The sequence below is a fragment of the Salmo salar genome, chromosome ssa12 (assembly GCF_905237065.1).
Source record: "Salmo salar chromosome ssa12, Ssal_v3.1, whole genome shotgun sequence".
Lineage (NCBI taxonomy): Eukaryota > Metazoa > Chordata > Actinopteri > Salmoniformes > Salmonidae > Salmo > Salmo salar.
This window is the reverse complement of record NC_059453.1, coordinates 38,098,755-38,170,843: the sequence shown is the minus strand read 5'-3', so window position 1 is coordinate 38,170,843 and position 72,089 is coordinate 38,098,755. Positions and strand designations below refer to the sequence as shown.

The 72,089-nt window shown below is 43.8% G+C and overlaps 2 protein-coding genes and 1 long non-coding RNA gene across 5 annotated transcripts; 1 reads left to right on the top strand and 2 right to left on the bottom strand.

The window, feature by feature from the left end:
• Positions 1-22,035: 22,035 nt before the first annotated feature.
• On the bottom strand, positions 22,036-38,163 carry LOC106564965 (zinc finger protein OZF). Of its 3 annotated transcripts, XR_006757986.1 has the most exons (3): positions 37,431-37,730; positions 35,711-35,852; positions 35,252-35,325 (listed from the first exon to the last, which is right to left on the bottom strand). XR_006757986.1 is itself a non-coding variant. In XM_014131521.2 (2 exons), the coding sequence occupies exons 1-2, from the start codon at positions 37,594-37,596 to the stop codon at positions 22,655-22,657; spliced, it is 1,485 nt and encodes a 494-aa protein (XP_013986996.2). In that variant the 5' UTR covers positions 37,597-38,047; the 3' UTR covers positions 22,036-22,654. The 3 variants fall into 3 exon arrangements, 1 of the variants encoding a protein (XP_013986996.2); XM_014131521.2 differs by lacking the exons at positions 35,252-35,325; positions 35,711-35,852 and adding an exon at positions 22,036-23,973 and having other exon boundaries at positions 37,431-38,047; XR_006757987.1 differs by lacking the exon at positions 35,711-35,852 and having other exon boundaries at positions 35,206-35,325; positions 37,431-38,163.
• Positions 38,164-53,838: 15,675 nt separating this feature from the next.
• Positions 53,839-69,245, top strand: mtif2 (mitochondrial translational initiation factor 2). Its single transcript, XM_014131123.2, has 14 exons — positions 53,839-53,997; positions 55,113-55,278; positions 56,915-57,029; positions 57,263-57,434; positions 57,787-57,947; positions 58,325-58,501; positions 59,972-60,111; positions 62,032-62,156; positions 62,472-62,676; positions 63,886-64,138; positions 64,358-64,498; positions 66,738-66,902; positions 67,646-67,786; positions 68,884-69,245. The coding sequence occupies exons 2-14, from the start codon at positions 55,120-55,122 to the stop codon at positions 69,051-69,053; spliced, it is 2,124 nt and encodes a 707-aa protein (XP_013986598.1). The 5' UTR covers positions 53,839-53,997; positions 55,113-55,119; the 3' UTR covers positions 69,054-69,245.
• Positions 57,761-71,415, bottom strand: LOC106564770 (uncharacterized). The gene is made up of 4 exons (XR_001319535.2): positions 71,195-71,415; positions 70,532-70,664; positions 68,878-68,955; positions 57,761-57,959 (listed from the first exon to the last, which is right to left on the bottom strand). It is a non-coding gene; the product is annotated as an uncharacterized lncRNA (long non-coding RNA).
• Positions 71,416-72,089: the final 674 nt, after the last annotated feature.

Here is a 72,089-nt window from a genome sequence, read left to right as displayed (position 1 = left end):
ACTGTTGCAGGCAGATGTGGATAGTAGGTGTGCGTGGGTAAAATCACTGGGGAACCAAAGACAGAAGAAAAAAAATCTTACAACCTATGTGTTGTGGTAATTGCGTTGTTTGCTCTATAACCTGTTAGTACATTTGCCTTGCGACCGTGATATATAGGCCTAAGGCCGAGACAATAAGAAGACAGTGGCAGAATAAGCTTCATCATGAAACCGGAAAGCAACCGCAGTCCAGTGAAGTCCACAAAGTATATGCATGTAACAAACAGTTACATGACCTACTGCATGGTCAAGCAAGTTAATGTTTCCAACATTTTCAGACCACTAAACAACTATTGATTTAAAACCACAGAGTTACCGCATGTCGCAAATAAAACAGGAGCTGCCTCCTATTCCAGCACCATTTCAACATCATCAAATCACCTAATGCTTAGTCTAATACAGTGACAACTAAAAGATGCCAAAAACAATTTAGGCCAATCAATGTCAGCTAAATATGTGTCTGTCTATGGTTCTGATTTGTGTGTGTGTGTGCGTGCGTGCATTTGTGCAAGTAGAAAAAACATGTTGACTCGCCCTACTTGTAGAGAAACTCCAATGCCATCCTCCCTTTCTTTCATGTTGTTGAAACGGTCTATGCTTTTATCTCTTAAATCAAAAGAAGCCATATGCTCGCTGGCTTCCCTTGCGCTCAATGCTACGGGAGGCAAAACAATGTCATACTCTTTATGACCAGACAGCATCAGATGGTCTACACATGCAGAGACAGAGGGGCGCTGTTTCGCTCGCTCGGATGCTTTCTCCGGTGAGATACAATCAGCCTCTTACGAATTGAAGGAAAATTATGAAAACACAGAGGGACGAAAGATAAATTTGATGTCTTTTTTTCTTGGTCAATTTTTGGGAGAAGCCTGGCTTCACTTCACATACATGAATACACAACATTGTGTGTGGATACCATCAGGAAATGCCAATGAGGCACAGTAACTGAGCAGACTGTGGCCCCCACTGTAGAAAACAGCTCCACCTTGAAGGCCTTTCCCAGTTTGACTTCTTCAGCTCCGCTGCCCCAGGGGCTTGTCGGGCCAGCTACTGTCGTTCCAGTTAAAATCAATGGGTAGTTTTTTTACATTTACATTTTAGTCGTTTGTCATTGTCTTGTGAGATAGTTAAGTTACTATAATTTTTTAGGACTGGTTCCAAGCACACTTGGGGCACTTGCCTGGAAGCCAGGCAAGTGCTATATGGGGACTCAGTGTGTCGTGGAATATTGCTTCAAAAATATAACACTCTTACAAGAACTTTTGAATTCAATATAGACTTTAATACAGAGTAGCAAAGCCGAGCCCTTCTATGGAAGGACCCTATTTCACACGCAACAGAGCCGAGCCCTTCCATGAAAAAGACTAAATTCTCATATTACAGAGTCCTATCTTTATAGGATTCTGTCTAACATAACATATAGAGTCCCCTCCCTCTATATGAAAATAGTTTCCCTTGACCGTTCTTCACCATTATCTCTCCACATCAGTTCTTGCTTGTTAACACCTGATGATGCACACATCTGTTCCGGTTTGGATTACAATGGTGGTAGAACCCCCTAGCTTATACAACAAAAATACACTTATTGTATATGGTTCACATGTTGGTCAATTTGCCACCATTCTTCTCCTATTTCCTCCTGACAATAGTATGTCAGAAGGCGGAAATGTTATTATGTTCTCAGCTAATGCAATCTCTGTCATGACATCCTACTCAGAGATGGTATTTGCACTACATGCCCCCACCTCTCCATCCGGCCAATGTACTCATTGTTTACATTAGTGGCTCAGCACATCAGCTGCCCCTAGTAGCCCCCTAGCTCTCTATCTGGTCAATGTACTCATTGTCCTTGCTACTTCCTGCTATTCAATTATGTTTCTTCAGCATAGCAGCTGCATCTAGCTTCTTTACATTAACTCCCACAAGTGACAGTAGTTACCCTTATTATGGCTATGTGGTCATTGAGTTAGAATTCCCTGAGGTCGTAGCTGGGGTCCAGAGACCAAATGCCAGGACGGGGTTCCCATCCCATCTCTTAAGTGCCTGAGCCAGCTGTGTGAAGAGAGTATGGCAACGTACTGACCATCCACCCTATGTTTTCCATGGCCTACATCAAACACCAGTCTCTTCAGAAACCGGGACTGTATGATAATCCAGCTTGGTGAAGTCAAGTGGGTGGGGCCAGAGGCTTCAACTATTCCAACTGACTCCGATGTATACATTCCCTGCAGTGTGGGGCCACAGAAGAAGACACGTTGCCCAGGGGGTTGTTCGTTCACTGAAGTGGAGTCGTGCTGTCTATCAGAGTATGTAATGCTACCAAGAAGGAAATAGTACTGGCAAAAAGACAGTTTTGGCCAAAGTATTAACCGGTGTTAAACTTCTGACCTCCTCCACACCGTCATCCTTAGTGTCTTAGCCTGCCGTGAACCCCATGATTTTAGATTTGGGGATTCCCCTATCACTAGCCAAGGATGTGATCCATAGCATCTGGCTTTCAGACTCCAGGCCTTTCAGAGAGAGATCTCAAAGGCTACTCAACTAGTGAACATTGAGGATGTGAGAAAGGACCTGAAGGAGCTGTTGGTGACTGATAATTTCTGTCTCTCCTATTGTAGTGGCCAGAAAGACATGGAGCCATAAGGATGTGTGGGAACTACCGAACCTTGAACAAACGGACCATCCTGATCAATACACCATTCCAAGGATTGACTATGCTGAGTCTGAGAAGAGGTATCCGGTTCATTGGTTGGAAATTTTGGCTCTGAAGTGGGCAGGGGTGGACTGGACATCCACCATTTTGGCAAATGCCAGATGGGCTGTCCAACTTGGGTTTTTTACTCAAAATTATCATTATCTGGCTAGATGGATGCCTTGAGTAAAAACAATGGACCGGTGTGGGGGCCTCAAGGGAGGTGTTAGAAATGCCAGGACCAATTTCTATTCCCAGTCTGCCCCTGGACTACTTGTCAGGGGCCAGTTTTGTTACATGTACTGACAACAATCCCCTCACCTACATCTTGACCACAGCCAAACTCAATGCCACTGGGCACAGGTGGTTGGCCAGCCTTGCCAACTTCAGTCTCCAGTACCACCCGGGCAAGATCAACATTGACGCTGATGCCCTTTCAAAGTGAATCAATTCACTACCCAGCCCTGAAGATAAGTTGTTAGTACCGACCAAGGAAGTCACCACAGTGTGTCAGAAGTTGCATGAGGAAGACCTGCCAGCACGTGTGGCAAACTGACTTGGGGTACCTCCAAACTCCAGGTGCCCTAGAAGGAAGCAGACCTCATTCAAGCACAACACAGTGACCCTGAATTTCAGACGGCACTCCTCCACCAAGGACCCAACAGCTCAGTACAGAGGAACCATCCTAATCTCCCCCTGGACTTAAAGGAATGGGACCGATATGAACTGAAAGGGGAAGTAGTGTACTGGGTGCTGCATGAAAAATACCTTACCCTGGTCCTGCCCGCACTGCCTGATGAAATGGGGCATTTGCACATTGATAGAACAACAACTCTGGTGAAAGATGGGTTCTACTGAACAGAAATGAACCAATAAATTCAGAAATTATGTCAACCTGTGTGTGGTGCATTCGTTGAAAAACCTTGCTGAAGAATGCTGCTCCTCTCCATGCCATGACAAGTAATGGCCCCTGGGACCTGATATGTATTGATTTCCTTTCGCTAAATCCTGATCAAAGAGGCATTGGGAACATGTTAGTGGTGACTTCATAAGATACGCCCAGATCTGCCACTGTGGCCAAAGTCCTCTGTGAGTTGTTTGTGGATCCTTATGAATTTCTGTCCGGGGTTCACTCTAGCCAAGGCTGAGACTTCGAGAGCAGACTCATCAAAGAGTTAATGAGCATGCTGGGAATCAAGAAGTTTCGGACCACGCCGACGAATCCCAAGACCGTACCACCCCCAAGATGATCCTCAGCCAGAGTGCTTCAACAGAACACTCCTCAACATGTTGGGAACACTGGACTCCTCTAGAAATGCCAAGAGGAGTCAGAAGGTCAAGTCCCTAGTCCATGCGTACAACTGAATGAAAAATGATGCCACTGGATTTCCACCATACTTCTTGATGTTTGGGAGGGAGGCCTGGTTGCCCATAGACCACCTCAGAAATTAACGGCTGTATGACCAGCGGATGCAGAACCTCAGGTGGACGACAGAGTGCTGATCCGAAACTTGGGAGGACCAGGGAAGACAAAGCTCTCCAACAGATGGAAACCTGAACCACATGTTGTGGTCACCAATATTCCTGATCTACCCGTCTACAGAGTACAACTAGAGAAAGGCACTGGCAAAGTGAAATCAATTCATAGGAAAAAATGGTGAGGGATGGTCAGTGAGGACCAGGCCTCGAATTTCCCACCCCCTTATGTGGCCAAAGTGGCTGTTGTGCCCTTGGGCTGAATGTAAAAATTATAATTCTCCAGGCTGGCTGCACTCCGATATCTCAATTCTTATTGGCCAATGCCCACCCTTCATACATACAGTCATTGGGTCCTTATCACAGTTGAGTCTTTGCAATTGCAGTTCCGAAAACAATCAAGACCGTCCTTGAATTTCGATAAGACTTGCAGAAGGTAACCTTATATTATCATAGATAAAAAACAACAATGACTCACAATATTGACCCAGTGTAATGACTTAATTTGCAATTGGCTAACCCAACTAATGCTAGCTATTTTAGCTAGCTACCGTTAGATGGCTACAGAGGCGCCAATTGTTGAAGATATAGCTAGTTTAACCTAGCTAACATTGTAAGCTATCGTTGTTGTTCTAGCTATAGTTAGCTTACTCAAATGTAATCAATGAAATTATTACCAGTGTGAATGACGTTCACTTGATAGTTAACATTATCTGCTGCTCTCAAGTACTTAAATGGGGAAAACAATTTGGAACCTTGCTGAAAAGCCTCTGTAGAACCTTGGCCACTGCAATATCATTGAAATAAATGTATACAATGTTATGGCTATGACAGTGATCATGTAACTTTTTTCCAGGTTTGAAGGAGACAATGTATACCCCTGACCTTATACTTTCAAAAAAGTTATTTATTAATATTACATTGCTTGTTTATGTCAAACCCTGCCAGAGGAACACTCTAGTAATCAAAACTCGTTGCAGTTGTGTGTCCTAATGTGCTAGGCTGACTGCTCCCATATGTATTATTTTGTTAATAGTTAACTAAAGTTTATTGCAATGTACCAGCCGCCTACTCGTCTTCTTTCTTTGGATTACCTGCCGTTTAGGGGTCTGCCTTCTTCTCATTGTCTTTCCTTTAACATATGTAAGACTCAATGCTATTTATAATTTGGTTAGGTGCAGTTGTAAGTCGTTTGGGAAGAAAATATTGATTTGTCGGAAGTTTACATAAACCTTAGCCAAATACATTTAATCCTAGTAAAAATGTCCTGTCTTAGGTCACTTGATTAAGAACATGAAAAGTCAGAATAATAGTGGAGAGAATTATTTATTTCACCTTATATTTCTATCACCGCATTCCCAGTGGGTCAGAAGTTTACATACACTCAATTAGTATTGCCTTTAAATTGCTTAACTTGGGTCAAACTTTTCGGGTAGCCTTCCACAAGCTTCCCACAATAAGTTGGCTGAATTTTGGCCAATTCCTCCTGACAGAGCTGGTGTAACTGAGTCAGGTTTGTAGGCCTCCTTGCTCGCACACGCTTTTTCAGTTCTGCCCACACATTTTCTTTGGGATTGACGTTAGGGTGTTGTGATGGCCACTCCAATTACCTTGACTTTGTTGTCCTTAAGCCACTTTGCCACAACTTTGGAAGTATGCTTGGGGTCATTGTCCATTTGGAAGACCCATTTGCAACCAAGCTTTAACTTCCTGACTGATGTTGCTTCAATATCCACAATTTTCCTCCCTCATGATGGCATCTATTTTGTGAAGTGCACCAGTCCCTCCGGCAGCAAAGCACCGCCACAACATGATGCTGTCAACCCTGTGCCTCATGGTTGGGATGGTGTTCTTCGGCTTGCAAGCCTCCCCCTTTTTCCTCCAAACATAATGATGGTAATTATGGCCAAACAGTACTATTTTTGTTTCATCAGACCAGAGGACATTTCTCTGAATAGTCTGATCTTTATCCCCATTTTCAGTTGCAAACCATAGTCTGGCTTTTTTTTAATGGCGGTTTTGGAGCAGTGGCTTCTTCCTTGCTGAGCGGCCTTTCAGGTTATGTCAATATAGGACTCGTTTTACTGTGGATATAGATACTTTTGTACCTGTTTCCTCCAGCATCTTCACAAGGTTCTTTGCTGCTGTTCTGGGATTGATTTGCACTTTTCGCACCAAAGTACGTTCATCTCTAGGAGACAGAATGCATCTCCTTCCTAAGCGGTATGACGGCTGCGTGGTTCCATGGTATTTTATATTTGTACAGATAAACGTGGTACCTTCAGGTGTTTAGAAATTGCTCCCAAGGATGAACCAGACTTGACGAGGTCTACAATTATTTTTCTGAGGTCTTGGCTGATTTCAAAATGATGTCAAAGAGGCACTGAGTTTGAAGGTTGGCCTTGAAATACATCCATAGGTACACCTCTAATTGACTCAAATGATGTCAAATAGCCTATTAGAAGCTTCTAAAGCCATGACATTTTCTGGAATTTTCTAAGCTGTTTAAAGGCACAGTCAACTTAGCGTATGTGAACTTCTGACCCACTGGAATTGTGATAGACTGAATTATAAGTGTAATAATCTGTCTGTAAAGAATTGTTTGAAAACTTACTTGTAATGCACAAAGTAGATGTCCTAACCGACTTGCCAAAACTATAGTTTGTTAACAAGAAATTTGTGGAGTGGTTAAAAAATGAGTTTTAATAACTCCAACCTAAATGTATGTAAACTGCCGACTTCAACTGTACCTGCTGGAGCGCGTGCTGCTATGGTGACCAGTGAGCTGAGATAAGGCGGGGCTTTACCTAGCAAAGACTTATTGATGACGTGGGTTTGGCGACGAATATGAAGGGAGTGCCAGCCAACGAGAGCATACAGGTCGCAGTGGTGGGTAGTATATGTGGCTTTGGTGACAAAACGGATGGCACTGTGATAGACTACATCCAGTTTGCTGAGTAGAGTGTTGGAGGGTATTTTGTAAATGACATCGCCGAAGTCAAGAATCGGTAGGATAGTCAGTTTTACGAGGGTATGTTTGGCAGCATGAGTGAAGGATGCTTTGTTGCAAAATAGGAAGCCGATTCTAGATTTAATTTTGGATTGGAGATGCTTAATGTGAGTCTGGAAGGTAGAGTTTAGTCTAACCAGACACGTAGGTATTTGTAGTTGTCCACATATTCTAAGTCAGAACCGTCCAGAGTAGTGATGCTGGACGGGCGGATGGGTGAGGGCAGCGATCGGTTGAAGAGCATGCATTTAGTTCTACATCGTGGAGCTCCGCCCCATAGGGGAGCTCTGCTCCTCGTGGTTTACCCCGCTGCCTAGGCAGCGAATAGCCTGAGAGAAAATTATGCACACACCTGCAGCCAACAGGAGTACAGGTGTCCCTATATAAGGGGATGCTTCCCCTCAATCAGCCTCCCATTATCTTCAGCGACAGGACTGGACTGAAGAAGCCTAGAAGAGAAGAAATCTCAGGATGAACCCGTCTTCAATATCCTGTTGATGTCGTCCTAATATGAGCACACCTTTTCCACCCCAAAAGCTCAGTGTCGCTGCTCCACTATGGCGGCTTTGGACCCACACAAAATGTTTTGTGTGTTTAGGTTCAAAGCACGCTAGGGGCGGCCTCACAGATCCTCCGGAATGCCCTAGCTGTTCACTCCTTTCTTTAAAGGAGAGAAAACAGCGATGGGCATTTTTCAGTGAGGATTTCCCTTTAGAGGACGCAATATCTATGATGGCCTCAGACGCTGAGGCGTCATATGATGACGGCGCCTCTAAAGAGGATGAGGATGTTGGGAAGTGTCTGGGTTTTTCACCGAAAGAATCCAGTCCACCGACCGAGGCTGAAAAGACCCCCCTCCCTAGGGAGAGAGAGGGGATTTTCTCATCCTTATGCGAGGAGGAGATGGGCTCTGAATTTTCAGCAGCCCCCTCCTTCGCTGTGGCCTCCCTGTGCTCTGATTTTACAGTGCTAATTGAGCGGGCTGCGAGCAGGCTGGATATTACACTGCCCCCCATTCCCTCCGTTCCGGAAGTGGATTTGATGGTGGGCGACCCCTATTCCAGACCAAACCGGGCGGCGGTACTTTTGGCGCCGACCATGCCCTCGCTCGCTAAATATGTGGAGGGTGCATGGGAAACGCCTTTGACGGCCAGAGCGCCGGTGAAGGCGTATATCCCAATAACCAAAGTGGACAGAGAACAACTTCAAGAGATCCCTAGGCTCGAGGCCGCACTAGCGGCGAACCTCGTGCCAGGTTCGAGCTCTTGGCCGTCTGCCAAGAGACCCACATTACCGACGACTAAGGACCGCCTCACAGCACAGTTGGCTGAGAAGTCCTTTGTTCTGAGTACACAAGCTGTAGCAGCAGCTAATAATATTGCCCTCTTGGTAGCCTCTCTATCCCGTCTCACCACAGGTAGAGAGGGGCTGTCGGGAGAGGAGATGGAGGAAGCGTCGAAGATTTCCGGCACCATTCTCCATCTCACACAGGCATCGGCTGTAGGCGCGGGGAGATCCATGGCCACGACGGTGGTCCTGGAACGACACCTCTGGTTGTCTTTGACGGCTATGAAGGAGACCGACAAAGCCGCCCTATTGAACGCCCCTATCTCTGACAGCGGTCTCTTTGGAGCCGCCGTCACAGATGCGACTGCGCGTTTTGGGAAGCTTGAGGAGGAGAGAAAGCAGCTGGCTAGACACCTGCTTTTGGCAGGAGGGTCTAAAACAGCTACGAAAGATCCCCATCGCTCCACCGTCCCCAGTAGACCAGGGTCTACGGCCAGACGGAGAGCCCGTTGAGCAGCTGCACCTGGAGTACCGAGAGCGGGCCCATCCCCTCCGGCGGCACCAGAGAAGGCGGCGGTGAAACCGACGAGAGAGACCCCGTTTATTTCGTTGCCCTGGCAGCCGAGAGGCAGTCAGAAGAGACGACGGGAGAGAGCGCTGCACTTCATGTGAGGGCACCCACTGTTCATCCCCCACCCCTGCAAAGGGATGGAGGAGTCATTGTGTCTGAGTTTAATAAAGAATGTGTTCCAGTTGACTTTGTCACAAGAGAAGCTCTTTTCCATAACAAAACTGAGACCGCTCAGATTCCTTCTCTCTCTATCTCTCGCTCTTCCTCTCACCACTCTGTGTGCAGCACAGCGCATTGCGGAGCTGAACACACACAGAGGAACGTTGCGAGTGGGAATGACAAGGGGAAAGCAAGACAGACGCTCGTAATGAGCCGTCATGCTATACATCATACCCGGGCCAGGTCGATTAGAAAGGCCTGCTCGCTGAAGTGTTTTAGGGGGCGTTTGACAGCGATGAGGGTTGGTCGTTTGTCCGCAGACCCATTACGGACGCAGGCAATGATGCAGTGATCGCTGAGATCCTGGTTGAAAACAGCAGAGGTGTATTAAGAGGGCAGGTTGGTCAGGATGATATCTATGAGGGTGCCCGTGTTTATGGATTTAGGGTTGTACCTGGTAGGTTCCTTGTTTAAGGGGCTCCTTTAGCACCTTGGACTCAGTAACTGCCTGCAGGGAGAAACTTTGTAGTGGGGCAGGGAAAAAAGAGGGAGAAGCATCGGGAATAGTCGCATTAGAAGGGGTGGGAGATGAGGAAATGTTGGACGGGCAAGGAGGCAGGGCTGAGTCAAATAGGAATCCTGTTATGGCTAGCGGGCAGTATTTTCACGGCTGGATAAAAAACGTACCCGATTTAATCTGGTTACTACTCCTGCCCAGTAACTAGAATATGCATATAATTATTTGCTTCTGGATAGAAAACACTCCAAAGTTTCTAAAACTGTTTGAATGGTGTCTGTGAGTATAACAGAACTCATATGGCAGGCAAAAACCTGAGAAGATTTCATGCAGGAAGTGGCCTGTCTGACAAGGTGTCGTTCTTCTTGTCTCTGTTTATTGAAGAGTGAGGATCTTAGCTGTCCTGTGACACTTCCTACGGCTGCCATAGGCTCTCAGAAGGCGGCAAAACGCTGAATCGTGGCTTTGCAGGCTCTGGTTGAAAAAAAGTAGCGCGTTTGGGTAGTGGCTGGTTATAGTATTGTGAGACTCAGGCTCGTGCCCGCGTCGACCGAAAGCTTTGTTTTCTTTCCTCTGTTTAGCTAAATGGACATTCCCGGTCGGAATATTATCGCTTTTTTACGAGAAAAATGGCATAAAAATGGATTTTAAACAGCGGTTGACATGCTTCGAAGTACGGTAATGGAATATTTAGATTTTTTTTGTCACGAATTGCGCAATGCGCGCAACCCTGATTTACCATTTCGGATAGTGTCTGGGACGCACGAACAAAACGCCGCTATTCGGATATAACGATGGATTATTTTGGACCAAACCAACATTTGTTATTGAAGTAGCAGTCCTGGGAGTGCATTCTGACGAAGACAACAAAAGGTAATCAAACTTTTATAATAGTAAATCTGATATTGGTGAATGCTAAACTTGCCGGGTGTCTAAATAGCTAGCCTGTGATGGCTGGGCTATGTACTTAGAATATTGCAAAATGTGCTTTCACCAAAAAGCTATTTTAAAATCGGACATATCGAGTGCATAGAGGAGTTCTGTATCTATAATTCTTAAAATAATTGTTATGCTTTTTGTGAACGTTTATCGTGAGTAATTTAGTAAATTGTTAGCAAATTCCCCGGAAGTTTGCGGGGGGTATGCTAGTTCTGAACGTCACATGCTAATGTAAAAAGCTGTTTTTTGATATAAATACGAACTTGATTGAACAAAACATGCATGTATTGTATAACATAATGTCCTAGGTGTGTCATCTGATGAAGATCATCAAAGGTTAGTGCTGCATTTAGCTGTCTTCTGGGTTTTTGTGACATTATATGCTAGCTTGAAAAATGGGTGTTTGATTATTTCTGGCTTGGTACTCTGCTGACATAATCTAATGTTTTGCTTTCGCTGTAAAGCCTTTTTGAAATCGGACAGTGTGGTTAGATAAAGGAGAGTCTTGTCTTTAAAATGCTGTGAAATAGTCATATGTTTGAAAAATTGAAGTTTTTGTATTTTTGAGGAATTCGCGCCACGCCTATCATTGGATATTGGAGCAGGTGTTCCGCTAGCGTAACGTCTAGATGTAAGAGGTTAATGAAGTGGTGATTAAAGAGCTCAGCAAAGTGCTTATTGTCAGTAACAACCACATCATCAACATTAAGGGACATGGGCAGCTGTTAGTAAGAGGGTTTATTCTCCAGGTCTTTAACCGTTTTCCAGAACTTCTTGGGGTTAGACCCAGAGAGAGAACTGCTCCTTAAAGTAATTAACTTTGGCCTTCCAGATTGCCTGAATGCACTTATTTCTCATATGCCTGAACGATAGTCATTCAGCCTGAGTATTTGTGTGCCGAGCCTTTTCGCCAAATGCAATTCTTGAGGTGGAGTAATTCTGCAAGATCACGGTCAAACCAGGGGCTGAACCGGTTTTTAATTCTCATTTTCTTTATGGGGGTGTGTTTGTTAACAATCCCACTGAAAATATCAAAAAAGAAGGTCCAAGCGTCTTCAGCAGAGGGGGTCAAGCTGATTCTATTCCATTTTACAGAGGCCAGTTCATGAAGGAAGGCTTGCTCATTTAGGTTTTTTAGCAAGCATCTATGACAAATCAGGACAGGTCGTTTCACTGAGCAGCCATTAATCCTATCAGGATTATTTGTGAGGATAACATTGCGGAGAGTAGCCTTTTCTAGGTGTTTGGAGTCATACCTTGTGGGATTGGTAATAATCTGAGAAAGATTTAGGGAGCCTCCTAAATGACTCCCATCAAAAAGAGAACTGGCCCAAGCAAGCACAGGTTACACCTGAAGCATGAGGACTTGCAGCGAGTGGTGAACTTCATCAACAACTATGCAGAGGATAATGCAATAGTATTACCAGGATGCCACCCAGGACACAAACACTTTGGTGGAAAGCTGCTGCCATCCCATGTGACAAAAGCAGCAGTGTGCATTAGTTGACCAGTGGAATCGGGTGTGCTAGCTCTGGAATAAATAAAATACATGGAATGGCTGGGGCTCCCTGTCAAAAGGTTTGAGAACCTCGTAGTTAGTCAACCACAGACCAATCATAACACTGTCAGACAAATGTGCAAAATAATTATAATTACTGTCGAAAAACAAAATAAAGTACAGAGAAAGAAAATACAACCTCTTTCCGTTGACATACAATTCCCATTGCCCCAGCTCTTTCTCCCTCTTGAGTCTTCATGTGTTTGACCTCCATCTGCAGTTTCTTTCTTTTACAAATGTTTTCTCTTCTGTTCTAGCTCATCTTCCTCCCTCTTGCAGGTCTTACAGATCTCATGCTTCACATCTGCAGCTACGCTTTCTTTGACTGTCTCTGTCTCGCCATCTCTCTTTTCCACTCCTATCTTTCTGTCGGTCTTCCTCTCTCTTTCTATTCTCTCCATGGCCCTGACTATTCTGCTCATCTTTGGTTGTTGGGTGGTGTCACGCGCACACACACACAGAACAAAATATCAGATTAGGCCTACTGCCTTAAAATTAGCTTCAGTATCTTAGAATTTCTCGGATTGACTTTTCTTTTCAAGTCAATGTTCCCTGGTGAGTGGACAGAGCAACACTTTTGCGATTCCATTTAATATAAATGATGTAAAGTGAATTTATATTGGAGAAACAGGGGATGATTAAGTACTAGGGATGGGCACGGATAATCAAATATCTGGATATCTGAATGAACGTTTGTATTCAATTACTTGAGTGACTGTTCATTTCTGAAGAAAAAAATGTGTAGGCCTATTTTAACAATGAAAAAGCTTTGTAATAAATACAATCAGATTGTCCTTGTGACATTGTTACCTACAAGGATATACCATGACATTTGAAATACTTAATTTAATAAAACCAGCAAACGTTTTAATGTTTTTATAACCGTGCGTTGAGCTACTGCTGCGCATTTAGCCCTCCTGTCTGCCCGGACATGCTATTTACAGGCGTGCACCTAACACACAGGACCTGACACAGATCAATGCAAAACACTCAGCAGAAAACCTTTTTGTTTCAGAATCTTTCACTGTTTCTTTTAGCCAAGAACTATGGAGAAATGTAGCCTTATGCTGTTTACCTCTGTCATGTGCATTGTGATTGAAAAATGTAATGATATTATTCTAATAGTGAAATCATGTCAAATGCCCATCCCTATTACAGTTTTTCCCAATTGTTTACACACTAAAACTGGCCCACGAGGCACAATGACCCAAATCTGCAATACTACAAAAACATGTTTTGCTTAACACTCAGATTGCAATTCTATAACAACTGTTTAGCAAAACAAAAGACACAATTCTCTGCCTTTGAAACAACCTTCACAACTAAAATCTCTTGTGTGCAAATGAAAATAAATACTATTCAACAAGCTAAGCTCAATTACCAATTGATCACTTTCACTCTTCACATGTGCAAACTAATTGTATAAATGTTCACTTTTGGTATAGATAAAAAAGGCTACAGGTGAGTAGTCCTGTGTTTGGGGAACAATGGAAGCAAACCTTGAAACACCATCTCCGGATTAAGCAAATCTACAGAGTCCCATTTGAAAGGAATTCCCAAAGAGTGAAGGATAAACGGTACGAATATGTGCAAGTAAGTAATGTACTCGTATTATTTAGAGACTCATTGATGTTGCCAATGAACTTTGCTGTACAGTATTTACTGTCATTCCAGAGAATTATGGAGTTGGATACAAGTCCTACACCCCAGGAACTCGTATACATAGATGAGGCTGGATTCAATTTAGCAAAGAAGAGGACAGAATGGAGGAAGGAACATCGTTGGTCAACGTGCCATCATTGAGGTACCTGGCTAGCGCGGGGGAAATGTCACCATATGCGCAGCTACTGTGTGAGCCACAATGGGCTCCTCCACTGCCATGCCACCCTTGGACCATGCAACACTGCCCATCTCCTTAATTTCCTGAACACCTTCCATGACGATCTTTTTCATCCAGAGCAGAATGGGCCAGGTGATCCTGAACAGCAAATGTTCTAATTTGGTACAACGTGTGTTTCCATTGGGCTGCTCAGGTCTGCGAATGCTTCCATGACCATCCCAGGTTTACAATTCTCTATCTCTCACCATATTTTTTATTTTATAACCCCATTGAGGAGTTGTTTTCAGCATGGCGGTGGAAGGTGTAGGATTGCAAACCCCATGAAAATATGGCCGTTCTCCAGGCAATGGAGGAGGCCTGTGATGACGTTCCAGTCCTGTCAGGGGTGGATGCGTCATGCCCGAAAATATTTTCCCCACTGTCTGGCCAAGGCCAAAACAACAGATATGACTGATTTTTGTTTTTGCAATAGAGTATTTGTTTCTTGACTTATGATTTTACTGTATTTTGACAGTTTATTTATCTATTCCGTACAATTGATCTAACGTACAGAACAGGAGTACAAATAGGCCTATTTTTCTTCCTTTGCATATGCCTGCTTACTGTTTGACATGTATTGAGTCATATTGAAATATATACAGTATAACAACACAATCTTAGTCTTTACACTGAAGTAGGTTCTGATCGTAGTGCTTTGTATATGTCACTTTAGTAGTAGTTTCAGCAAATGTGTGTTAACAATTGGGAAAAACTGTAAGTACCATCACTCTCCCAGCTAGATGCAGAGAAACTTGTCCACCCAGTCATATTCTACCGGATTGACTTCGGAAATGCTCTGGCATGGGGCTTTCCAGCCAAATCACATCAGAGGCTACAACTTCTACAGAATAGTACTGCAACAGTCCTGACCAGGACCAAGACGTCAGCCCAACATCAACCCCCATCCTTGCTGAACTCCACTGGCTACCAGTCAACTATAGGATTGACTTTAAAATACTACTCCTAGTGTTTAAAGCCTTGAATGGTTTGAGTCCCACCTACATCAGCGACCTCATTTCTATCATTGAGTCAACTCACACTCTCCACTCCAGCAACACTCCACAAGACATGTCTCTGACTCTCTGTGCTATGGGGGCCTGAGCCTTCTGCTGCCTTGCCCCTCGCCTATGGAATGCTCTCCCTGACCATCTGAGAGCCGCTCCATATATCAGAACTTTTAAAACGGCCCTTAAAACATATTTCTACAGTCTATCTTATAGTCCTAATCTGGAAAGCCTACAGTTGAAGTCGGAAGTTTACATGCACCTGAGCCAAATACATTTAAACTCAGTTTCACAATTCCTGACATTTAACCCTAGTAAAAAATCCCTGTCAGTTAGGCTCACCACTTTATTTTAAGAACGTGAAATGTCAGAATAAAAGTAGAGAGAATGATTTATTTCAGCTTGTATTTCTTTCATCCCATTGCCAGTGAGTCAGAAGTTTACATACATTCAATTAGTATTTGGTAGCATTGCCTTTAAATTGTTTAACTTGGGTCAAATGTTTCAGGTAGCCTTCCACAAGCTTCCCACAATAAGTTGGGTGAATTTTGGCCCATTCCTCCTGACAGAGCTAGTGTAACTGAGTCAGGTTTGTAGGCCTCCTTGCTTGCACACGGTCTTTCAGTTCTGCCCACAAATGTTCTATAGGATTGAGGTCAGGGCATTGTGATGGCCACTCCAATACCTTGGCTTTGTTGTCCTTAAGCCATTTTTCCACAACTTTGGAAGTATGCTTGGGGTCATTGTCCATTTGGAAGACCCATTTGCGACCAAGCTTTAACTTCCTGACTGATGTTGCTTCAATATCCACAATTTTCCTCCCTCATGATGGCATCTATTTTGTGAAGTGCACCAGTCCCTCCTGCAGCAAAGCACCCCGACAACATGATGCTGCCACCGCCATGCTCCACGGTTGGGATGGTGTTCTTCGGCTTGCAAGTCTCCCCCTTTTTCCCTCCAAACATAACGATGGTAATTATGGCCAAACAGTTCTATTTTTGTTTCATCAGACCAGAGGACATTTCTCCAAAAAGTACGATCTTTATCCCCATGTGCAGTTGCAAACCATAGTCTGGCTGTTTTATGGCGGTTTTGGAGCAGTGGCTTCTTCCTTGCTGAGCGGCCTTTCAGGTTATGTCGATATAGGACTTGTTTGACTGTGGATATAGATACTTTTGTACCTGTTTCCTTCAGCATCTTCACAAGGTCCTTTGCTGCTGTTCTGGGATTGATTTGCACTTTTCGCACCAAAGTACGTTCATCTCTAGGAGAAAGAACGAGTCTCATTCTTGAGCGGTATGACAGTTGCATGGTGTTTATACTTGTATATTATTGTTTGTACAGATGAACGTGGTACCTTCAGGTGTTTTGGAAATTGCTCCCAAGGATGAACCAGACTCTACAATTATTTTTCTGAGTTCTTCGCTGATTTCTTTTGATTTTCCCATGATGTCAAGCAAAAACAGCCACTGAGTTTGAAGGTAGATCCTGAAATACCTCCAATTGAATCAAATGATGTAAATTAGCATATCAGAAGCTTGTAAAGCCATGATGTCATTTTCTGGAATTTTCCAAGCTGTTTAAAGGCACAGTCAACTTAGCGTATGTAAACTTCTGACCCACTGGAATGTTGATACATACAGTGAATTATAAGTGAAATAATCTTTCTGTAAACAATTGTAAAAATGTCTTGTGTCGTGCACAAGTAGATGTCCTAACCGACTTGCCAAAACTATAGTTTGTTAACAAGAAATTTGTGGAGTGGTTGAAAAACGAGTTTTAATGACTTCAACTGTACTATTCCTAGCCTACAATTCCTATTTCCTGCCTTGATTCTAAATGTACGATGTTTTATAGTATTTGTTAATTATCATTATTTTTGCCTTTGTAGAGCTTTGAGATAACACTAATAAAAAATGCTGTAAAAATCTCTATTCAAATTAAATGTTTTATTATTATTGATTTTGGAGTAGTCTGACTGCGGATGTCTTTTATTTAAAAAAAAATTGGTAGTAGATCAGCTTTAATATTGCAGATTGTGGGTTCTATAAATGTAATTGTCTGCATAATTTCCAATCCCCCATATATATATATATTTATTATTTATCCCTAACCCTACAACAGCTCCCCTAATTGGAGGCAACTAATGAACAACAATACTTAGGCTCATACTTATAGTATACATTTTACAGATTCTTTACATTAGTTACCTTTTATTTTGTTTTTAGTCCCACCCTTCAGCTACCCACAACCCTTCCCTTCTATACCTATCTGAAAACCACCTTTCTATTCTCATAGTTTCTACAGGTTGTAAATGAAGTATTATTACATTATTGATTGACTATGGCTTTTCAAGTCACCAAGCAATGCTATTTGCAGAGTTAGCTCCAGGTAATTGTTGCAATTCTTTAGACATTCCTGAACCTCTGACCAAAAACAATTTCCTGCCTTGATTCTAAATGTATGACGCTACATATGGGCAGTACCAAAACAAGTAAGTGATTCTGTCTCTTCACAGCAAAATCTGCAGAGCTGGGATGGTTGTATCCCACTAAAACATAACATTCAATTGGTTGCAATTTAGATTGAAATGTTTTGAATCCATGTGCCATGGAATCAGCACATCAAATAGCTCTTCCCAACATGTGTGGCACAGCTGTCTATTTTTGGATCCTTAAATGAAACTGGTATACTTTTTTATTTATTAAAATCAATATTGGTCTTTTGTCAGAGTCTTGACCGAGGCCTTGATGGTAAGTAATGGTTGCTAAAGTACACGATTGGACAATCGCTGTTCGGGTTGAGTTTAGTGAAGGGTCAGTTGGCTATCTGCTCCTGATTTATCAGTAATTTGGTTGGCTAAAGATTAAATCTACAGTCTGGGAATCTGTAAAATTACCATTTAAATTCTTGCGGAATTCCAAAACAGATTTAATGTCAAAATGTATCAGGATTGCAGCTTCACGATAGAAAGAAAAATATTGCAAACTCAAGGCATTGTCCAACTTGTCTAAATGATTCAGGGTTCATCTTGTGGAGAAAAATAAATCCCCACTTGAGTGGGAATATAAAATTAATCATATCTATTGACTCACAAATTCAACAAAAAGGGATGTGAAAACAAAACAACTGCCGGAAAGGTTGCTGATGAGTAAATGTCTGTTGCTCTGCTCCAAGTGTCCAACAGACTGAGACAATTAATTTATGTAACTGCAACAATGAGATGAGTGGCATTGTCAAGTCATCAAACCAACTATGATGCAACAGGATCACAGAATTATGATGCCTTGCCATTTAGAACTCTTGAGGCGACAATGGACCAACCTTTTTACTGCAGTCACACACAGAGGTTTATTAGGATTACCATGAAATACTGCACTTGCTACACTCTTCCTGGGGTCCACATAAAAGATACAAGTACAGAACAGTAATATAAGATATTACATTCAATTCAAAATACAAAATTCAAATAAGAGTTATATATAGGAAAGACACCAAGAGAAAACAAAAACACTTGACACTATACATATATACAGTACAGTTAAATGTGTTAATTGGAAAGAGGAGAGACGCTTTGATACAATAAGTTTTTTAAAGCTAAACTTGCTTTTTGCCTGTGTCACCTCTTATGGCAGAGCATTCCACGATGACATGGCTCTATACATAACTGAGCGACACATTAAATCTGTTTTTGGTTTGGGTACCGTGAAGAAACCCATAGGGGCATGTCTGGTGGCATATGTCTGTTTGAAGTGTATGCAAATATATTATACAAGTGGTTAGAACTAGAACTAAAAACACTAGAAGAGAAGTAGTCAATTTCTCCTCAACCATGAAAGACTCATGCATGTTGTGTGTGTGTTAAGGGCAATGTGTGCTGCTTGTTTTGAGTTCTTTGTGGCACCTGACCAGATTACCTGTGTTATGTTCTTATTTTTCAGAGTAAATAACTCAGGGACACTAGAGAAGCTTAACCAAGTTTAATTCTTCCAAATGGGTCATTACAGCTGTAATTCAGACAAAACATTTCACACAAGCACTGATATTTAACCCTTTCTCCTAGGCTGAGTCTCCTCCTCCACAACTGAACAGCCAATACATCCCTGTTGCTAGACAGAACATTAGTGATATCTGACCTCTACCCCAAAGTGCTCACTCCTCCCCAACTCAAGGCTGTCATGGTTATTGATACCAGACTGTGTCTCTTCTCCTCCCTGATGGCTAACAATAACATATCCTGACATAATGTAAACGTTATACATTACCCCCTCAACCTCAGTGACATTGTTTTAGTTTCTAGGATCTCCACCCGTCTCCCCTTATCAATGCCTGCCACATGTAATCACTTCCCTGCACTCAACACATTCCAAGCTTAGTTGCACCCACTAAATACCTTCCTCCTATAACCCTTAACTTCTGTTATAGACCCTCAACCTTAGCACTCCATCAGTGACACGAATAAGTAACATTTCATATTCTCAGTACCCAACACCTGAACAATTAGTACAGTTGATCTGTGTCAGAACATCTTTTTCATAAGACATACTGTACCTCCACAACTTTGTCATTATGACTTGACCATACAATGTTCCCTTAGATAAATGAATAAGTACATTGAGTCATTATTTTTAAACTATTTTGAACCCTGGACTCAACTAATCATGGATCTGTGTCACGGCTTCCATCGTGGATATGAAAGGACAACCAAGGTGCAGCGGAAGTGTGGACATTGCTTGTTTTTTTGTAAATTAAAGAAACATGAAAGTATCCACCGAAAAAAACAATAAACAGTACTTACAATGGTAACAGTGTCGCATGCTCAAACCAACACAGTGCACACAAACAATTCCCCACAACCCCCAGTGACAAACAACTCCTACATATATGACTCCCAATCAGGAACAACGATTCCCAGCTGTTCCTGATCAGGAGTCACAAGACACACACAAGACTGCCACGTCCTGACCCCCAAACTACTACACCAGCTCCATCTGCTGGTCAGGACGTGACAATCTGATTCAATGCAATGACTGGCAGGCACATTTTTTTTTTTAAAGACACATAGGAAACCTACTGTAACCCCCCAAACAACAAGCCTGATGTGGCAAGTAATAAATGGCCATTGTGTTTTTAAAAGTCGGACAACTCTCACCCTATTGACATAAATATCTGCACAAATTCCCATTTACCCTATCGGTTAGCTTCTACCCTTGAGATCTGAGAAAATTATGTAGGTCTATACCAAATTGCTGCTGTAATGTTTTCATCACAGGAATACATTTACATAGCTACAGGACTCATGGATAATAATTTTAAGAGAAACTATTTTGATTGCACAAATTGAATTAGACAAATGTTTTTAGAGTATATCGTGTTGTAGGCTCACTAAAATCTTGGATAAATTTAACAGGGTATCTTTATTCGGCACTCCATCAGCATTTTAATATACACTGCTCAAAAAAATAAAGGGAACACTTAAACAACACAATGTAACTCCAAGTCAATCACACTTCTGTGAAATCAAACTGTCCACTTAGGAAGCAACACTGATTGACAATACATTTCAATTGCTGTTGTGCAAATGGAATAGACAACAGGTGGAAATTATAGGCAATTAGCAAGACACCCCCAATAAAGGAGTGGTTCTGCAGGTGGGGACCACAGACCTCTTCTCAGTTCCTATGCTTCCTGGCTGATGTTTTGGTCACTTTTGAATGCTGGCGGTGCTTTCACTCTAGTGGTAGCATGAGACGGAGTCTCCAACCCACACAAGTGGCTCAGGTAGTGCAGCTCATCCAGGATGGCACATCAATGCGAGCTGTGGCAAGAAGCTTTGCTGTGTCTGTCAGCATAGTGTCCAGAGCATGGAGGCGCTACCAGGAGACAGGCCAGTACATCAGGAGACGTGGAGGAGGCCGTAGGAGGGCAACAACCCAGCAGCAGGACCGCTACCTCCGCCTTTGTGCAAGGAGGAGCAGGAGGAGCACTGCCAGAGCCCTGCAAAATGACCTCCAGCAGGCCACAAATGTGCATGTGTCTGCTCAAACGGTCAGAAACAGACTCCATGAGGGTGGTATGAGGGCCCGACGTCCACAGGTGGGGGTTGTGCTTACAGCCCAACACTGTGCAGGATGTTTGGCATTTGCCAGAGAACACCAAGATTGGCAAATTCGCCACTGGCGCCCTGTGCTCTTCACAGATGAAAGCAGGTTCACACTGAGCACGTGACAGACGTGACAGTGTCTGGAGACGCCGTGGAGAACGTTCTGCTGCCTGCAACATCCTCCATCATGACCGGTTTGGTGGTGGGTCAGTCATGGTGTGGGGTGGCATTTCTTTGGGGGGCCGCACAGCCCTCCATGTGCTCGCCAGAGGTAGCCTGACTGCCATTAGGTACCGAGATGAGATCCTCAGACTCCTTGTGAGACCATATGCTGGTGCGGTTGGCCCTGGGTTCCTCCTAATGCAAGACAATGCTAGACCTCATGTGGCTGCAGTTCCTGCAAGAGGAAGGCATTGATGCTATGGACTGGCCCGCCCGTTCCCCAGACCTGAATCCAATTGAGCACATCTGGGACATCATGTCTCGCTCCATCAACCAACGCCACGTTGCACCACAGACTGTCCAGGAGTTGGCGGATGCTTTAGTCCAGGTCTGGGAGGAGATCCCTCAGGAGATCGTCCGCCACCTCATCAGGAGCATGCCCAGGCGTTGTAGAGAGGTCATACAGGCACGTGGAGGCCACACACACTACTGAGCCTCATTTTGACTTGTTTTAAGGACATTACATCAAAGTTGGATCAGCCTGTAGTGTGGTTTTCCACTTTAATTTTGAGTGTGACTCCAAATCCAGACCTCCATGGGTTGATAAATTGGATTTCCATTGATTATTTTTGTGTGATTTTGTTGTCAGCACATTCAACTATGTAAAGAAAAAGTATTTAATAAGATTAATTCTTTCATTCAGATCTAGGATGTGTTGTTTAAGTGTTCCCTTTATTTTTTTGAGCAGTATACATGACCTTGAACAGCAATCTTCTGTCCATTATACAGATAATGGAATACATATGCTCCCTTGTATGATGTATTTGTACATATTTGAGAGGCCTAAAACATAGCCCCTGACAAACTGCTTTGGGTGGCAAATTCAGAGCAAAATATGAATAGGCTATCTATCACCTTTCCTTACTGTGGTTATAAAGAAACATGATTAGGAAGAAAAATCAACCCGTTTAGAACAATATATTTAAGCCACCAAGGACCTAGGCAGGGCTGGATTAAGAATGACATGGTGAACAAAAACAAATCCGACCAGGACTCAAACCACAGTTCCTTCGACTATCCAAAAACCATTAGGCTAACAAGGTCGCTACACTTACCCCAAAGATGTAGGCCTATAGAATATCTGAAACCTACAGCATGAATGACCCACACTTATTTTGCTTTCCTTCGTGTTTTCCTGTCTACATCCTGCCTTTTTTATTCCAATCTTCTGACAGAAGATCTTTCTCCAAATGTTTTCTTATTTCCCGTTTTCGTCCTGTTTTCTCTCTTTGTGGACGTTATTTACATGCCTCACCAGATGAGCCTTCTGAGTGAATCCTTTACCACATACTGAGCAGACATGTTGTTTCTCTCCTGTGTGAGTCCGAATATGTTCATTTAGGTGTCCCTTCTGATAGAAGCTTTTCCCGCAATCACCACAGCTAAATGGTTTTACTCCTGTGTGAGTCAGTATAAGCTTCCTTAGGTGCCCCTTATGATTGAAACATCTCCCACAGTCACTACAGCTAAATGGTTTCTCTCCGGTGTGAGTCAGCATATGCCTCCTTAGGTCCCCCTTGTAACTAAAGCTTTTCCCGCAGTCACTACAATGAAATGATTTCTCTCCTGTGTGAGTCCGTATATGTTCGTTTAAGAGCCACTTCTGATTAAAGCTTTTTTTCCCACAGTCACTACAGCTAAATGGTTTCTCTCCGGTGTGAGTCAGCATATGCCTCCTTAGGTCCCCCTTGTAACTAAAGCTTTTCCCACAGTCACTACAGCTAAATGGTTTCTCTCCTGTGTGGGTTCGAATATGTTCGGTTAGATGTCCCTTCTGAATGAAGCTTTTCCCGCAGTCTCCACAGCTAAATGGTTTTTCTCCTGTGTGAATCCGTACATGGTTGGTTAGGTGCTGCTTGCGTTTGAAGCTCTTCCCACAGTCACCACAGCTAAATGGTTTCTCTCTTGTCTCTCCTGTATGAGTCATCATGTGCCTGGACATAACACCTTTGTATTTGAAGGTCTTGCCACAAATTGGGCAGGGTTTCTCCACGTGACAGAGTCGGACATGGGCTTTCAGTTTACAGGTGGAATTGTAGTGTTTTTTGCAGAATCGGCATTCCCTGGGTCTCATCTTGGTGAGAGTCAAATGCCTCTGCAGGTCAGCTTTCAGAGCAAATGTTTTACCACAGTCATGGCAGCATAGAGTTCTTTTAGATGTGGTGTGGCTGGAGTTCTTGTTTTGATTATTTATGTGGGTCACATTGCCAAAAGGTTTGAGATCCACTGGTTTACAGTGACTCTCTCCGTTCACCACAGTCTGGGTTTCGAGAAGAGTCAAGGACTGAAGTGGATCCTCCTGATCACATTCACTTTTCACACAAGGAGGAGTGCATATGAACTCTATGATATCAACCTCCATCCCTTGAAGCTTCACTTTCTCCTGACTGGTCCAGAGTTCCTCCTGTTCCTCTTTAATCTGTATAGGCTCTGGTTCCTCCTGCCCCAGTCTGGTGCTCCATTGCTGCTCAAAGGGAACATCCTCTTCAGAGACAGCGAGAGAGAGTTGCAGGGAGTCTGGGGGGAAGAAGGGAGCAGATATTATCTATACAGCCTTTAGACATCAGGGTTGGGGTTAATTCGAATTGAAGTCAGTCAATTCAGGAAGTAATGAGAAATTCAAAAAAATGTTTTAACTTAAATCCATTTTCAATTACTTCTCAAACTTGAGAAAAAAGTTTAACTCTGTCTATTCTTAGTCATACAATTACCCCCAAATCTCCGCTCAACGCAACTTCAAATGTCCACTATCACAAGATTCGGAAAGTATTCAGAACCCTTCACTTTTTCCAAATGTTGTTACGTTACAGCCTTATTCTAAAACTGATTCAATTTCATCAATCTATACACAATTCCCATAATGACAAAGCAAAAACAAGTTTAGAAATGTTAGCAAGTTTATGAAGAAAAAAATATATATATACCATCTCTGCAATATATATATATATATATATATATATATATACATACACACACATACACACACATACACACGTATTCAGAACTTCTGCTATGAGACTCGAAATTGAGCTCAGGTGCATCCTGTTTCCATTGATCATCCTTTAGATGTTTCTACAACTTGGAGTCCACCTGTGGTAATTTCAATTGATTGGACATGATTTGGAAAGGCTATCTGACTATATAAAAGGTACCACATTTGACAGTGCATGTCAGAGCAAAAACCAAGCCATGAGGTTGAAGGAATTGTCCTTAGAGCTCCGAGACAGGATTGTTTTTTTTCTTCATATACTTGCTAACATTTCTAAACTTGTTTTTGCTTTGTCATTATGGGAATTGTGTATAGATTGATGAGGCACAGATCTGAGGAAGGGTACCACAAAATGTCTGCAGCATTGAAGGTACCCAAGAACACAGTGGCCTCCATAATTCTTAAATGGAAGAAGTTTGGAACCACCAAGAGTCTTCCTAGAGCTGGCCGCCCAGCCAAACTGAGCAATCGGTGGAGAAGGGCCTTGGTCAGGGAGGTGACCAAGGACCCGATGGTCACTCTGACCAGAGTTCCTCTGTGGACATCGGAGAACGTTCCAGAAGGACAACCATCTCTGCAGCACTCCACCAATCAGGACTTTATGGTAGAGTGGCCAGACAATAGCCATTCCTCAGTAAAAAGGCACATGATAGCCTGCTTGGAGTTAGCCAAAAGGCACCTAAAGGACTCTCAGACCATGAGAAACAAGATTCTCTGGTCTGATGAAACCAGCGAAGAGCCCGGATCTCAATCCCATTGAGCACGTCTGGGACCTGTTGGATCGGAGGGCTAGGGCCATTCCCCCCAGAAATGTCCGGAACTTGCAGGTGCCTTGGTGGAAGAGTGGGGTAACATCTCACAGCAAGAACTGGCAAATCTGGTGCAGTCCATGAGGAGATGCACTGCAGTACTTAATGCAGCTGGTGGCCACACCAGATAGTGACTGTTACTTTTGACCACCCCTTTGTTCAGGGACACATTATTCAATTTCTGTTAGTCACATGTCTATGGAACTTGTTCAGTTTACGTCTCAGTTGTTGAATCTTGTTACGTTCATACAAATATTTACATGTTAAGTTTGCTGAAAATAAATGCAGTTGACAATGAGGACATTTCTTTTTTTGCTGAGTTTATTTCCATTGTTAGTGGTCAGTTGACCATCTTGTCAATATAATAGCTACTCTATGGTGAAAGTGATGACCCTTCTGCTTTATTATCATTTTACTTTTATTTAAATAGACAAGTCAGTTAAGAACAAATTCTTATTTACAATGACGGCCTAGGAACAGTGGGTTAACTGCCTTGTTCAGGGGCAGAACGACATTTTTACCTTGTCAGCTCGGGGATTCGATCTAGCAACCTTTTGGTTACTGGCCCAACAATCTAACCACTAGGCTACCTGCCGCCCCATATACTTTCTCATATTCTTGTGAACGGGATTTATTTTAGATCAAGATATATTTATTTTTATGGATGCATTTACTTCTACCAAATGCCTTATGAAAATGTTCAATTGTGTTTTCATATGACCAAAATCTTCATAAAAGGCATCTAGTAGAAGTAAATTAATAGAGCCCTCAATGGAAAGCCGTGGATCAGAAATAATATTATGTAATTTTTTTCCATATCACTTTTAAGCCCTATTTGCATAGGAGCAGTATTACTAGAACCAAAGTAAGGGTGACCAGACGTTTTTGGTGGCCTGTCCCCGGCAATGTCCCCATTTTTAACTGTGCGTTAAAAACAGATTGCAAAGTGAAATAATATTTTACGTGGCAAGAAAGACCGGGCAGCAGAGCCTACCGGTTAACGTCTCAATTGCGTTGTGCTTAATTTGTCCAGCAGAAGGGCTGCTCGCTATATCAGCTTCATTCACTCTTCTTCTTCTACCAACTACTTTCTCGCACTAGTTTTAGAAAACAAAGCTGTGGAAAACTCATCCAGAAGCTAGTAAGTGAATCAACATCACCACAAACGTCTTTTCAAGCAAGGTAAGTTACAATTGTTTGAGATACTATCTAATGATGTTATAATGTCACAATTTATTATATAGATAGATGATCTGCTTTATAAGGTTATGCTTGCTAACATTAGCTATGTCGACTAAGTTATCTAGCTACTGTGATGGTAGCTAGGTTCAAAAACGTTCACATATAAACATGCAGTGGACGGGCTATTTTGAAAATATGATTATATTGTAATGACCCGGCTGGGTCATAAAGGAAAAAGAGACGGACTCTAGGTGTGCAGATCAGAACACAGGTTTATTCCTAAACTGGGCTATTGTTCAGGCCACAGCCCACGCCGCTAAATGCCGAACGTACACAACTATACCAAGTCTAATTAATGTTTACTCCCATAGGAACAGATCAAGGCCCCGAACAGAAAGAGAGAGAAGATGAGACAGTAATCCCTATTTATCATTTCCAAATCCCGCGGGATTACCCATCATACCCCCCCAACCTTTCCCTCTGTCCTGACATATTTAACCCCTGCTAGTAGCCATGAGAACCATAACACACCCACAAACACAGAACACAATACCGGGTCGTTACATAGCCCCCCCTTTCTAAACCCTAGCCCCTAGGGTTACACAACAAAATCCTTAAAACGACCCGGAGGTCGCATCAGTCTCTTGGGCCTCCCCGTGGCTCTCACCGGTGAACCCCCAGAACACTCATCTGCCCCAATGTCATTTCCAGCGCCCTCCGAAGAAGCAGCCCCCATCCCAGGCTCAGGTTGCGCTAGAGTCTCCTCGTTAGACTGTTCCCGTGGGCTCACATCAGAGACCTCACTCCCATTTCCTACCGTTTTCCTCCCTCTGTAGGGTGCCAATCGGTCCCGGTGGACCACCACCTTCCTGCTCCGTGGGGGGACCTCCACCCGGTACATCACCTCCCCCACTCTCTCTATCACCAGACACGGCCCCACCCATGCACTGTCCAGCTTTGGGCACCGCCCCTTCTTGCGCGTGGGGTTGTGAAGCCACACACATTCTCCCGCTCCAAAGTGCCTCCCCCTAGCGCGCGAGTCGTAGTGGCGCTTTTGGCGCACCCCTGCGTTCTCGAGTTGCTCTCTTGTGAAGGTGTGAGCCGCTTCTAACCGGTTCTGCAGACGACACACATAGTTCGGGCCAGGCAAAACCCCGTCGTCATTATCAGGAGGGTGGCCAAACGTCAGTTCGGCTGGGGTGCGCAACTCACGACCTAACATTAGTAGCGCTGGGGAGCACGCAGTCGATTCTTGAACAGCCGACCTACATGCCATAAGAATAAACGGTAAGTGGGTGTCCCAATCTCTCTGGTGTTTTGAGGTAACGATGGCCAGCTGCTGTGCTAACGTTCTGTTAAATCTTTCCACCAGCCCATCACTCTGGGGGTGAAGCGGAGTAGTGCGCGTCTTCTCCGCGCCTAACCGTCTACACAACTCTGAGAACACCCGTGACTCGAAGTTTCTCCCCTGGTCGCTGTGAATAGACTGTGGCACCCCAAACCGACTGATTATTCCCCCCACCAACGCATCAGCTACTGTCTCTGCCTCCTGGTCTGGGAGAGCGTAAGCCTCCGGCCACTTGGTGAAGTAGTCCATAGCGGTTAGAATCCACCTGTTACCTCTGTCTGTGGTTGGAAACGGCCCCACTATGTCTACCCCCAGTCTCTCCATGGGCTCCCCTACTGGGAATTGTTGTAGGAGGGCGTGTGACTGACCTGGAGGTCCTTTTTAGCAGCACACTCGTCGCACTGCCTACAAAAGTCCTCAACATCCCTCCTGTGCCTGGCCCAATAGAAGCCTTTACGCATGCGCTTTAACGTTTTGGAGACCCCAAAATGCCCTGCGCCAACTCCCCCATGAAGCTGCTGTAACACGCTCCCCTGCAGCCTTTTGGGCACCACTACCTGCCACGTAATTTCTCCAGTCGCTGGCTTTTTCCACCCCCTCTGGAGCACTCCCTCAGCCACTCTAAGGACTGTGAATTTAGCCCACAGTCCCTTGGTGACTGGTGATAGAGGGGCTACTTCCCCCACGGCGGTCGTCTTCTCTCTTCCACCCACCGCAGCACAGGACGCAGCTCTGCGTCCTCCTCCTGGCGACGCCTCCACTCCCCAACGTCCACAGCCTCAAGCTCCCGGCACTCTGTCACACTCAGCTGACTCACCGTGGCGGTGACTCCCTCCTCCCTGCACAGTTCTCTCTCTCGCTCCACCCGTTTGGCGCAGTACCCACAGCCATCCTCAGCACACGGGCGGCGGGACAAGGCGTCTGCATTGCTGTGGCGAAGGCCGGCTCTGTGCTCCACCTGGAAGTCGTAGGGTTGCAGCTCCTCCAGCCAGCGGGCAATCTGACCCTCTGGCTCCTTGAAGGAGAGAAGCCACTGCAGGGCGGAGTGATCCGTCCGGACCACAAACGGCAGGCCCTCCAGGTAGTACTTGAAATGGCGTACTGCTGCCACGACAGCCAAAAGCTCTCTCCTTGTCACGCAGTAGCGTTTTTCAGCCTTATCAAAAGTCCTGCTGTAATAAGCTACTACGTGTTCCCCATCAGGACCACGCTGAGCCAGCACAGCCCCCAAACCCTCATTGCTTGCGTCGGTGTCCAGGATGAACGGACGGTTCGGGTCTGGTGAGGCCAGGACAGGGGCCTCCATCAGGGCACGTTTGAGAGCCTCAAACGCCCGCTGGTGCTCTTCGGTCCACTGAAAAACAGTGTCCTCCTTGAGAAGGTGGTTCAACGGAGCCGCTACCCCCGCAAACCCCTTCACAAACCTACGATAGTAGGATGCCAGCCCCAGGAAGCTCTTAACCTCTTTTTTTCCCCCTGGAACTGGCCACCCCCTCACAGCCTCTACTTTGTCTGGCATCGTGCTGATGCCCTCACCACCCAGCTGATGCCCCAGGAACGCCACCTCCCTTTGCATGAAATGGCACTTTCCGGATGTAATTTTAGCCCCGCCCCCGAGATCCTCTCTAACACTCGCCTAAGTGCCCCCAGTGCCCCCTCAAACGATGTGCCGTGCACCAATATGTCGTCTAGGTACACAACACACTCGTCTCTCGGAACCCCCGCCAGCACTCTGTCCATGAGCCTCTCAAAGGTGGCAGGAGCATTACAGAGCCCGAAGCACAGCACCTTGAACTGCCAATGGCCCCTATCTGTGGAGAAGGCCGTTTTTTCACGTGCCCCTGGCGAGAGGGGCACCTGCCAGTAGCCACTGCGCAGATCAAGGGAGGAGAACCACGAGGACCCTCTCACGTGGTCTAGCGACTCATCAATCCTCGGTAGGGGATAAGAGTCTTTAGTGGTGACAGAATTTAGGCCCCTGTAGTCAACACAAAACCTAAGTTTACCCCCTTTCTTAGGCACCATGACGACCGGCGCGGACCATGGGCTATCTGATGGCTCAATGAAATCAGCCCGCAACATGTCAACAATAGCTGTGTCTGCTGCTTCCCTCCTGGCAAGGGGAATACGACGGGGCCGAATTTTAATGGGTCGGGCGTCCCCAGTGTCTATTTCGTGCTGAACTAGGTGCGTTTGTCCTACCTCATCTTCCCCCAAGCGAAGCTATCTTTAAAGTCCAACAGCAGCTGCTTTAACTGTCTCTGTTGTCTGTCATCCAGACCCTGACAGTTCTTCAGCCACACCGCCTCGACGGCGTCGATAGCTTCCTCCTTCCCCCGTCGGGCTGATGGGGTGAAGGAGCCAGTGTGTTTTGGGCTACTGAGCTGCCTGTGCTTGCACCATGATGGGGAGTGAAGGCCGTCGCCGCCGGAGACAGCTGCTGGAATGGCACAACGACCAAGGGAGCAGCCGGGATGACCGGTGGAGTTTCTGCAAGCTTGGAGGAAGACGGAGGGACAGCCCTGCCCCCTGCTGGCTCTCCCGAAGGCGACATTCCCACTGTGGGCCCCCCGACAGCCTCAAAGTGCCCGACGCTAAGTCCAACTGAGCCCCACAGTTTTTCAAAAGTCCATTCCCAGTATACAGGGGTCCTGCACCGCTGCTACCCACGCCAGACACCCCACAGTTCTCCCCCCACAGTCACAGATAGCTGACACTTCCCTAACATGGGGGCTAGCTCCCCCGTGACAGTCCGTAGCTGGACAAGGGTCGGCTCCACCCGCACCCCAACAGGTAGTATGTCTGGTCTCACCAGGGTTACTGTAGAGCCCGTGTCGACCAGGGCCAAACATTCCACCCCTCTACCTTGACGATGACATTGCAGAAGTCCCCAACGGTGGTACGTCCCACCACAACTACCGGACTAGGAAACACGGCGGCAGCTACACCCTGGGGGAGCAGGTCCCCACCCTCTTGTCTGCGCTGCTGGGTACCTCTTTTGCTTACAGTGGGTTTTGGGGGCGGGGGGTGGGTCCGCGCTGCCCCCCTGCGCGAGAACCCGCCGTCGTTTCCCTGGTGACGGGGGAATCTGCCACACTCCCGCTGAATGTGGCCAGGCTGGCCACAACCCCAGCAGACAATAGGAGTTGAGCTGACACTGCGACGCTGCCTGGAGCCCCTCTCCATGACAAGCGAAGCAGTCTTGACTAGCCCGCCCAACTCGTCGACCCACTCTGGTTTCGTGACCCCTGGCACCCCAGCCACCACTGCTCTCACCTCTGGTTGACTGGCGACTTCCACTCTCACTCCCTCACCCCAGATCAGCTCCCTCTTCCTAGCTATCTCCACTGCAGCCCGCAGAGATGGTGGGTCCGCCATCTGAACATGCTTACCCAGTTCGGTGGAAGAGAGCGCTCTAATAAAACTGTCCCATGCCAGCTCGTCTTGCACCCCAATCGGCATAGTTGCATAAGCCCGCCTGGTCAGGCTCAGAATACCACTTGCCAACGCCTTTAATGATTCCCCCTGAAGTCTCTTTTTGTTACTCAGTTCAATCCGCAGCATGTTGGGAGGAAGACTGGATAGGAGGAAAGGTAAAGATATGATTACAGAGCCTGCCAATTTATTATTCCAAACAATGTTTTGAGATAAAATACAAAAAGGAGGCAAGCAATGGGAATCTGTTAGCTAAAATATTTTATCTAATAGTGTAGTATTTATTATTAAAGATTGGAGAGGAAGGAGAAGGAAAAATTATGGGAGTAAAGAGTGAAGCGAGGAGAGTAGAAGAGTGAGGTGGAAAGGTAAAGAGACGGAAAGGAAGAAAGAGCAAAGAAAATAAAAAGTTGAGTAAGAAGAGTGACACAAGGAGAGTGAAGAAGAGCAGACAGAGGAGGTACAATGGCTCTTTCCAAGAAATGGAAATGTAATTTTAATGACATGATGAGAGAATTTCCATTTATACGCTCAGGTCAAGACGATAGAATGGTTAACTGCACCCTTTGTAATTCCTCTTTTTCAATTGGCATCGGGGGAAGAACGGCAGTGGTAGAACATCAACAGAAGAAAAAGCATAAAGCCTCTCTGATTGCCCGTGTTGGTATGCCCTCTGTCACCACATTCTTCAAGAAGGTAGCGCCTTCCCAAGAAGAATATGATTTAGCTGTGCAGGAGGGTGTCTTTGCATACCACACTATGTGACACAATCATAGTTACAGATCTACGGACTGCACAGCACAACTGACACAGAAGCTTTATAAGCTGAAGTTTACATGTGCTAGGACAAAATGTGAAGACATAGTGAGTAACGTGTTAGCACCATGAGCAACTACTTTGGTATCACAGGACCTAGACCAGGTTGAATTTGTGTCCCTGTCCATTGATGCGTCCAATCACGGACATGTAAAGCTGCTGCCAATATTAGTCAGATATTGTAAGATACATGATGGCAGCACATTGGTGGAAACAAAACAGCTCGATTTTGTTGAATTGAAAGGAGAAACAGCAGAGGAAATTGTAGCTGAGGTCCTGGTGGTCATCCAAAAATGTAACCTGGAAAAGAAAGTCGTGGCATTCTCTGCCGACAACACAAATACCAACTTTAAAAAAAATCCTCTGCAGCGGGAGGTGATTGGCTTAGGTTGTCCTGCTCACATCATTCATAACATGGCCAGAACAGCTTTGGATATGATTCCCCTTGATGTTGAGTACCTGCTCAAAGATATTTTGATATTTTCACCGTCAGAGTAGAAAGACTGAAGAGCTTTTGTGAGTTTGTTGGCCAGGAGAACCATAACATTTTAGGACACAGCGATGTTCGCTGGCTGTCCATGCTCCCTGCTCTAGAAAGAGTGCTGAAAATGTATGTGCCATTGAAATACTTTTTTCTTTCTGAAGACTTGTTGTCCTCCGAACAATGTTCGAAGATCCACTGACTGAACTTTGGCTGGCCTTTGTCCATGGAAACTTGACCGTATTCAGTGACACGATCAAGATGCTTGAAGGCCAGGACAGCTGTGCTGTGGAGTCAGCTGCAATTCTGAGAAACATTGAGGCAAAATTGACTGCAAGGCGTGAAGACAACTTCATTACAGTTTTGGTCAAAGGACTTCTAAGAGAGCTAGAGGGAAATGGAGCAATGTCTAAAGTGAGCATTCTCAAAACATCACAATCATTCTTCACTACGGCTGTCAACTACTTGCAATCATGGGGAAAGCACACAGATAATCTAAAATATTTACATTGTCTCCTTTTAAAAAGGCAACCTCAGCGTGAAGAGATCCAGAAGGCAGCAGGCACACTGCAGGAAAAATGCCCCATGTGACCATCAATGAAGATGCATTGTTTTACGAGGTTACTGGCCTACAAGAGTTCCTAAAGGGGGGGATTGCTTGAAGAATGGAAAACATCTGAGAAAGTAGTCAGAAATGGAGCATGGTGGTTACCCACTTCAAAGAGAACAACATCCCACACACTAACCTGGCTAGACTGGCATCTGTTGTCATGTGCTTACCTGGAAGTAATGCACCAGTCGAGAGTGTGTTCTCTCAAATGAATGATATATGGACAGCAGCAAGAAATAGGTTCACTGTTCCTACCATCAAGGCAATGCTTATTGTGATGACAAACTTCATCCTCCCCTGCCAGGAGTTTATGGAGAAGCTGGCCAAAGACAGAGCAATCCTGATAAGATACATTCTTCTGAGAAATATACAGATTAGGTTGGTATAAGTATATTATGTAGTTACCAACCTCATCACTGTCTTATGTTAAGTATTTCACATATACTATTGTCTGTTTTTCAATTTTGCTCATGTTCTCTTCTGCTCTTATTCTACCAGGACCACTGAATGGCTGTTCAGATTGGACAGTTCTGTCTTGTCTGTAGTGTTTCTGTAATATAGTTTTCTCTATCACAGTGAGCCTGTTAGATTAAATACATGAAACCGGAATTGTCCCCCTTTTTTTATTTCATAGATAATAACATTGGATATTTTATTTATATATTTACCGCTGAACTGGAAATGTCCCCGGTTTTAATTTCAGAAATCTGGTCACCTTAAGTGTCGATTTCATCCCCCCCAAAAATCTAAGTAACAAACTCAAAGGTTGAGTGTTAATTTAATGTTCAAAGCATCCTGAATACACCTGACCTATATTTTTTATTTTCCACCCTAGTCATAGGCCTAAGCTATGTCAAAATACGTAGAATGGCAGGAAATTCGCTTTAAAAAAAAGTTAAATATTCCCCAATCCCCTGTCTAGGGGTTGTGCCAGGGGGCAATGAAATTCACAACGCAAATCTCACTCTAACGCTTCGAACACACCGACTGCGTCATTGCGTTTCGATACACCAGAAGTACATTAATTTCCAATGGAACGCTGAGTTTGCCTTGCAGCATTGCGTTGCAGAGGCAGTTGCCGTGCGTTCTGTGTGGTGCATACGTTTGATTTATCGAACGTATGCATCAAATTGTATGCGTAGACTTGACAGAAAGTAGCAAAATGTGAATGTTGAATTTTTGTTGCACACATATCCAGTAAACAAAAATGTGGGATTACATAATAAAAAGTTTGACTGGAGAATTTTTTTTATTCATTTATTTGCCAAGTATATTATTTATTCGATGACATCCACAAATTAATTGTGAGAGCATATAATATAATTTCCCTCCAAACTGCAGCTTTGGAGCGAAATGCATAATAGTCAAGATAGCAGAGTCGGCTCTTTCAACAATGAGACCAACATTGAGGAAGGTGGTCTTGATCACGCTGTTGGGCCGGGACCAGCCCCGCCGAAAGCGCAGGTCTGTGTGGGTCCAGAGATGGTTAAAGTCCCGAAAGAAGGCAGGGGAGCTCCACCGTCTCATTCAAGAGCTTCGACTGCTTGGAGAGGAATTCCGAAGTTACTTTCGTCTGGACCGAAGCCAGTTCGATCACCTGCTTCAGACTGTTGGAGCCAGGATCATCCGGATGGAAACCAACTACCGGGAGTCCATCAGCCCAGTTGAACACCTGCCAATTTGTCTCCGGTAAGCAACATTCTAGTACATTTTTAAAGCCTTTGATACCATAATTCAAATCAAATTCAAATCAAATTTATTTATATAGCCCTTCGTACATCAGCTGATATCTCAAAGTGCTGTACAGAAACCCAGCCTAAAACCCCAAACAGCAAGCAAAGCATGTGAAAGAAGCACGGTGGCTAGGAAAAACTCCCTAGAAAGGCCAAAAACCTAGGAAGAAACCTAGAGAGGAACCAGGCTATGAGGGGTGGCCAGTCCTCTTCTGGCTGTGCAGGGTGGATATTATAACAGAACATGGTCAAGATGTTAAAATGTTCATAAATGACCAGCATGGTCAAATAATAATAATCATAGTAGTTGTCGAGGGTGCAACAAGCACGTCCGGTGAACAGGTCAGGGTTCCATAGCCGCAGGCAGAACAGTTGAAACTGGAGCAGCAGCACGGCCAGGTGGACTGGGGACAGCAAGGAGTCATCATACCAGGTAGTCCTGAGGCATGGTCCTAGGGCTCAGGTCCTCCAAGAGAAAGACAGAAAGAGAGAAAGAGAGAGCATATTTAAATTCACACAGGACACCGGATAAGACAAGAGAAATACTCCAGATGTAACAGACTGACCCTAGCCCCCCGACACATAAACTACTGCAGCATAAATACTGGAGGCTGAGATAATTGATTGATATTTGATCAAAACAATGTATGTGCAACCTAGCTATGTTCATTAGGACTATAACTTTTCCCAAAGTTGGTTTAGAATAATTTTTTTATTATGCAATGTTACCAAATGAAAAGAAAATTGGGGTGCCTTCTGCTCTGATGAAGGTAGGCTAGTCTTCTCCAGGACCCATTGTTGTGGGTCACGTTAACTAGCCACATCTGGCACATGCCCACTACTAAACTGACCTGGCAATCCTACACTTGTCTCCAAGCAGATTTTTTTGTGTTTATGTCCCTGTAGCTGTCAGCAGTTGTGTCAAAAAGACACGGTTTTGAGGATACTGCGAAAATGATTCTCTCCTCCATGTGTCCGAACGCATGCGACCATCTGCAAAAGATACAGACGACACACAATTAATGTTCTCCTTTCCCCCTTCTGATAACCAGGCGGCGAATCGCATCTCTGCATGTCTGTCAGACATATCAGTGTGGATGACGGATCACCACCTCAAGCTGAACCTCGGCAAGACGGAGCTGCTCTTCCTCCCGGGGAAGGACTGCCCGTTCCATGATCTCGCCATCACGGTTGACAACTCCCTTGTGTCCTCCTCCCAGAGTGCTAAGAACCTTGGCGTGATCCTGGACAACACCCTGTCGTTCTCCACTAACATCAAGGCGGTGACCCGATCCTGTAGGTTCATGCTCTACAACATTCGCAGAGTACGACCCTGCCTCACACAGGAAGCGGCGCAGGTCCTAATCCAGGCACTTGTCATCTCCCGTCTGGATTACTGCAACTCGCTGTTGGCTGGGCTCCCTGCCTGTGCCATTAAACCCCTACAACTCATCCAGAACGCCGCAGCCCGTCTGGTGTTCAACCTTCCCAAGTTCTCTCACGTCACCCCGCTCCTCCGCTCTCTCCACTGGCTTCCAGTTGAAGCTCGCATCCGCTACAAGACCATGGTGATTGCCTACGGATCAGGCCCTACACCCAAACAAGGGCACTGCGTTCATCCACCTCTGGCCTGCTGGCCCCCCTACCTCTGAGGAAGCACAGTTCCCGCTCAGCCCAGTCAAAACTGTTCGCTGCTCTGGCACCCCAATGGTGGAACAAGCTCCCTCATGACGCCAGGACAGCGGAGTCAATCACCACCTTCCGGAGACACCTGAAACCCCACCTCTTTAAGGAATACCTAGGATAGGATAAAGTAATCCTTTTAACCCCCCCCCCCCCCCCTTAAAAGATTTAGATGCACTATTGTAAAGTGGTTGTTCCACTGGATATCATAAGGTGAATGCACCAATTTGTAAGTCGCTCTGGATAAGAGCGTCTGCTAAATGACTTAAATGTAATGTAAATGTAATACCTGCATCAGTATTGTTGCCTAGCGCGCAAAATGTTACGTAGCAGTGATGCAATGACGCAGTCGGTGTGTTCGAAGCATAAACTTTCTTCAAAAGTTGGCAGCCCTGAAAGCAAACGTTTCTAGCTATGCCAGGAAAAATCGGGCATCATCCGCTCGTTGTTATTCATGTGTCCAAATTAATGTGAATAGAAAGCAGCTTAAACAAACGCAAATGTAGCTACCAGCTGCAGAGGTCGTGCCTGTGTTAGCCGTAGCTAGTTGGCTAGCTAGCAAGCAAGGGGCAAGAACGTTGCCAGTGACAATGGAACATAGCTATAGAGAGAACAACTGCCTGGGCAGCGTCCATAAAAATCGAACGAACGACTGGGTCGCGTTTAGTAACCAAAAGATGACAAAGCATGAATTATCTTGCAAAAAATAACGTTTTTTTCTTTTTCTTTCGGTGAGTACATTGGTATTGTTTTATTTGGCAACTGTGTTATATACGCGTTATAAAGTCCTGAGTTCTGTACATTACCTTGGAAATATTGTCGGCGTTTATCCCTTACATAATTACATAACCCTATCCCCCGGTAGAACTCTACTAGCTACATACGAACCAATTCCACATAGTTTTATCTTCGGGGTGATCCGCAACAATCTCCGTAGCCGATCATTCTCCTCCTGGTACTCTGCCACCGTTTTCTCAACTGCCGCGAAAATCTCCAAGGCAGACGCTGTTAAACGCTCATTTAAAAACTCACGAAACGACTGTAGTTTAGACATTTTTCGACTGAGAGGTGGGTAGTCGGCCTAGTCCGTTCAGTCAGTGGGTCTTCAGTCCGCAAGGAATTTTCATAACCAAAACAAACTAGTCTCTAATTCTACTTCCTTTTACTACTTCTTTGGGTTTCATGACGAACTACAAATGGTGTATTGTTGCCACCAACTGGACGGGGGTGAAAACATTTACAAAATAAACAATTCGATAGGGGAAGGGAAAATACATTTGTATCAACACAAAACTGCAAAAAAGTATTAATAAAAAATATATACATTCCCACATCTGCAGTCATTTGAAAACTCAAATACCCTGCTCAGGATCTGGGAACTGAGAGGGTGGGACTGCATGAGACAGTAACACACATGCATGCATACTCCCAGATGTTGTTGGTGTACCAGCCATACAGTAACCAACTATTAACAAGTTTACCATGGCAGACATCCGTTTCCCTTCACACCAATACATATCAGTTGTTCATGCGATGTCACCATAACTCTCACTCGTTACAACATATGCTTTACCATATTTATTTAAAAGCTCACATTTTCTTTCTCCTAGGAATCATCTTTTATGCAGTGCAAGTGAAATGGATAACCAAACACGTCCGCTGTTGCTGCATTGAATAATACAATTGCCCTGCAATCTGATATCTTGTGCTTTCTGTCCATTCCTTTGAAAGGAAGTGGATTGTCCTATGGGAAATTCTCTTTTCCTGTAACTGAGGTGCAGTGACCCTTTGCCGCCCTAGCTGACATCACCCAGGTGGGTGCTAAACAATGTTTGAGAAGTACCTGCCCACAGAGCCTACAAAGAGGCTGGGGATGGCAATTAATTCACTTGAAGTCAACTAGTGAATAGACAATGTCAGGACGAGGCCAGTAAGCCATGGTCCACCTTCCTTATCTCCCACAGTATTTAGCCAACCCTTACCATCAAGGCCAGTACTGGGCCTGGCTGAGATATGTAGGTGAAGGTGAGGCCCCTAACAGAGTGCCTTCGGAAAGTATTCAGACCACGTGACTTTTAACCAAAAAATGTGTTACACCCTTATTCTAAAACGTATTAAATAGTTTTTTTCCCCCTCATCAATCTACACACAATACCCCATAATGACAAAGCAGAAACAGGTTTTTAGAAAATGTTTGCTCATTTATAAAAGAAAAATATCAAATTTATATAAGTATTCAGACCCTTTACTCAGTACTTTGTTGAAAAACCTTTGGCAGCGATTACAGCATCGAGTCTTCTGGGTATGATGCTACAAGGTTGGCACACCTGTATTTGAGGAGTTTCTCCCATTCTTCTCCGCAGATCCTCTCAAGCTCTGTCAGGTTGAATGGGGAGCGTTGCAGCACAGCTACTTTCAGGTCTCTCCAGAGATGTTAGATGGGGTTCAAGTCCAGGCTCTGGCTGGGCCACTCAAGGACATTCAGACTTGTCACGAAGCCACTCCTGCATTGTCTTGGCTGTGTGCTTAGGGTTGTTGTCCTGTTGGAAGGTGAACCTTTGCCCCAGTCTGAGGTCCTGAGTGCTCTGGAGCAGGTTTTCATCTGGGATCTCTTTCTACTTTGCTCCGTTCATCTTTGCCTCGATCCTGACTAGTCTCCCAGTCCCTGCCGCTGAAAAACATCCCCGCAGCATGATGCTGCCACCTCCATGCTTCAACGTAGGGATGGTGCCAGGTTTCCTCCAGACATGACGCTTGTCATTCAGGCCAAAGAGTTCCATCTTGGTTTCATCAGACCAGAGAATCTTGAGGTACCTTTTGGCGTGCCGTAATGTGCCTTTTACTGAGGATTGGCTTCTGTCTGGCCACTCTTACATAAATGCCCGATTGGTGGAGTTTGTTGAACACAGTTAAAAAATTGCTATTTAAAAGCATTTTGTTGTGTGACATCCTGAATTTAAAATGGATTAAATTGAGATTGTGTCACAGGCCTACACACAATTGCATCATCTGGGGATCTGTTGGGGAGGTATGCAAATTGGAGTGGGTCTACAGTGTCATGTAATAGTATTCCACCTTCCTCCTATATTGTCCTTTTGATATTTAATGTCTACGTAAATGTGCAGACCTGATCTACAAAAAGAGCCAACACAGACTGTACTTTCTCAAAAAGCTGGGATCTTTTAATGTAGACTCTACTATACTGACTCTGTTTTACAAATCTTTCATTGAGTATTTTAACTTTTTGTATTGTTTGTTGGTTTGGCAATGCCACTGTCAGCCAGAGAAATATGTTGAGAAGGATTATCACCACACCATGCAAGGTACTTGGAGTCAAACAGACAGGCCTGGATGAGATCTTTAAGGTCAGGGCCCTCCGTAAGGCTCACAAAATCATTTTAGACCCAAGCCACCCCCTGTACCTGGACTTTGAACTACTCCCCTCTGTGCGCAGGTATAGGGCACCCCTCAGCAGGAAAAACAGAACTAGACAATAATTTGTGCCAGGTGTGATATCCCTCCTAAATAGCTTGGGCTAATGTTCCTATCAACTCAGTAAGGCCAGCAGGCTAGTCTTTTTTTAAATTGTATTTATTGGTATGTAACTGTATGAAAGTATTTTCTGAAGGCTTTAAGTATACTTAAGTATACTTTCCTGCAACCCGCCTCACCCAATGTGGTATGGATCTGCTATTTTTATTCCTTATTACTGGAACTTCCATCAGGAGCTTGCCAGCTGACAAGCTACTAGTCTTTGTTGGCTAGCGGTCTTCACCTTTTTTCTCTGTCACCAGCCAACACCTGTGATTGCTTTATGCCTCTCTCTAATGTCAATATTTATTTATTTTTGTTAATTTTATTTCACCTTTATTTAACCAGGTAGGCAAGTTGAGAACAAGTTCTCATTTACAATTGCGACCTGGCCAAGATGAAGCAAAGCAGTTCGACAACATACAAAAACAGAGTTACACATGAAGTAAAACAACATACAATCAATGATACAGTAGAAAAATAATAAGACTATATACAATGTGAGCAAATGATGTGAGATAAGGGAGGTAAAGGCAAAAAAGGCCATGGTGGCAAAGTATAGCAAGTAAAACACTGGAATGGTAGATTTGTTATTTGAAGAAAGTTCAAAGTTAAAATATAAATAATATGGTGCAAAGGAGCAAAATAAATACAGTAGGGGAAGAGGTAGTAGTTTGGGCTAAATTATAGATGGGCTATGTACAGGTGCAGTGATCTGGGAGCTGCTCTGATAGCTTGTGCTTAAACCTAGTGAGGGAGATAAGTGTTTCCAGTTTCAGAGATTTTTGTAGTTCGTTCCAGTCATTGGCAGCAGAGAACTGGAAGGAGAGACGACCAAAGGAGGAGTTGGCTTTAGGGGTGACCAGAGAGATATACCTGCTGGAGCGCGTGCTACAGGTGGGTGCTGCTATGGTGACCAGTGAGCGGAGATAAGGGGGGACTTTACCTAGCAGGGTCTTGTAGATGACCTGGAGCCAATGTGTTTGGCGACGATTATGAAGCGAAGGCCAGCCAACGAGAGCGTACAGGTCGCAGTGGTGGGTAGTATATGGGGCTTTGGTGACAAAACGGATGGCACTGTGATAGACTGCATCCAGCTTGTTGAGTAGGGTATTGGAGGCTATTTTGTAAATGACATCGCCGAAGTCGAGGATAGGTAGGATGGTCAGTTTTACGAGGGTATGTTTGGCAGCATGAGTGAAGGATGCTTTGTTGCGAAATAGGAAGCCAATTCTAGATTGGAGATGATTGATGTGAGTCTGGAAGGAGAGTTTACAGTCTAACCAGACACCTAGGTATTTGTAGTTGTCCACAAATTCTAAGTCAGAACTGTCCAGAGAAGTGATGCTGGACAGGCGGGCAGGTGCAGGCAGCGATCGGTTGAAGAGCATGCATTTAGTTTTACTTGTATTTAGGAGCAGTTGGAGACCACGGAAGGAGAGTTGTATGGCATTGAAGCTCGTCTGGAGGGTTGTTAAAACAGTGTCCAAAGAAGGGCCAGAAGTATACAGAATGGTGTCGTCTGCGTAGAGGTGGATCAGAGATTCACCAGCAGAAAGAGCGACATCATTGATGTATACAGAGAAAAGAGTTGGCCCAAGAATTGAACCCTGTGGTACCCCCATAGAGACTGCCAGAGGTCCGGACAGCAGGCCCTCCGATTTGACACACTGAACTCTATCAGAGAAGTAGTTGGTGAACCAGGCGACGCAATCGTTTGAGAAACCAAGGCTACTGAGTCTGCCGATGAGGATGTGGTGATTAACAGAGTCAAAAGCTTTGGCCAGGTCAATGAATACGGCAGCACAGTATTGTTTCTTATCGACGGCGGTTACGATGTCGTTTAGGACCTTGAGTGTGGCTGAGGTGCACCCATGACCAGCTCTGAAACCAGAATGCATAGCGGAGAGGGTGCGGTGGGATTCGAAATGGTCATTAATCTGTTTGTTGACTTGGCTTTCGAAGACCTTAGAAAGGCAGGGTAGGATGGATATAGGTCTGTAGCAATTTGGGTCAAGAGTGTCACCTCCTTTGAAGAGGGGATGACAGCAGCTGCTTTTCAATCTATGGGAATCTCAGACGACACGAAAGAGAGGTTGAACAGGCTAGTAATAGGGGTTGCAATAATTTCGGCAGATAATTTTTAAAAGAAAGGGTCCAGATTGTCAAGCCCAGCTGATTTGTAGGGGTCCAGATTTTGCAGCTCTTTCAGAACATCAGCTGAATGGATTTGGGAGAAGGAGAAATAGGGAAGGCTTGGGCGAGTAGCTGTGGTGGGTGCAGTGCTGTTGAATGCAGTAGGGGTAGTTAGGTGAAAAGCATGGCCAGCCGTAGAAAAATGCTTATTGAAATTCTCAATTATAGTGGGCTTATCGGTGGTGACAGAGTTTCCTATCCTCTGTGCAGTGGGCAGTTGGGAGGCGGTGTTCTTATTCTCCATGGACTTTACAATGTCCCAGAACTTTTTAGAGTTTGAGTTGCAGGAAGCAAATTTCTGTTTGAAAAAGCTAGCCTTGGCGTTTCTAACTGCCTGTGTGTATTGGTTTCTAACTTCCCTGAAAAGTTGCATATCGCGGGGGCAGTTCGATGCTAATGCAGAATGCCACTGGATATTTTTGTGTTGGTTAAGGGCAGTCAGGTCTGGGGAGAACCAAGGGCTATATCTGTTCCTGGTTCTAAATTTCTTGAAAGGGGCATGCTTATTTAAGATGGTGAGGAAGGCATTTTTTTTAAATAACCAGGCATCCTCTACTGACGGGATGAGGTCAATATCCTTCCAGGATACCAGGGCCAGGTCGATTAGAAAGGCTTGCTCGTTGAAATGCTTCAGGGAGCGTTTGATGAGTGGAGGTCGTTTGACCGCTGACCCATTACGGGTGCAGGCAATGAGGCAGTGATCGCTGAGATCTTGGTTGAAAACAGCAGAGGTGTATTTAGAGGGCAAATTGGTTAGGATGATATCTATGAGGGTGCCAGTGTTTGCGGCTTTGGGGTTGTACCTGGTGGGTTCATTCATAATTTGTGTGAGATTGAGGGCATCAAGCTTGGATTGTAGGATGGCTGGGGTGTTAAGCATGTCCCAGTTTAGGTCACCTAGTAGCACGAGCTCTGAAGATAGATGGGGGGCAATCAGTTCACATATGGTGTCCAGAGCACAGCTAGGGGCCGAGGGGGCTCTATAGCAGGCGGCAACGGTGAGAGACTTGTTTTTGGAGAGGTGGATTTTTAAAAGTAGAAGTTCAAATTGTTTGGGTACAGACCTGGATAGCAGGACAGAACTCTGCAGGCTATCTCTGCAGTAGATTGCAACACTGCCCCCTTTGGTCGTTCTATCTTGTCTGAAAACGTTGTAGTTAGGGATGAAGATTTCAGAGTTTTTGGTGGACTTCCTAAGCCAAGATTCAGACACAGCTAGGACATCCGGGTTGGCAGAGTGTGCTAAAGCAGTGAATAAAACAAACTTAGGGAGGAGGCTTATAATGTTAACATGCATGAAACCAAGGCTATTACGGTTACAGAAGTCATCAAAAGAGAGCGCCTGGGGAGTAGGAGTGGAGCCAGGCACTGCAGGGCCTGGATTCACCTCTACATCCCCAGAGGAGCAGAGAAGAATGAGTATGAGGGTACGTCTAAAAGCTAAAATAATTGGTCGTCTGTGACGTCGAGAAAAAGGAGCAGGTTTCTGGGGGCGATAAAATAGCTTCAAGGTATAATGTACAGACAAAGGTATGGTGGGATGTGAATACAGAGGAGGTAAACCTAGGCATTTAGTGATGATGAGAGAGATATTGTCTCTAGAAACATAATTGAAACCAGAAGATGTCATAGCATGTGTGGGTGGAGGAACTGAGAGGTTGGATAAGGTATAATGAGCAGGGCTAGAGGCTCTACAGTAAAATAAGCCAATAAACACTAACCAGAACAGCAATGGACATGGCATATTGACATTGAGAGGCATGCTTAGCCGAGTGATCAAAGGGTCCAGTGAGATTCAGACAGCTAGCCGGGCCATAGGTAGCAAGCTGGTGGGAGGTCTGTTTTTAGCCACCTCGTGCGTTTCCGTCTGTGGATTAGTGGGGTTCCGTGTGGAAGGGGGGACCAGTCCAAGTTGGCAAAATAGTTATAGTGGCCCAAGAAAAGTGTCCGATAGACCTATTCAGATCGCAGCCGATAAGACAGCTAACGATTAGCGGGCCATCAGGTTACGTCGCGACGGAGGGGCCAGTTGGATAACTCCCTCGGGCAGATAACGTCAGTGGTCCAGTCGTGAAGGCCCGATGGGGCTCCGCATCGGCAGTAAAACGGGTCCGTATAGGTGATTGTAGCCCAGGAGACACTTCAGCTGGCTAGCTCAGGAATAGCCCAGGAGTGGCTGACGGAACTCTTCAGCTGGCTAGCTCCGGAATAATGTGTGTTAATTCCGGGACCGACGTTGCCAATACTCACTCAGGTAGCAGCTAGTTAGCTGCAAGATCCAGGTGTAAATGTCCAGAGCCTGCGGTAGAAATCCGGGGAAAGGAGAGAGAATAGGTCCGGTATGCTCTGGTCTGAGTCGCGCTGTACAAAGACTGGCGATAGCTTTTCGAGCTAATGGATATCTGAGGACCGCTAACCGTGGCTAGCTGAACTCCAACGTTAGCCAGTGAAAATGGCTAACCTCTGGCTAGCTTCTGTTGTGGATTTCAGATTTGAGGTAAATAATACTTTATTTTTTAAATTGGTGAGGCGGGTTGCAGGAGAGTGCTTTGAGGTTGAGTTTTTATAAGAAAAAATGTAAAAAGATATGCAAAGAAAAATATGTATATATATATATATATATACACGGGACACGACGAGGAGGGTAAAGGACGTTTGAACTGCTACGCCATCTTGGAATGTACAAATATGCCTTGTCTACTGCTGTCTTGGCTAGTTCTTATTGTTTTATTTCACTGTGGAGCGCCCGGTCCCGCTCAACATGCCTTAGATAGCTCTTTTGTCCCACCCCACACATGCGGCGAACTCACCTGGCTTAACTGGTGCCTCCAGGGACAACCTCTCTCATCACACAACGCCTAGGTTTACCTCCACTGTAGTCACATCCTACCATACCATTGTCTGTACATTATGCCCTGAATCTATTCTACCATGCTCAGAAATCTGCTCCTTTTTTTCTCTTTCCCCAACGCACTAGACGACCAGTTCTTATAGCCTTTAGCCGTACACTTATCCTACTCCTCCTCTGGTGATGTCGAGGTTAACCCAGCCCTGTAGGCCCCAGTTCCACTCCTACTCCCCAGGTGCTATCAATTGTTGACTAATGTAACCGTAAAAGCCTTGGTTTCATGCATGTTAACATCAAAGCCTACTCCCTAAGTTTGTTTTTTCACTGCTTTAGCACACTCCACCAACCCTGATGTCCTAGACGTGTCTGAATCCTGGCTTAGGAAGGCCACCAAAAATGCTGAAATTTCCATCCCCAACTACAACATTTTCCACCAAGATAGAACTGCCAAAGGGGGTGGAGTTTGCCTGCGGAGTTCTGACATGCTATCCAGGTCTGTGCCCAAACAGTTCGAGCTTCTACTTTTAAAAATCCACCTTTCCAGAAATAAGTCTCTCACCGTTGCCGCTTGTTATAGACCCCCCTCAGCCCCCAGCTGTGCCCTGGACACCATATGTGAATTGATTGCCCCCCATCTATCTTCAGAGTTTGTACTGTTAGGTGACCTAAACTGGGATATACTTAACACCCCGGCAGTCCTACAATCTAAGCTAGATGCCCTCAATCTCACGGAACCTACCAGGTACAACCCTAAATCCGTAAACACGGGCACCCTCATAGATATCATCCTGACCAACCTGCCCTCTAAATACCCCTCTGCTGTCTTCAACCAGGATCTCAGCGATCATTGCCTGCGTCCATAATGGGTCTGTGGTCAAACGACCAGCCCTCATCACTGTCAAATACTCCCTAAAACACTTTCTAATCGACCTGGCCCGGGTATCCTGGAAGGATATTGACCTCATCTCATCGGTAGAGGATGCCTGGTTGCTTTTTAAAAGGGCTTTCATCGCCATCTTAAATAAGCATGCCCCATTCAAAAAATGTAAAATTAAGAACAGATATAGCCCTTGGTTCACTCTAGACTTGACTGCCCTTGACCAGCACAAAAACATACTATGGCGTACTGCATTAGCATCGAATAGCCCCCGCGATATGTAACTTTTCAGGAAAGTTAGGAACCAATATACACAGTCAGTTAGGAAAGCTAAGGCTAGCTTTTTCAAACAGAAATTTTCATCCTGTAGCATTAATTCCAAAAAGTTCTGGGACACTAAAGTCCATGGAGAACAAGAGCACCTCCTCCCAGCTGCCAACTGAGGCTAGGAAACACTGTCACCACCGATAAATCCACTGTAATAGAGAATTTCAATAAGCATTTTTCTACGGCTGGCCATGCTTTCCACCTGGCTACCCCTACACCGGTCAACAGCTCTGCACCCCCCACAGCAACTTGCCCAAGCCTCCCCCATTTCTCACCCAAATCCAGATAGCTGATGTTCTGAAAGAGCTGCAAAATCTGGATCCCTACAAATCAGCTGGGCTAGACAATCTGGACCCTCTCTTTATAAAATGATTTGCCGCAATTGTTGCAACCCCTATTACTAGCCTGTTCAACCTCTTTCATATCGTCTGAGATCCCTAAAGATTGGAAAGCTGCCGTGGTCATCCCCCTCTTCAAAGGGGGAGACACTCTAGACCCAAACTGTTACAGACCTATATCTATCCTACCCTGCCTTTCTAAAGTCTTAGAGAGTCAAGTTAACAAACAGATCACCGACCACTTCAAATCCCACCGTACCTTTTCCGCTATGCAATCTGGTTTCCGAGCTGGTCATGGGTGCACCTCAGCCACGTTCAAGGTCCTAAACAATATCATAACCGCCATCGATAAAAGACAATACTGTGCAACCGTCTTCATCGACCTGGCCAAGGCTTTCGACTCTGTCAATCACCACATTCTTATCGGCAGACCCAATAGCCTTGGCTTCTCAAATGCCTGCCTCGCCTGGTTCACCAACTACTTCTCAGAGAGTTCAGTGTGTCAAATCGGAGTCCCTGTTGTCCGGAATCTCTGGCAGTCTCTATGGGGGTGCCACAGGGTTCAATTCTCGGGCTGACTCTTTTCTGTGTATACATCAATGATGTCGCTCTTGCTGCTGGTGATTCTCTGATCCACCTCTATGCAAACGACACCATTCTGTATACCTCTGTGCCTTCTTCAGACAATGTGTTAACAAACCTCCAGACGAGCTTCAATGCCATACAACACTCCTTCCGTGGCCTCCAACTGCTTTTAAATGCAAGTAAAACTAAATGTATGCTCTTCAACCGAGAGCTGCCCACACCCATTTGCCTGTCCAGCATCACTACTCTGGACGGTTCTGACTTAAAACATGTGGACAACTACAAATACCTAGGTGTCTGGTTAGACTGTAAACTCTCCTTCCAGACTCACATTAAGCTTCTCCAATCCAAAAATAAATCTTGAATCGGCTTCCTATTTCGCAACAAAGCATCCTTCACTCATGCTGCCAAACATACCCTCGTAAAACTGACTATCCTACTGATCCTTGACTTCGGCGATGTCATTTACAAAATAGCCTCCAACACTCTACACTAGAGGTCGACCGATTATGATTTTTCAACGCCGATACCGACACCAATTATTGGAGGACCAAAAAAAGCCGATATTTTTTTAACAATTACAACAATACTGAATGAACACTTATATTAACTTAACATAATACATCAATAAAATCAATTTAGCCTCAAATAAATAATGAAACATGTTCAATTTGGTTTAAATAATGCAAAAACAAAGTGTTGGAGAAGAAACTAAAAGTGCAATATGTGCCATGTAAGAAAGCTAACGTTTAACTGCCTTGCTCATAACATGAGTCTTCAATATTCCCAGGTAAGACGTTTTAGGTTGTAGTTATTATAGGAATTATTGGACTATTTCTCTCTATACGATTTGTATTTCATATACCTTTGACTATTGGATGTTCTTATAGGCACTTTAGTATTGCCAGTGTAACAGTATAGCTTCCGTCCCTCTCTTCGCTCCTACCTGGGCTCGAACTAGGAACACATCGACAACAGCAACCCTCGAAGCAGTGTTACCCATGCAGAGCAAGGGGAACAACTACTCCAAGTCTCAGAGCGAGTGACGTTTCAAACGCTATTAGCGCGCACCCGCTAACTAGCTAGCCATTTCACATCAGTTACACCAGCCTAATCTTGGGAGTTGATAGGCTTGAAGCATTGCGAAGAGCTGCTGGCAAAACGCACGAAAGTGCTGTTTGAATGAATGCTTACGAGCCTGCTGGTGCCTACCACCGCTCAGTCAGACTGCTCTATCAAATCATAGACTTAATTATAATATAATAAACAAACAGAAATACGAGCCTTAGGTCATTAATATGGTCGAATCCGGAAACTATCATCTCGAAAACAAAAGTTTTTTTCTTTCAGTAAAATACGGAACCGTTCTGTATTTTATCTAATGGGTGGCATCCTTAAGTCTAAATATTCCTGTTACATTGCTCAATGTTATGTAATAATTACATAAAATTCTGGCAAATTAGTTCGCAACGAGCCAGGCGGCACAAACTGTTGCATATACCCTGACTCTGCGTGCAATGAACGCAAGAGAAGTGACACAATTTCACCTGGTTAATATTGCCTGCTAAGGTGGATTTCTTTTAGCTAAATATGCAGGTCAAAATATATACTTGTGTATTGATTTTAAGAAAGACATTGATGTTTATGGTTAGGTACACGTTGGAGCAATGACAGTCCTTTTTTGCGAATGAGCTACGCATCAATTATATGCAACGCAGGACAGGCTAGATAAACTAGTAATATCATCAACCATGTGTAGTTAACTAGTGATTATGATTGATTGTTTTTTTATAAGATAGGCTTAATGCTAGCTAGCAACTTACCTTGACTTCTTACTGCATTCACGTAACAGGCAGGCTCCTCGTGGAGTGCAATGTAAAGCAGGTGGTTAGAGCATTGGACTAGTTAACCTTAAGGTTGCAAGATTGAATCCCTGAGCTGACAAGGTAAAAATCTGTCGTTCTGCCCCTGAACAAGGCAGTTAACCCACCGTTCCTAAGCCGTCATTGAAAATAACAATGTGTTCTTAACTGACTTGCCTAGTTAAATAAAGGTGTAAAAAAAAAAATACAGATTACCGATTGTTATGAAATCGGCCCTAATTAATCAGCCATTCCGATTAATCGGTCGACCTCTACTCTACACTGGATGTAGTCTATCACAGTGCCATCCGTTTTGTCACCAAAGCCCCATATACTACTGTCGTGTCTTTGGCTATGCCGGATTAAGTGATATGACATGCTAACTTATAAAATGATTTCTCTGTAATTAATATTACCTAATTAAGCTAATCATGTAAATGTAATTAACTAGAAAGTTGGGGCACCATGGAAGAACGTTTATAGAGCTGTTATCTTCCGAATAAACTCTTAAAATACTTTGACTGCTATCGTTGTAAAATATTACAATCTTAACCCTTGTCTTATTTTCAGTCTCATAATGAAAGTTGTAAGTTCTTGGCTATCTTCACGAACCCTGGCTAACAAGTTGAATCAGCAATACAAAATTGGGTTAAATTATTTATTTACTAAATACCTAACTAATCACACAGAATTACAAATACACAGAATACAATGATGTCATACAGATATGACGGCTGGTTACACAAAGGAAAGGGGGTTGGGCTTGAATGAAAGAGCGGGAAGATTTAGGAACAGAGAAACAGCAGCTATGCTATCGTAAATACATTATCTTATGCATTCTAAATTACCGCCCATTTGGAAAAGGAAAATGCAATAAATATTTACTCTGAGCTGCGCTTCGGTAGATTGGTCGTAGATGCTGGCCGGTTTGGCCAACAGATCTCCCTGTTTTCGGAAGAATGTCAATGGGGGTCAATTGGATACGTGGTGGTGGATCCGTCGTCCGTCCTTTCCTAGCCCACGTAAGCAGCGGCCGCTGCTAACTCAACGGCTAGGAAGTAGCACTTCTGTAGTGAATAAGCTCAAAGTTCATACCATTCGCCACCAAAGCTCGCACCGAGGTTGGCTTAGTTCTGTTCTTGACATGTGTGTCCTTCTAACGTAGAGGCTGCAGACCTCCCGTACTGGAACAACCGTGGTTATCTTTTCGTCAAAGGATTATATAGTGGAGAGGGGGAGGGAGGTGTTTCATCGTTTATAACCCCTGTCTCTTCACAGGGTTGGCCACTGATCGAGCAGGGCACTTTCCTTATGAAAACCCAAATCTCTCATTCGGAAGCTAAAATTACATTTCATCTCCTAACAAACATTTTCAATATCAAACATTTCAATTGCATAACAATTCCATGTGACTCTGATAACTAGAGGGTGTATACTTTCTCAGATACAGTTTATGTCGTCCTGTCATCAGTCATAATGTCTCAGATGACAACCGAACTGACATACATATTCATTACGTTCCCAAGCATATTTCCAACTGGTTTTATTAACAAAATATGTGGTACCTTTCCCCATTTGTTTGATGTTCCCAGACTCTCTATATTTAACACAGGCTATTCAAGTCCTTCAGTAGACTCAGAGAGGGGAAGTGGTAAAGGTATTTATGGGGGGGGGTCATAAACCTTACCCACAGGCCAACGTCATGACACTACCCACCACTGCAAGCTCTCGTTGGCTGGCCCTCGCTTCATATTCGTCGCCAAACCCAATGGCTCCATCTATAAGTCTTTGCTAGGTACAGCCCCGCCTTATCTCAGCTCACTGGTCACCATAGCAGCACCCACCCGTAGCACGTATATTTCACTGGTCATCCCCACAGCCAACTCCTCCTTTGGCCGCCTTTCCTTCCAGTTCTCTGCTGCCAATGACTGGAATTGCAAAAATCACTGAAGCTGGAGTCTTATCTCCCTTACTAACTTTAAGCATCAGCTGTCAGAGCAGCTTACCGATCATTGCACCTGTACACAGCCCATCTGTAAATAGCCCAACCAACTCATCCCCATATTGTTATTTATTTTTTTGTTCCTTTGCACCCCAGTATCTCTACTTGCACATTCATCTTCTGCACATCTATCACTCGTGTTAATTGCTAAATTGTAATTATTTTGCCACTATGGCCTATTTATTGCCTTACCTTCCTAATCTTACTACATTTGCACACACTGTATATTGATTTTTATATTGTGTTTGACTGTACGTTTGTTTATCCCATGTGTATCTCTGTGTTTGTGTCGCACTGCTTTGCTTTATCTTGGCCAGGTCGCAGGTCTAAATGTGAACTTGTTCTCAACTGACCTACCTGGTTAAATAAAGGTGAAATTGAAAAACTTGACCCCCAAAAAACATCTGGGTCAGATGGTTTAGACCCTTTCTTATTTAAGGTTGCTGCCCCTATCATCGCCAAACATATCTCCAACCTGTTTAACCTGTCTCTCCTTTCTGGGGAGGTTCTGATTTGTTGTTATGTCGTGTTGCGACCATGCTATGTTGTCGTCTTAGGTCTCTCTTTATGTAGTGTTGTCTCTTGTTGTGATGTGTGTTTTGTCATATTTATATTGTATGTATTTTTTTTAATTCCTAGCCCCCGTCCCTGCAGGAGGCCTTTTGGTAGGCCATCATTGTAAATAAGAATTTGTTCGTAACTGACTTGCCTAGTTAAATAAAAAATTAGACCTTCTCTTTCTATGACTGGCGCAGGAGAGTCAGGTGTGTTCTATTGACGCTGAAAGACAAATTCCAGATACAAATATTTTAGCATTATTATACAATAGATGCGAAATGGCATTCTGCGATATCACTACACACAGTTAATACAGTAATGTTAGCTAGCCATCTAATGTCAGCTAGCTAACAGCAAGCTTTAACTTGGTCTTTTGTCAAGACATGTAGCTAACCAGCTAAACAATGAACCATCATCCCAATCCAGAGTACTAGTAATACAAACCGATTGTCATAGCTAGCTGAAGTTAACCAATTAGGTTCAATGTTTGCCAGCTAATATTATACTATAACTAGCAATGTGAAATGGCAATCTGAGAAAACATTACATACAGTTCATACACAATGTTAGCTAGCTAGCCAGCCATCTAACGTCAGCTAACATTAGCTAGCTAACAGGGAGCTTTAACCTGGGATCTTTGAGACATGTAACGTTAACATTAGCTAACTAAACAATTAACTGTAATCCCAAACCAGAGTACTAGCAATACAAACCGATTGTCATAGCTAGCTAAAGTTAACCAAATAGGTTCAATGTCAGCTAGCAAGCCAGCCATCGAACTTCAGCTAGCTAGCTAACAAGCCAGCCATCGAACTTCAGCTAGCTAGTTAGCTAACGGCAAGCTTTAACTTGCAATGAAAACAACTTTCTGACTAAATCAGAAACTTATAATAACAAACTGTAAGTAGACTCTCTTACCCGTATACATGGATGAAAGCTTCACGGCACACTGCAAACCCTTTAATTAAATAAGACCTCCTGTGTCATTTCCATTTTGTATGTACAGCTTGCTTGGTCCATTGATGTATCAAGTCACTCTGGTTCACACTGACCGTGTGCAATGCCACAAGAAACATCTTAAGCATTAGCCCCCACCCAAACTGTGACCATTTTACTCGCCCTAGCAGAGCTGGTTAGGCTGTTTTCATGTTATCCAGGAAATCTTCCACATTTTGGAAAAGTCACTGGAGTCATGACAGATTATTCTGATGACGAAGTAGTGGATGTAGGCTAACATAACCAGATTGCTGCTTTCAATGTCACTTACAGCAGGTCTTTGTGCTGAATATTTTTACTTATGAGTCACTTAACTGACAACATGGTAATTGCTTAATCATTTTTATTCAGAAAATATGTCTATGTACTGGTAGAAAAATGTACACACTCCAATCCAACTCATAAAAATATACTTTTCTGACATGTTGCAGACTGTAGTTGTAATAACACATTTGTAAAAAGTTGTATTTTTGTCTAAGTTATTTCAGAGATTGGCAGCATAACTGAAAAAAAGACGAACTGCAGACCCTTCCACTTGGATCACAACCATTTAAACCATTGACCTGACACTACCCGGAAGAGCGATACCAAAGATGATCTATATATTTTATAGATTGTCAAGATATTGGACTGTCTGCTCAAACAATGGGCATACATGTCCGCAAAGGCAGAAGGGCACCTTCTAGCCAATGGGAGGACATATAAGCACGTGAACAATTGGCGCAACTTATATAATCAGTACATTCGTAACAACCTGAACATTACGAAACTTCTATTCGATCAAATACGCCTCACTTAGCAATTACATTTCATACTGACCAAATTCGACACGCTATACAAAAAATCCCCACTTGGTCTGCTTCTCGCGCAGAAAGATTTGGGACGGAGTTAGTCCTCTCGCTTCTCCCTTTCCACCAGTCGATACCATAGAGAATGATAGAAGCCTCTAGTGTCCAAAAGCTCGAATAGCATGGGCTTTCGCCATTTTAAAGTAGTAAAACAGTTGTCAACTGGGTGGGAATTCCTATGGGTTGTATGCTCAATGACGCTGCCCATTTTTGTCAAAGACGCTCTAATAGTACAGATATAACGATGTGTCCTCTATCTATATGCGCTGCCCATGTTGTCAATGACGCTATAACAGCACATATATAACGATGAGTCCTCTATTTATCTCTATGGCCAATACACTGTCGAAATGCTTGCTGGGATACCTGTCATGGCTGCGTCCTGTGAAGGGTTGAAATGGATTTTTGATATCTCTGAACGTGTAATGCTTATGGGATTGAAAACCACATTAACAATGAGGTGAAACGGGGTAGCCTAAATCACAAGGTGAGTTCCTCGGATTTGTGTTATTGCTAGTGGGTAGCTAGCTACACAAAATCATGGCATCTAGCTAGCTAACTCCCCAAAATGACTCCAGTTAGAGTTAGCTAACGTACTATGACGTTCAGTGCAGTGAACTGTAGTGTATTGAACACTGTTGCCACAGGGTTTGACAACTATCTTTGCCGTCTCTGTTAACTGCAGTGTAACAGAACAATTTTGTACGGGCGTGGCTGAAGTGCGTCAAGGTTTGATTAGCCAGATAACCCGGTTAAAGTTTCCCATTTCCTCCGTCTTTGAAGTGGGTGCAACAACACAAGCTGTGCTAAGGTCAACCACGTCTGTTGCGTTTCAGATTCTTTTTTTGTAGTGTCTTCAGGCGTTCTATAAATCTTTGCAGCCTGACTGTAATAAAGACAACCTGGAACTCGATGTTATAATCCTAACACTATATTTTTTCAAATGTTATTTGTTCCTTGAACTAAATGGGCAAATTAGCTTCCCAGAAGATACTGACCCTAATTGTTTACACTGAGCTGCACTGTTACATTAAGACACAGTGGAGTCAGCGTGAGATATGTGTCAGAAAACATAGCTCAATGCAGGGCGGGGATATGTCACTGTACTTCAAATTTGACCTTTATCCACACTGCTCCAACGAGAAGTTTGATATACTGCACATTTTCCTGGAAAACTGCTCCTTTCGTCCTCATGTTTGTTAATAGTAGCCACTGCTGCCATTTTGGAATGACAGTGTTAGCCAGTATGCAAAGTTGATATTCATGTAATAATAAAACATTTGGGGGAAAAAAACATTTCCAAATGACCCACATTGTAAAAGAGCCAACTTCGTGTTGATTTTTATGTTATACAGAAATAACAAAACGTGGTGAAAACCTACGGTTTGTAGTGCTCCCACGTAGGGAAATAGAGGCTGCGAGAAGAGCACAGTGGCTTCAGGTTTTTCGATGTAGGAAATGTGGGGACCCACAGGCCCCTTTTCATGACGTTGCTAGCAAACCGCATGGCAAATGGTAGTTGCAGAACCCTGTAGTCAGCCTACTGTACAGCACGACTGCAGATGCCAATGTGAAATGAAATAACAATTCTGTTTTCTTTAGCACTGAAATGAATCGGGCGACCTCCCTGATAAGGAGGGTGAGACTGATAACCCATACCGACCCTACACTGGTTGCAAACTACCTCCCTTTCCCTATCTTTGCTCCAGCTTGGACCCCTGCACCTCCACTGACCTGCCACCATGCCAGATTCCTTGCTACTAAGCAGGTGAGACATAGGGGCAAGTTTTGAGTTGAAGAAAAACATATTAAGACCCCTTGACTTTTTCCACATTTTGTTACTTTACAGCCTTATTCTAAAATGTATATTGTTTCCTCATCATTCTACACACAACCCACAATTAAAGCGAAAAATAGGTTTTGAGGAATGTTTATAAAAACAGAAATACCTTATTTACATAAGTATTCAGACCCTTTGCTATGACACTTGGAATTGAGCTCAGGTGCATCCTGTTTTCATAGATCATCCTTGAGATGTTTCTACAACTTGGTTGGAGTCCACCTGTGGTAAATTCGATTGATTGGACATGATTTGGAAAGGTACAGACCTGTCTATACAAGGTCCCACAGTTGATAGTGCATGTCAGAGCAAAACCAAGCCATGAGGTTGAAGGAATTGCCGTAGAGCTCCGAGACAGGATTGTGTCAAGGCACAGATCTATGGAGGGGTACCAAAAAATGTCTGCAGCATTGAAGGTCCCCAAGAACACAGTGGCCTCCATCATTCTTAAATGGAAGAAGTTCGGAACCACCAAGACTCTTCCTAGAGCTGGTCGCCTGGCCAAACAGCAATCGGGGGAGAAGGGTCTTGGTCAGGGAGGTGACCAAGAACCCAATGGTCACTGACAGAGCTCCAGAGTTCCTCTGTGGAGATGGGAGAACCTTCCAGAAGGACAACCAACTCTGCAGCACTCCACCAACCAGGCCTTTGGTAGAGTGGCCAGACGGAAGCCACTCCTGAGTAAAAGGCGTATGACAGCCCGGTTGGTTTGCCAAAAGGACTCTGACCATGAGAAATAATATTCTCTGGTCTGATGAAACCAAGATTGAATTCTTTGGCCTGAATGCCAAGCGTCACGTCTGGAGGAAACCTGGCACCATCCCTACGGTGAAGCATGGTGGTGGCAGCATCGTACTGCGGGGATGTTTTTCAGTGGCAAGGACTGGGAGACTAGTCAGGATCGATGGAAAGATGAACAGAGCAAAGTACAGAGAGGTCCTTGATGAAAACCTGCTCAGGACCTTGGAAGGTGAAGCTTTGCCCCAGTCTAACAGGACAACAACCCTAAGCACAAAGCCAAGACAATGCAGGAGTGGCTCCGGGACAAGTCTCTGAATGTCCTTTAATTGCCCAGCCAGAACCCGGACTTCAACCCGATCTAACATCTCTGGAGAGACCTGAAAGTAGCTGAGCAGTGACGCTCCCTATCCAACCTGACCGGGTTTGAGAGGATCTGTAGAGAAGAAGGGGAGAAATTCCCCAAGTAAAGGTGTGCCAGGCTTGTAGAGTCATACCCAAGAAGACTCAAGGCTGTAATTGCTGCTGAAGGGTTTTCAACAAAGTACTGAGTAAAGGGTCTGAATACTTCTGTTAATGTAATATTTAAGTGTGTGGATTGTTTTTTTACCCTCATCAATCAACTTTAGAATAAGACTGTCACGTAACAAAATGTGGAAAAAGTCAAGGGGTCTGAATACTTTCCTAATGCACTTTAAATGCAAATGATAAGAAATGTAATAGGCCTTGATCTCTATTGAAAATAGAGATCATGTGGTCTGCGGTGGTTTAGTGGTCCTTATGCTTTTAGAGCCATTAGCATTTTCTTTCATGTCTTTTTTTCTAGGGTAAAGGCCATGGTAAAGTTCAGAAAGTCAAACCCAAGCAGGACAAACAAGAAGTAGAAATAAAGCAGAAGATGACTGTGTCTGCACTGGCTCAAGCTATGAACAAAGACTTTGGTAAGGCTGATTAATTAAATGTATAGTCATTAAATAGTCTTTAAAGTCATTATTTATTTTACTGAGTTATGGTATGAAGTATTGAGTGTGTTACAAGATGATTAAACTTGTCCAATAAGAAACGCTTGTTATCGTTTTCCATTCCAAAACGTTTCGCTACGGTGTACACTAATGAATACAATCCAGGTCTGATGTGTAGTACTGATTTGAACAGCGTACCATTTATTCCATAGATCATGTCTTTGAGGCTCTGCTCAACACCTCAGTGGACCTGGATTCCCTAGAGCCCCATTCTGTTCTGGAGGAGCAGTGGATCAAGGAGGTTGTGAAGAGGTCTGGGATGAAGTACAAGTGGGCCAAGCTGGTGGAGTCCAAAGAGCGTGAGAACAAAGACACTCAGAGAAGGTAGAAGACCTGTCTTGTCGGCTGATTGTTAGAAGGGTGGTTAAGAGTATTTTGGTTGACAGAGGCCCCGACACCATCAGCAAGATGTTGGACATTTTAAAACAAAACCCCTTGAGAATTGGTTGTTGGCCGTCTGTAGGCGTTAGGGTAGAAAGGGCTCAGTACCATCCAGGTACTGACATTCCCATTCAAGCTCAAACCTGGATAAAACCCAAGTTATACCACCTGAATATTCACTTTTTTAAAAACATTTTATTATATATATATATATATATATTTTTTTTTTCACATGAATGAACATTCAAAATAGAAACAGAAGTTGAATCTGAATGTAAATCAATGTTTATTCTAGAGCTCCACCAGATCCGGCCGTCCTGGTGTCTCGTCCTCCTGTCGTCACCATAATGGGCCACGTAGATCACGGAAAGACCACTCTGCTGGACAGCCTTAGGAAGAGCCAGGTGGCTGCGGGGGAAGCAGGGGGCATCACCCAGCACATTGGGGCCTTCCTGGGTAGGGAAACACCTAGACTCCACAAGAAGTGTTGTTTTTTTAGTGGAATGTTTAGTGATCATAAAACTAGCTGCTAGTAGTAGTGAATTTTACAGAATCTAGCTGAATGAATCAAGGGAATCATATTAATATTGTATGAAAATGTTGATTAACACCGGCAGCTCCCCTCAGACCTGTCCCCCATATCCACTCTTTGCTTGAGGCTTGAGACCACCTGTCAATGCAGATCATTGAAAGGCTAAACTGTAAAAGTTCTTTCTCAACCTGGTGCTATGATGCCTCATAGCAATACATATTTTGAATATACCAAATTTCTCGGTGAGGTTAGATTTATCTTCACAGATTTCAGAAGATTCCATCCTGATTTCTCTCTGCAGTTCAACTTCCTTCGGGAGAAAAGATCACGTTCTTGGACACCCCAGGGCACGCAGCCTTCTCTGCCATGAGGGCCCGTGGAGCTTTGGCCACAGACATTGTCATCCTGGTTGTTGCTGCAGATGACGGGGTCATGAAGCAGACGATTGAATCCATCCTACATGCCAAAAAAGCCCAAGGTACTGCCATTTCATGTTGGTATTTCTCTGCGACTATAACACATTTTGGGCGACATATTTTTTATAGATTAAATAACCCTAACTGTAACTTGATGGCATTAAATCCTAACTGCAGCTGGCGATAGCATCATGTACAACACATATTCCTGCTGTTCACTTTAAATCTATATACACTGAACAAAAATATAACCGCAACATGTAAAGTTTGACCCATGTTTCATGAGCTGAAATAAAAGATCCCAAAAATTTTCCATACGCACAAAAAACATTTCTCTCAACTTTTGTACACAATTGTGTTTACATCCCTGTTAGTGAGCTCCTTTGCCAAGATATTCCATCCACCTGACAGGTGTGGCATATCAAGACGCTGATTACACAGGTGCACCTTGTGCTGGGGACAATAAAAGACCACTCTGAAATGTGCCGTTTTGTCACACAACAACAATGTTACAGATGTCTCAAATTTTAAGGGTACGTGCAATTGGCATGCTGACTGCAGGAATGTCCACCAGAGCTGTTACCAGATAATTGAATGTGCATTTCTCTACCATAATGTCGTTTTAGAGAATTTGGCAGTACGTCTGACCGGCCTCACAACCACAGACCACGTGTATGGCTTCGTGTGGGCGACGTCAACGTTGTGAATATAGTGCCCCATGGTGGGGTTATGGTATGGGCAGGCATAAGCTACGGACAATGAATACAATTGCATTTTATCGATGGCAATTTGAATGCACAGAGATACCGTGGCGATGTCCTGAGGCCCATTGTCGTCCCATTCATTCGCTACCATTACCTCATGTTTCAGTATGATAATGCACAGTCCCGTGTTGTAAGGATCTGTACACAATTCCTGGAAGCTGAAAATGTCCCAGTTCTTCCATGGCCTGCATACTCACCAGACATATCACCCGTTGAGCATGTTTGGGATGCTCTTGATCAACGTGTACGATGGCGCGTTCCACTTCCCGCCAATATCCAGCAACTTCGCACAGCCATTGAAGAGGAGTGGGACAATATTCCACTGGCCACAATCAACAGCCTGATCAGCTCTATGCAAAGGTGTCGTGCTGCATGAGGCAAATGGTGGTCACACCAGATACTGACTTGTTTTCTGATCCACGCCCCTACTTTCTTTTTTTCAGGTATCTGTGACCAACAGATGCATGTCTGTATTCACAGTTATGTAAAATCCATAGATTAGGACCTAATGAATTTCAATTGACTAATTTCCTTATATGAACTGTAACTCAGTAAAATCTTTGAAATTGTTGCATATTTTGTTTTTTATATTTTTGTTCAGTATAAATCATCACTGCCTTTTCATGGCTAACGAGACGTTTCAAGAGATATGACATTGTTGATCTGAACAAGGCTCCCAATGAGCTCATTTAATGACCGTTCATTATTGTATGCCTTTTATGTACCTGAATAGTAAAATTGGTGGGGGTGGGGTTGGTGTATCTGCAGTGCCAATCATTGTGGCAGTGAACAAGTGTGACAAGCATCAAGCTGACCCAGCGCGTGTGAAGCAGGAACTACTATCCCATGATGTGGTATGCGAGGAGTATGGAGGAGAGGTTCAGGCTATCCACGTTTCTGCCCTGAAGGTGAGTTCCTCATCCGTAGGAAGGTTGTTTACTTTTTTAATATATCATTGAACATATACTGCTCAAAAAAATAAAGGGAACACTTAAACAACACATCCTAGATCTGAATGAAAGAAATAATCTTATTAAATACTTTTTTCTTTACATAGTTGAATGTGCTGACAACAAAATCACACAAAAAGAATCAATGAAAATCCAATTTATCAACCCATGGAGGTCTGGATTTGGAGTCACACTCAAAATTAAAGTGGAAAACCACACTACAGGCTGATCCAACTTTGATGTAATGTCCTTAAAACAAGTCTAAATGAGGCTCAGTAGTGTGTGTGGCCTCCACGTGCCTGAATGACCTCTCTACAACGCCTGGGCATGCTCCTGCTGAGGTGGCGGACGATCTCCTGAGGGATCTCCTCCCAGACCTGGACTAAAGCATCCGCCAACTCCTGGACAGTCTGTGGTGCAACGTGGCGTTGGTGGATGGAGCGAGACATGATGTCCCAGATGTGCTCAATTGGATTCAGGTCTGGGGAACGGGCGGGCCAGTCCATAGCATCAATGCCTTCCTCTTGCAGGAACTGCTGACACACTCCAGCCACATGAGGTCTAGCATTGTCTTGCATTAGGAGGAACCCAGGGCCAACCGCACCAGCATATGGTCTCACAAGGGGTCTGAGGATCTCATCTCGGTACCTAATGGCAGTCAGGCTACCTCTGGCGAGCACATGGAGGGCTGTGCGGCCCCCCAAAGAAATGCCACCCCACACCATGACTGACCCACCGCCAAACCGGTCATGCTGGAGCATGTTGCAGGCAGCAGAACGTTCTCCACGGCGTCTCCAGACACTGTCACGTCTGTCACGTGCTCAGTGTGAACCTGCTTTCATTTGTGAAGAGCACAGGGCGCCAGTGGCGAATTTGCCAATTTTGGTGTTCTCTGGCAAATGCCAAACGTCCTGCACGGTGTTGGGCTGTAAGCACAACCCCCACCTGTGGACGTCGGGCCCTCATACCACCCTCATGGAGTCTGTTTCTGACCGTTTGAGCAGACACATGCACATTTGTGGCCTGCTGGAGGTCATTTTGCAGGGCTCTGGCAGTGCTCCTCCTGCTCCTCCTTGCACAAAGGCGGCGGTAGCGGTCCTGCTGCTGGGTTGTTGCCCTCCTACGGCCTCCTCCACATCTCCTGATGTACTGGCCTGTCTCCTGGTAGCGTCTCCATGCTCTGGACATTACGCTGACAGACACAGCAAACCTTCTTGCCACAGCTTGCATTGATGTGCCATCCTGGATGAGCTGCACTACCTGAGCCACTTGTGTGAGTTGTAGACTCCGTCTCATGCTACCACTAGAGTGAAAGCACCGCCAGCATTCAAAAGTGACCAAAACATCAGCCAGGAAGCATAGGAACTGAGAAGTGGTCTGTGGTCCCCACCTGCAGAACCACTCCTTTATTGGGGGTGTCTTGCTAATTGCCTATAATTTCCACTTGGAGTTACATTGTGTTGTTTAAGTGTTCCCTTTATTTTTTTGAGCAGTGTATAAAATGGACTCATTTCCATTCTCATTTATTACAGCAGACCAGGTGGGAAACAAAATGTCAGACATTTAGCAAGCCTAATGTGTGTGTGTATATGCATAAGTTTGTTTGTTAATTGGATTCTGCCCCTTGTTTCATCTTGGGGGTTGGGACAGTCTCACAAACATGGCCCAGCCTTAATACAAGCACTACTGCCCACTTAAGTCGTTCCTGTAATGTGCTTATTATGCATTTATCACTGTCTGTTTTTGTCCCTCAATAGTTGTCTAAATGTGGATAAAATTGTATGGATAAAAACTGTCTTGCCCCAGCCTAATTCACCTATTTGTGCAAGTCAGGGCATAATGCCAAAGCCATTAAAGAACAACAATATGATTCCATAGGGGGACAATCTTCTGGAGCTGGCAGAGGCCACAGTGACCCTGGCAGAGGTGATGGAGCTGAAGGGTGACCCGACAGGCCTAGTGGAGGGCACCATTATCGAGAGCCGCTCGGATAAGGGCAAGGGGTGGGTCTCCCCATGGCACAGCCACGGATGAGAGCATGAGCTTAGCATTTGGTTGTTGGAATGGTTGCACCAAGCCTTCTAGCTTGATTTAATCTGGTTACAAAACTGCCAAGATTCACACAAAATCACAACCTAAAAGCATTATATTGTCAAATGCATATAGTCCATTACAATTTGAGTGAAATGATTGGAGTAACGGAAATTAAAAATAGCTTTAGTAAACATTTAAAATGTTTAAACTATTTTTAAATTAATGTCAGTTCAGTAAGATGCTGCTTACAAATTAATTTGTACAAATTATTTCCTGTTTTGCAGGCCAGTTACGACAGCAATTGTCCAGCGAGGCACGTTAAAAAAGGGCTGCACTTTGGTTGCGGGGAAGACATGGGCCAAGGTGCGCTTCTTGTTTGACGAGAACAACTGCACAGTGAAGGAAGCTGGGCCGAGCACTGCTGTGGAGATAGTGGGGTGGAAGGAGCTCCCCTCTGCCGGCGAGGAGATCCTGGAAGTAGAGTCTGAGGTAATCTCTCCTGGACAGAAATAACATAAATGTAACGTCTGTCCTAGGACAGTGAGATTAGGAACAATTCTTCCGGTGCACCAATTTACGGTGTACCTTATCCAGTAGTCAGCGTTTCAGCAAGATTTTGGTTGTGGGTTGCCGAGATTAAGTCTGAAGTGACAAATATTGCATTATTAGAAGAGTAGAGGAATTCTAAAGCCTGTGTGATTCAGCCAACTCCGAATTTGGTAGTCATACAACCCAGCCTCAAAGCAATAGCTGGATGTTTTATTTATTTATGAGAATAAGGAGTAGTACAGCTGGAATAGGCCTTATCTGATTCATTAATTGCCTTCAGCCACGATCCAATACCATGCATTGTTGACGTGTCACGTATGCAGCTAGCCAAGTCAATCCTTGTGTTGACTACTCCCACTTCAATTTGCAGTGAAGACTGTTTAATAACGCTAATGTCAGTTATAAAACGGCTTGTTTGGATCCTGGATGCTGATTGGGCAAGCAGCGTTCCATGCCGCGCTGTATTGGCCGTCACAGGTGCACTATAGATGCACACGGCGAGGCGTGGCTTAGTGTGACCACGCCCCAGAGCAGAGTACTCCCATGTAATTAGCCTAACTTTGGCGTCAACCTAAGCAAACTACTGACACTTTTTGGTAGTTTCAATAAATGTTTTCAGCAGCGTCACTTGTCATTATTAACATAATTCGCTGTCACAACAAGTGGTTTGCGTGATACTTATTCTGCCATCTGCGTTACCCGACCTGCTAACACTGACAGTAAAGCTGTCACGTTATACTTGCGTCACTGTTTGTTTACCCCTAGCTTTTTCACTGGTTAGCTGGCTGGCTAGCGAGAGAAGTTAATCTCAATCTATTTTTACTTGTTTTAGATATGCCAAATAACTACTTCCAGTCTTTTTGCCTTATTCAGTGCATTCAACTAAGTTTAGTTTATCACCGTGTAGTGTTGATGTTCCCTCTGCACACAGCAGCATAAAACATGAGGCTAGTCATCATACACTGATAAAATATTGTCTTTCCTTACTTATTACTGGTAATGCCCCAATTCAGACTTACAAGTTTTGCATGCATATCTCAGACCATAGTCACTTTTGAGCTCTGAGTTATGTTTTTGTCTCGTCTGTTAATATCTGTTGTGTGACACCATATTACCCAATTCTATCGATCTTTATCCACTCAACTATAGAAAAGAGCAAGGGAGGTGGTGGACTGGCGGTGCTACCAGGAGGAACAGGACAAACTGAAGGAGGACATGCAAGCCATTGAGGTAAAGCAACGGGAGCACCACGAGAGCTACAAGAAGGAGCGAGAGCCCCTGGCCCACCTCAGCTGGAGGCAAAGGAAGTCTGCTCTGTACAAGGCCAACAAAAAGCTCATGGCCATGCGGCCCAGCGAGAAGTTGGAGTCCCAGGAGCTCTCCCTACCACTCATTGTCAAAGGTGACTAGATCAATTAATTCATCTGAATAACTCAATGACATGGCTAGACAATTCAATTACAGAACAGAGTAGAAATACTCCTAATGAAAATCATATTTCAATATTTATATTAAATAAATCTTGAAATAACTAAATTAATCACAAAATATTAAAATAAGGCCATTAATAATATAATAAAGCATATGCCATTTCATAACGACTTATCGTTTGTCACTGCAGGTGATGTGGATGGCTCTGTCGAGGCCATCCTGAACATCTTGGAGAGCTACGATGCGCATAACCAGTGCCAGATGGAGGTGGTCCACTTTGGCATCGGAGATGTTTCCGAGAACGATCTCAACCTGGCCGAGACCTTCTCAGGTGCATCCTCTACACACACCATGTCACACCATGTCATTGAAAAGGAAGATGTTTGGTCTCAATTGAAGGCTAAAATGCCAGCATCACTACTGTAGTTAGAATGCCCCATGAGTACATTCTAACTGTCTAAGCATTATTATCCAATACTCAACTTAAAACACATCTAGTTTACTTTCACGTCAACAAACTTTCTTTGTAATGATTTTAACCCTTTACACTCATGGGAATTGGCCTATATGGATAGGGCTAAATGGAAGTGTTTCTTACAGAATACATTTGAACGGTATAAGCATGATAGCAATTGAAAGGGAACAGTTTGGTGATTATGGGGAAATTATTAGACCAAAGTTTAGGATGTAATAATTCACCTGACAAAAGACTGAATCCAAACATTACACTGTTGATTGTATTTTACATTTACTGTACTTTTCACAGCATTAGCCAATAACGAAATCTGAAAATACTCTGGATACATTCAGTAACATAATAAGAATATTAATTAAAATGGTGGAGTAGGTGCAACATAAGACAATAAAAATGACAAAGGTTAGAGTGAGAGGACTAACTGGTGTCTCCGACGTGACCACACACTTGACCAAAGTGTGCACAGTTCCTAAGTAATTTCAATGCACTTCCATGACTCGAGTCCAACTATAAGGTGCTTTTTTTGAGCTCTCCTAGCTGTGCCGTTGAAGATCTAGAGCAAGCATACTTGTTTTGTTTGGAACACAACCCTGCATCCCCGCCATCACACAATTACTGTTTACACAATCCAAAAACTGACCATTTTTAAATCGCCGAAAGCAAACATGACTAGCCAAGGTATTAAATACGATCTTAGTGTTAGACTTTCACAAGGCAGTTCAGAGAAACATAACCTACTGTAAATTCCGGACTATAAGCAGCAACTTTTTTCCCAGTTTTTGAACCTCGCGGCTTAAACAATGACGCGGCTAATATATGGATTTTTCCCACTTTCAATTTTTTTCCCCCAAAAAAACACATTCTGTGACGTGCTCAGTTTTTTGGCGGCATGAAGCTTTCATTAGACCAATGAAATTGCCAAACGGGTTAAGGTCAAACAACTTTTTTGTTTACTGTTTAGATTAAATCGAGCGCTCTCAAACTTCCCATCATTCTGATTACGGTAGTCATTTTGTCACCCTCATCATGGCAAAGACACGGAGAAATGCATATGATGCAGCTTTCAAGTTGAAGGCAATTGATCTGGCTGTTGGAAAAGGAAATAGAGCTGCTGCACGGGAGCTTGGTCTTAATGAGTCGATGATAAGACGTTGGAAACAGCAGCGTGAGGAATTGACTCAGTGCAAAAAGACAACTAAAGCTTACTGCTAATTTTTTATTTTATGTTACAAGCCGTGTTTCGTTAAAGCCTATTTATTTTTGTTACAAGCCGTGTTTCATTAAAGCCTGTGTAAAGTTAATTTGTTTCAATGTACCGGTAGGCACCTGCGGCTTATAGACATGTGCAGCTTATTTATGTTCAAAATAATATATATTTTTTGTAATTATATTCAGGTGCGCTTATTAGTCTGGAAATTACGGTAATTTTGGTGAGCGTAGAAAGGAGTCATGAGTGCGTGTGTGTTCCGCAGCATATTTTCTTCACAAAAGACAAACAGGCTCATTCTGTTCAGAACAACCCAGGGTATGACGCCATGTATTCTAACTACATCAAACATGGTGATCATAAATATATATGACATGAGTTTTATGATATGGAAATGTGAAGTGCACTTTTGGACTCCATTGGAGGGATGGGGGCAACTTCTTGTCACGTGCAGTGCTCATGTTCAGAATGGCTGTCAGTCGAAACCAATACAGTGCTGTGAAGCCTGAGCTCTGACGTCATTTATAATATTTTACTGTACAGCCACTGTGTTCCAATTTAGGCGCTTCTCACTGCCCAAATGTGCCATTTTTCAACCCGTCTACGGGTACAAGTTTAAAGGGCTATGTTTTAACCAGTTAAATATAATCTAAATATTATTTCCCTCACATTCCATTGTTTAATATCCATTCAAGCATGTGCTCTTGTATCCCCTCGATCTGTCTGCTTACCTGTTATAAGTGTTTTATTATATCCCCTATATTTACACTTTTGAAAATGAAAAATGTCTTATTAGTAAACTAATGTTTTAAGACCTTTTTTTATTTTATGTTTCCAAATGTTTTGTTTATTGTTATAGTAACACTTGCTATTTCTTCCCATGACCAGGCACCATATACGGCTTCAATGTGGGTGTCAATAAGTCCGTTCAGCAGATGGCCACTAAGAAAGGCATCATACTAAAGATGCACAAAGTTATCTACAAACTCATCGACGACCTAAAGGACGAGCTGAGCAGTAAACTCCCTCCTTCTGTAAAGGAGAATGTGATCGGTGTGTGTGGTATTTTAATTTAATAAATCAGGATAGTCAACACAGGGAATTGTTACCGAGTGTTCTTGGGAGTCCTGGGATACATCGAATCAATAAACGTACACCTGACAGCAATTGTCAAAAATGACATACTGTAGTGGTGAAATAAATTGGCACCTTTGCAATGGAGCAGAATATTCCGTTCTCTTTCAAAACATGTTATATGGCTATTTTTACTGTGTAGGCACCTGCAATTTACACAGATGAGGTAAATTATACCGTTTACAAGAATCACTTAAGTCTCCAACAAGATTAATTTGAATTCTGAGTAATTCAGTTCAGGACATTTTTTTCTTCTTTGAATTGAAAAACACTTTCTGTAACTTTTTGGGGATCCTATGCAGTTGTAAATCAAACACATACACGTGGGAACACAAAGTTTTCCCCATTTCAACTTATTTTAGAAGAAATAGTGAATCATGCAAGGATGTCTATTTGACCGCAATCAAAAATGTATTCCTGTATATCGGTAGTGTTAGTTGCTTTGTTTGCTGGTTTGCATGCTGTTGAAAAACACTGGATAACTGTCTTTTCTCTAAACTGGGAATAGACTGTGCTAGAAACCCTAATGTATTGTTTGCATCTCACACAGATTGGGTTACTGTTTTGAATCTCAGTTGTGTAGCGGAGGGGTTAGGTACAGCAGAAGACCAATTTCCATCTCGTATGGATTAAAAGTATTTCTCTTTGTCTTCTCTTTTCAGGAGAGGCATCTGTCCTGGCCATGTTTGACGTGACTGTTGGGAAGAAGAAGGTGCCCGTCGCCGGCTGTAGAGTTCAGAAGGGTCAGCTAGATAGAAAGATGAAGTTCCGACTGGTCCGAGGCCGAGACGTCATCTGGGAGGGTAAGCAAGATGGTGTGAAGACCTACTACCATGCCGAATAGCTAAAGGGCATGTCACTCATCAGGGATCCTTACTGAGGTTCAATATCTAGCTGATACTTTTAAATACATTTTAAAAAAGGAGATGCCAACACCTCCGGTTCCATGGTTGCCATGGCACTGTAGCCTAGGCAGAGAGCTCTGTAAATATTGTACATATGTTTATTATTGAATTTTTTTGTGTGTGCGTTTTGTAATGTATTTGGGGGGGATTTGGCTGCTCTAGGGTTTGATCACTATATCCTGTGGACTCTCAGACTTGCAGGATTGTGATGAAAAGTCAATATTTGGGCTTGCTGTTTGGATTAAAATAATGTGACTTTTTGTTTAATCTGTTTGGAAGTATTACACCAAGGATTGCATGCTGTGTCCAGAGGTAGCTGAGGAAGTTCAGGGAATGCGCCTAACCACTGCCAAGATGTGGCTTTTCATGCATTTTTCAGACCTAATACTTTGTCTCCATTTCTATTTTTTGTCTGTTTTACTTTTTATGCGCTTTGAGATTCTTTGTAAAGCACTATACAAGTTCCAAAATATATTAATTATTATTAGATCTGTAACCCAAGTATGCCTAGTAGGCTAGGTCTACTGTGTAGCTTATGTTTGTACATTTTTTGAGCCATTTATTTAAGAGGACCACTGGTAATACGTTCTTTTGTGTCATGCTCGATTTTAAAATCATTATCCACGTGTGGTTGTATTGTGTTTTAAATGATCAAATCTATCTAACCTTTTCCTTTATGAAATAGGATTTTATCTAAATGAGCACCTCATTCCATAGAAGCCTTTTAGGAGCGTCTGCATATCTAAACTATACATTCAAATACATATATGTATGTATAATGCTGTATTTACTATCAATACTCCATACTGGTAATTAGTCAAACCGGTTGCTTAGTGTATACAGATAATGTCGTGATAAACCTATGGCTTATTTTGTATGTACTCTGACGACGGGTCACCCTTATTCTTGAGTCAGTCAAAAATACATTTGGTGAAAGTTGGTTTCTTATTCTTGATTGAGTGAAAACTGTGTGTGGTGTCTTGTATTACCTGCAGGCTCCTTGACAGCACTGAAGCACCACAAAGATGATGTCCAGATGGTGAAGACAGGGATGGAGTGTGGCCTCTCTGTGGATCAGGACATCGAGTTTAGACCGGGAGATGAAATAGTGTGCTACGAAGAGACTGAGACTAGGCAAACAATTTCCTGGGATCCAGGATTTTAGGACGTGCTATGGATATTGGCCTCATCAGGTGAAAAATCCATGATCTGAATTGAAGGAGTATTATTTATGCTAGAGACGGTTGAGCATTCCAAGACTTTGCATTTACATGTAAAATTGTGAATGTCATGACTAATTGAATTTGAGGTGTTGTACTGACTGCTCTGCTTGATGTAATAAAATTCTTTCTAGTAAGATTTTATTTTTTTCAAGTGATATGACAGTACTCGTATCTGTTCCAGCAGCGGCTTTATTTGTGTTCTACAAATGGACAGATTTTCTTTGCTTTGGGCTCACTGATTTTGAGTTCATATTCTATAAGAGGAACAGGAGCTCAAGCAGTGGAAAATGAGGTGCTGGTACTCAGCTCCAGTGAGCTCCTGCTCAAGTCAAGCACATCATTTTCCAAGAGACAAGTGTAAATCTGTATTACAATACTTTTTTTTAAATTAATAATGTGCATATCATTTTCAAGGTAATAAATATGCTGTTATGTTGAAAAGTTATGCACACACTACATGTAGCAGGGCCTCACTCCAATCCCATCTCTCAGCTGTCTGTGCATTGCCCTGATGCCTTTAGTTTCTGGCCAGTTTTTTTAGCTCCTAAAAAAATTCACAACTGTAGTCAAAATGGGCCAGCATCCGCGTGGAACGCTTTCGACACTTTGTAGAGTCCATGCCCTTGTATAAAAAATCTGCAGCAGATTGGCTAGTGAAACGCACACTCGGCACTCTGATTACACCAGCAAGCTGTCAATCAACACAGGTCGGGTGAGCTAGCGAAGAGATTGCTGATTTGCTGTACAGCTATAGGATCGGGTGCAGCGCAAACTTCAAATTGTAGGAAGAGGGGATTGCCATAAATTAATATGCAGGTCCAAAAATTGGTCCCGGCGGGAGAGCAGGACACTGCTAGTTTAGCCAGCTAGTCTTAAGGAGTACTCCGTGTCCGTCGCTCCCGCCTGTCAGGAACGGTTTTCTCATGAACACAGCAGGCAGGAGCGACACTGTGTGTTAGCAAGCTAGCACATGATGTCGCTAGCTAGTTAGTTTTCTAGCACAAAGTGTTGCCCCAGCCTCCCACCTGCTGTGCTAGCGTAAGGAGGGGATGACTCATAGACAGTGTTCTTCGCCCCCCTGTCTGTTGGGCACTCTTTTCCCACAGTTCTGTTAACGACGGTGAGGGCAGGCGGGAGCGAAGGACACTGTCTACCGGTATCATTCTTGCGAGCTAGCAGGAGCGACTCTGGTAGGTGGGGACGAAACAATTCAGATAATACTTTTATTGTCCGTTTGACCCACATTCAAAAGCGTCACACAAGCATGATCCAAAGATTAGGCAGAGACTCATTTAAAGTATAATAGTTGGGCCAAATTGAATCTCAAAATGTCATGGATGAGGAGGACAAGAGATCCCTTACCATTAAGGCCTGGCTGGAAAACTGTCAGTCCCTCAGATTTTTGAATGAGGAATCTTACCTTATTAGTTGTGGCCAGAGGGATGCCTGGGTCTTAGCTGAGTGAAAAGGGTCAAGAGGTCAGGTTGCTCATCTGGGTCACGGCACAAAATGTTGTTCACACTCATATTCGTCCTGTGACCTTGAAGGCTGAGCTGCAAATTAAGATATTGCATTATTACAGTTATATCTGAAAGCTACTAATAACAAATTACCATTCACCATACTGTCAACACTCATTAAATGTGACCTTAACTGATAGACCCTGTCTTTGTTACTTTGTTAGTCTCCATATCTGTTTCCTTCAACTCAGATCCTTCTACTCTTTTCAATAGGAAAGCCCTCTCAATCACTACTGCTAATACACATAGATCACTTTCAAATAATGTTCTGCTTTTACCCCTATTGTACCAAGAGCTACAAACAAACAAAACATGATCATTTCTGTTCACCTGGATGCCACTGTCCCCTTTTCCCCTTTTACTTTCTCCTTATTGGAAGTCATTGTCTGTATTTTACTCTACCCTAACAATGTTACTGTATATATTTATGACCAATTTCACTTTATTCTTCACACTCATTGAAAGTCTAATATTTTGAGATTAATACTGTATGTAATGCACACAAATTCAAAAATACATCAGCCAATTCAGAAGAGGAGAGAGAAACCTTTGAGGGAGCTTACTTTTTAAGGTAGCTCTTGAGACCAGAAGCAAGGATGGAATAGTCAGGAATTCACTGACGACAGTAACCTGCCGTTCCCAAAAATGCTCTCATTTGGCGGGTTATAGTTGTATTTCTTTTATTTAACCTTTATTTAATTAGGCAAGTTAAATAAAATATAGGACAAAACACACCACTACATAAAGAGACCTAAGACGACAACATAGCATGGCAGCAACACATTAGTAATGTAAAATATCCTGCCAGCCTATTTAGCTAGCTAACCTATTCAGCTGAGCTAACATATTCAACGGAGCTAATCAAGTTATCTGGTAACAAGTAATACTAACGTTAGCTAACGTTATTTGTTACCCTGAGTGATATGGCTGTTGTCACTAGGATCAGGGCATGCTATGGTAGCTACTAGCTACTAACGTTACTGTTGCTTGTTGCCAGTGGGGGTTTCAGCTGGTTTGTCATCTTTTCAATGTGTCTAAATATAACTCAATTATTTGTAATGTGCTGTTCAGTTTATGGAAAGTATTTGGAAGTTTCCTTCAAAACTCTAATCCACCCACATCGAGGGGTGGGGGTGTGTGTCTTTTGTCAATAACAGCTGGTGAGCGATGTCTAATATTAAAGAAGTCTCGATTTATTGCACGCCTGAGGTAGAGTACCTTATGATAAGCTGTCGACCACACTATCTATCAAGAGAGTTCTCATCTGTATTATTCGTAGCCGTCTATTTACCACCACCAAGCGAAGCTGGCACTAAGACCGCTCTTAACCAACTCTATAAGGCCATAAGCAAAGAAGAAAATGCTCACCCAGAAGCGGCGCTCCTAGTGGCCGGGTACTTTAATGTAGGCAAATTTAAACCAGTTTTACCAAATTTTTACCAGCATGTCACATGTGCA

Coding starts and splice junctions, on each gene's coding strand:
- LOC106564965 (XM_014131521.2), bottom strand. CDS start 37,596: ATGTCTAAACTACAGTCGTTTCGTGAGTTTTTAAATGAGCGTTTAACA. Junction 23,974..37,430: donor GATAAAACTATGTGGAATTG/GTTCGTATGTAG, acceptor TCTTCCCCCCAG/ACTCCCTGCAACTCTCTCTC.
- mtif2 (XM_014131123.2), top strand. CDS start 55,120: ATGAATCGGGCGACCTCCCTGATAAGGAGGGTGAGACTGATAACCCAT. Junction 57,435..57,786: donor AACAAAGACACTCAGAGAAG/GTAGAAGACCTG, acceptor TGTTTATTCTAG/AGCTCCACCAGATCCGGCCG. Junction 60,112..62,031: donor TCCACGTTTCTGCCCTGAAG/GTGAGTTCCTCA, acceptor ATGATTCCATAG/GGGGACAATCTTCTGGAGCT.